Below are 56608 nucleotides of genomic sequence, written 5' to 3'. Positions count from 1 at the left end.
GTACTTGAAAAGAAAACAAAACCCATTAAACTCTGCTGGTGCAAGGAACAAAACACCAATCAGCATCATCCCTCAATAGTGTTTTGTCATCATATATTCGTTTGAAAAAGTTTTGTCATCATCTTTCCTACTGCACATATGGTCCATACTCCATACATACAACTTGTCACCCAATTTCAAAAAAACAAACAAGATATATTCTAAATATATATTAGGATTAGTTTTATCATACATGTAGTGACGTCATTAGTGATAAACAGAACTATATTGTATAAAAATAATTTTATTGAAACAAATATCGGAGTTTTAAACAGCAACAGATAAACATGAGGAAACTCCAATGAAAACTTTAGGATACTCCAACGAAAGCTTCAGGGCACATCACTTCCTTGATCTCATCATACCTTTCTCTAACTGAGCAGCATTTATTATTAAAAATAACAAATATGAGTACATATCATACTTTGTAAGTGTGAGAAAGCATGACATGAAGGCTTAAGACCATAAAGACTTGACTCAGATTTACTACATCTATATCATCCTACCTAGAACTAAAAAGACATAACAGTCTTATTTACAATGTGTGACAATACTGACTTCACAAGAACAACTCATTGAATTCCATTCGACTACAAAAACTCACCAGATATTTCATATTCGTCTAACAACTCATCGGGTTACCACCACATAACTATCAGAACCAACCTCTAAGATCCCCCACTAATCATAAAAAAAAAAATCAAAGCTCGCTCTTGACCGTGAGCACGACTGATATACCATTTTTACACTCTACAAAGGTTTACTTTACTCACGAGTCATGATTTCATAACCCGCATTACCAGGTGACAGTCTTTATGTTGCTGTGTCGGTCAAATACTTGCACACTTCCTATGGTGTGCCGCTAGGAGATCATTATAAGGCCGTTACAAAGCTCCCATCGACCCGTAAGCATCCACTAAGGTTTCACCGTTAACACTGATTTTATCACTGTAAATGCCTCATCTTGTGCCACTCAACCGTTCACTGGTGCCTACAGAACCAGTTGGGTGGGTAATTAATTGGTTTATGTCATACACATATAAGCCTCGTGGTTGCGCTATTGTGCGAGGTTACATGTCTATGAACTGATCCTTAGGATCCTATATAGGTACAAACCACAACCCAATTGTGCATTCCCGCACCCTCATCAAGTCAACCATCATGTTAGGATCCCTAATTCCATGTTGCTACAAAATTACCATTCCCGGTTCATGTTGTATAGACATTAGTCATGTTTAAATTATAACCTAACCATAACAGCGACTAGCGTATTCCTAGGACTCATACAACGACGACAAGGAAAATCATGGAAGAATCCACTAAACCATAGACATGGGTTTCATACTAACAAACATGCAATAAAAGTAAAAGATATACTTTTCTACAATAGGGTCAATGTGATAAGGACATTTACCTTCTCCGAAGTGCTTCTCAATATTATCGAAATCTTAATCTTGAAATCCCTAGAATTGTTCTAGAACGTTATCGGCTAATCGCAGTAACTATCGATAAACAATTTAAAGAAAACACTAAGAGATCATACCATACAGTAGCAAGGCGCTATAAAAAGCATATTAACAGAAAGTACTCGTCGCTACGATCGCGTGAGCGCAAGAATCATCTAAAACGAAGCTATAATGAAGGAGTTATAAATATTTGAAGTTACAGGGGTCTTTTTTAAAAAGGCAGGGACTATTTAGTAAAAATAGAAAATGTCTAGGACTTATTTGTCAAATTTTAGGGACGTATATGTAAATATATAAAACTTTAGGGGCTAAATGTAAAAAATAGAGGTTGAAAGGGCTTTTTTTGAAACTCAAAAAATCTAGAGACATAATTGCAAAAATTACATATTTAAAAGAATTAACAAATTAATTTTAATTTAGAAAACCTAATTATGACGTCAGCACGCTGACGTGGTTGCTGACTGGCTCGGCTTGGCTGGCGTGGACTGACACGTGGAAGGCACGTGGCGCTGATGTGAACTATGAGTGCTGACTGAGATTATATGACACGTGGTGGCTTCCTAGTGGCTCACGAAGGGGTACGCCCAGATCTAATCGTGGTTGTTCATCTAGGATCGAACGATGGGGGGGGGGGCTCACTTGGTCTCCGGTGGTCGGCGTCGTCGACGACGGACGAGAACAATGGCGCGGCTCGGGAGGGTCACCGGAGTTGAGCTCTGGTGACCAGATTGTGGTGGGGAGCGGCAGAGCACGATCCTTGAGTGTCAGGGAGAACGTTTGACGGGCACATCGGCGTCGGAGAGCGACAGAGCGGCCTGGCGATGGTGAGCTTCAATAGCACGACTTCGGTGGTGGCTAAAGCTTCGTGCGGTGGCCGGGCTTCAATGGGAAACAGCGGGAGACGATGAGGTGTGGCCGGGGAACGTGGGTATGGGCTCGAATGGCGTCGGGGTTGCGCGGAGAGGCTCGGCGACGGTGAAGGTGAGGGTGCCCAGCAGAGTTCGGCGGTGGCTCGGAAGCTCGCGGGTGGATGAAATCCAGCGGGATTTTAGGGTGCATGTGCGGTGAGTAAAAGGAGGCTCGGCCAAGGGTTTGATTTGTATTTTATAGCCAGGGAGGAACGGTTGTAGAGACGGGGTAAAATCATGACGGCGGTTTCGGGCGGAGAGCGCGAGTAGGAGGTTGGGCATCGTGGAGGCAATTGGCGTGGAAAGAGCGGTCGTCACATAACTCTACTCTGTACTAGTTTACCTTACATTTCATCTACAGTACAAGAATCTTTTCTACTTCAGGGGTACCCTGTAAGTTCACAGAAGGCAAGAGGTGAAACCATGAATGGAGTAGAGCTGCAAGAGGCTTCCAGTTGGGACATCTGAACTGAGTGCCTGCCGCTGCTTAACGAACTGGGCAACCAAGGCTTCTATGGCCGTGTGGCACAGTAAGTGGCATGGGAAGGGAAACACAAACACCCGGTGGTTCGGGTGGGCGCCATCGTTAGGTCCCCATCCGCATGTGGGCGTGACAACCATGCGCGCGGTGGTTATATTTGGCTCGGATGCACGCCCACAAAACGTTGCGGCATGGCTCCCTTTCCTACCAAACTCTTTTCTTTGCTCCCGTCTTGCATTGCAAACCCACATGCGCTCCCTTGTCTCCTACTATGCCCTGTGGATGTTTTGGTCTAATGGCCTCAATCATTGGCACCCAAGGCCAATGGAAGTAGTTTTCTTTTGGACTTTTGGCTTTGGCCTCCAAAAACACATGGATCGGTTTGGTTGCAAATATAACTGGGCATAGATAAAAAAAAAAAAACTATGATCAAGACCAATGAGCATTTTAAGGATAGAAAAGGAATTTGTAATGGTACTAAGTTTATGGTAGTAGTTGGAGATGGAAGGTAGAGAGGGCCCAGCCATGACAAAGCTCATGGGTAGCGAGATTCTTAATCGGGAATCAATGCACAGGTGAAAGGGGAATGCATGCATGCATGATAGGTACTAATACTAGCATGATTTGTGAATGACCAGCACAACAGATTGTAGGGAGGAGCCAACTACAATTGCACCTGAACCACTCACACTACTCAAATCTTGCAATCACGCCAGTCTTTCGCTCCTCACCTCCATCATAGTCTCGTGAGTGGCACATGCAAACTTCTGCCTGTTCAATGATACATCTTCCTATGTCCATCAGAGTTCTTTTCGCGTTCTGTCAAGACATTCGTCAGTAAATTAGTGATGAATTAACTAACTAACTGTTCCTAATTACGAATACACCTGTCAGGTAAATACCTAAAAAAGGTATACCAGGTACCTGAGTAGAAATGAAGCTTACGAGGCACGCCTGATCCTGCCATTTGAGCCCGAACACAGCACAGGCGAAAGAGGCACCATCCTTCAAGCCGAATCCAGTGCTTGATCTAGCAGCTTTGCTCTTGACAGGTATAGAACAAAAAAAGCAAGGCAGATTCGCTCGGCTTTGGAAACACCTGGCATTATCTGATCAAAGCCATCACGTTACGACCTAATCATCATGGTTTCTATGACTCCAAGGCCATTAGCACTCTAGAGCATGCACACTGTCACGTGAGGACGAGATGCCCACGAATGATCCCCAAGGCTTTTACGCACCGTGCCTTTCTTTTCCGCAAAGATCCCCATGGCTTTAGCTTTCAGCCGTGATAAAGTTGCAGAGTAACCCTTGTTTACGTTATCATCTAAAGGATCGGTGCCTACTGTACAATTTTTTAAACCCTTGTACAACACGCAAAGGCAAGCACTTACTCATACCACTACACGCACATACTCACATAATGTCTTTGGAGACCGGAGATATAAAGTTTAGAGATTGAAAAGGTCACCATAAACATCTCGCTGTCGACTGTTATATCATCTACCATTAAAAAAAATCATCTTAATGAGAAAAAAAAAACAAACAAAGAGTTAATCCTAATAAATAGAAGATACAACCACTTTCACTAATCACCTAATCCGAGACTCGGTTATCGCGTACTGGACAGCTTGATACTTCTGGTTCAGATCGGTACCCATTCAAAGGCTAAATGCTGCAGGTACGGAGGCAATTTGAGAGCAGATCTAAGCCTGACGATACTTAGATGGGCACATGAGCAGCTGGTCCTAGGACTCGAACCCGAGTGAGCCGGTTCTTGTCACTGGACCGGACATTTGATCCAAGCAGTTAACGAAGGTTTCCATCTGTTTTTGCAAGCTGTGTGTCTCAGCTCGACCAGATCTTTCGATTAGCATCATCGCACAATTGGCAACACGAAATAAGCAGGGAGATGGGCCAAGACCTGGCCGTAGGGTTGCTTGCAGCTGCAGGAGCACCATGGGAAGAAAAGAACACCAATGCAAAGGAGCAAATGTAGAGCACAGAATCAATCAGTTAGACATCTCCATTCTCTGATGAGAACCCCTCTCAACGGCCTGATTCCGCTCCTGACGCTGGCATCACATCCAAAGCCCGGAATGCAATGCAAAGGCACCGGGGCAGCAAAGCATGGAACTCCAGAAAGCAAGCAGAAAACCGTTGCCCGGCAGTCTGATGGACGGAATAAAAGAGGCATCATGCAAATCCTACAGCTGCAATGGGCCCCTGAACAGAAAAGAAAGTGAGTTGGCAGCTTCCATTGTTTCACCAGTCCTTGTTTCTGTACGACCGTACAAGTTTCAAGGGGGCAATGGTCACATGGCACCTTGTCCTTCAAGACTGACCAAACACAGAACAACTCACTGCCACCAGCAGCAAAAGATAAAGGGACTTGAGCCTAAACTCTTTAAGTCCCCTAATGAAAACTCTAGTGAAACAGAAAAGAACTTCCAAATCGCCAATAGAACCTTACAGATTAATGCAACGATAACAGCACATCAATACAGGAACAAGAAGCATGGGGGTCGTTCAGATGAAAAGTGTGAGTTATCTGCAAATGAGTGCTGCCTGGAATGAACTCGAAACTTACTGGTGCGGAGTTCTGATTCTTCGAGAATTCATTTGAGCTAGTGTTGGATCAATGACAGACTACATAGCACATATGAGATTATTATGATGAATACATACACTGGCGGTCACTGTAAGATACAACAACAGGAGAAACATTTACTGGATGTGTAATGTTCCTTTACTTGCTGTGGGTTCGCTCAGTCTGTGTCAGCTTTGTTTTCAGCAGCCTCGCCCTTCAAGAAGCGCGAGAACCACAGGGCTGATGCTTTAGGATGCCTGGAGAGCCCGTTCTTGTAATCGACATAAACAATGCCGAACCTCTTGGTGTATCCCATAGCCCACTCAAAGTTGTCCAAGAATGACCACGCAAAGTATCCACGAACATCAGCTCCATCCCTGCATCAAACAATTAGTTCCATAAGTCATTTTGTCGCTGAACGCTCTTAGTTGTGTGATGAACAGAAAAATCAGCTTACTTGATTGCTTGTGCAACTGAAGCGAGGTATCCTTTGAAGTAACCAACTCTCGTTGTGTCATTTAAGACCTGGTCAAGTGTTGCTGATTGATCGTCTTCCTCATCCATGCCTACAGGAAAGATACTAAGTGAGGACATCACACACTATGGTATTTTATTCAGATGATCAAATATCTTTTTTTAGGGATATAATATCATATGTTAGTTGCAACGAACACTATCAAGTGTGTTAGCAAAACTTCCATTATTGGTCTGCAATAACAAAAAGTGTATCACAGCGGTACATTTCACCTGTTAGATCTCCGAAATTCTAAATTCACAACCTAGTTTTTTCTAATAAATTTCCATTTAATATATTTTGGACAAATGCTCCATAGCTGTCAAAATCAGACATTTGGAACTGTTTAATTCACGCATGATAAGATGGAAGTTTTCAAATATGCATATATTTGTAAATTTGTATCAGCCAGTTCAGTTAGAATGCTGTAAATAGGAGGGCAATTGAAACTCTATTTCCAAATAGGCACAAATAAGACAGTAAATACAACCTACAAGCTGGCATCTTGGGCTTACATATTCAGCAATACATTAACTGGTGCAACAAATTTATGTTATTGTTCTTTTAGATGTACTTCAGTCTCCACTAGAATACTAAACGAGCAATCCATATACTGTGATTGTCAAAGAGTATCTACCCAGATTATCTACAGGAAACAGAAATTGTAAAAGTGTAAAATAGGGGCATAAAAAAAACTCTATCTTCAACCTTGATTCATGCAAAGGAATGCCAAAAAAACTGTGATGACATTCACTTCAGCAATATAGAGATTTGAGTTTGTAGGGTACGCGCGTGCAGCGCGTTGGTTAAGGCAGCCGGTTGTGGCGCCGCCGGCCCGGGCTCGAATCCGGGTACCTACCAAAAAAAACACCCCACCTCGCTGCTGCTGCTTTGAGCGCGCGCCTTCGGTGGGGGTTTTTCTCAGCTTAGTTGAAAGCCCCTGGGATGTCTTCCTGGCTGGGTCAAGTTTTTTTTTAGATTTGAGTTTGTACATATCTGTAGAATTTCCTGACATAACTTATTCCGCACCAAGCCACCAGTATTAGAAATTTACATTGCTTTTGCTCTCATCTATCATGTGCCCAGTGTACTCTTTCTATATAGATACCTATGGTCTACATTGTGATGTATCAGTTGTCCCTCATTCCTAATAGAAGTGAATAGTGAAATAAAGCAAATCGCAGGAAATCAGAATGCACATGAATCTGGAGCTCAGCACACAGGCGCAGGCAAATAGACAACTTAATCATGCTGGGCAAATGTGCACAATGATGTATGGGAAAACTGCAGGCTGCAACATTTTCATTTTGGGAAGTATGGAAGCCTTACCATTCTCAGTTACATAAATTGCTGGATTTTCATATCTCTTTGCTATATAAGTAAGTAATTTACGAAGACCCCAAGGAACTATGAAAAGCCATTCAGATGCAGCCTGCACAAATGTTGAGATGATTATGTTCGGACAGACCCGCAGAATTTACACATATGAAAAAAAAGTCCAGTTCTGACCCTTTCACCAATTTTTTCACCACTATTCCATTGTTCTGCCAAAACAAACAGATGTCAGCATAACAATAATATCAATTTGCATGCTTGATTTTGAAAAAAATCTTAAGTTGATCAAAGATGACTCATGCAAAACTGCAAACGAGTAGTTCCGCTACATACACCTACATCGATTCTGCAGTGTTCATCCAAGAACATTAGACTCAAGAAAGGAAGAAGAGGTTAGTGGATTTCATGCTTGACAGTAAAGGTAAAATGTGGTGTTGCCGTGTTGGGAGTGGAGTCAGCAGAAGGGTTCCTATCACATGATCAAATTATTTGTTACTAGGCGTTAAACTAACCACCCCACCCCCTCTCCCAAAAAAAAAACCCTCTCCTTTGGAAGGTAACACTCTTGAAAAGCTCTGGTGCTTACATACTTCATTTTTTGTATAAACAAGAGCTCTGTTTCAGGGATTCTCTTGCATCATTTGCTAATGTCAAAAAAAGAGATTTCTTCATAGCTTTAGTATTTTACCTATTCTCTCCGCTTGTTGTACTCGATAGAAATAAATATCTTCTGGGTCCGGATGATGAGCAATGAATCTCGAGGTGTAATGGTTTAGTCCAATAAAATCAATTTTGTTCCTCATGAATTCTTTATCTTTCTCCGAGAAGGTTGGAAGATCATTGCCCAGCCGCTGACGCATGCTTTCTGGGTAATCACCGAAATATATTGGATCTAGGTACCTTCAAGGAAAGGGAAAATAATCAGCAGACGTCATAAATATCCCAGGAACCCAGTACCGAAAAAATGTGGGCACATTATACTACATTAATTTATAAGTCCCGTGAAAGATTTATTCAGAACATGAACAGAAACATACCATCCAAGTTGAAAGTCAAGCCTCCGTTCTGCAGCAATTTGATCTTCCACTTTCTCAGAAAATGGCTCTGCCCATTCACAATCGACAACCAGCCCTACTTCACCACCTTGTGCAGCCTATATTTGTAACATGTAAAACCATCAGACAAACAAAATGTATTGCAAGGAAACTGATGGAATGATGATCAGGGTACCAAATACCGGCTATGTAGCACTGATACGGATACTTATATTGGTATCGGGCCGATACGGATACACGGATACGCCATTTTGCCCAAAAACTCGATACGCGGATAAGTTTTACTATTTTTTAAAAAATAATTAATATGGTGCATATAATAATAGTAGGAAAATCAAATTAGAGAAAATATGTCGTGCAACTAATTTTGCATTGCAACTACTATTTTTTTCACATTCATGACTGGTCCACATAAATCTACGAGCAAATGCATCATATATTTATAATAAGAAAAAAAAAGAATAGAAAAGAAAAAAGAAAAAAAGATTAGATGTATTGGGCTGCCATTTTTCAGCTCATCCAGGCACAACAACTGGCCCATCCCTTGCCCTAATTAACACCCCCACCCCACTCCCGAGCCCTCACGCCTCTCCTCCCTGCCTATACTTCCAGCTGCCACCGCCTCTCCTTCCACCTGCCGCCTCTCCTTCCCGCCGCTGCCTCACGCCCCCGCCGCCGCCCCGCCTCCACCTCCTCTCCCCTACAGCCGCCTCCACCACCTCGCCCCCGTCGCCGCCACTCCCACCTTGCCCCAGCCGCCCCCACCCCCGCCCTCACCACCGCCTCAACCTCTCCCTCACCGCCGCCTCCTCCTCTCCCCCCTCTGTCGCCGCCATCTCCTCCTCTCCCCAAGGCTTGGGTTGGGCCATATCGGAGATGTATCGACCAAGTATCCCGCCCGTATCCGATTTTTCTTTTTTCTTTTTTCCTGATACGCGACAGATACGTATCAGAGTTGTATCCGTATTAGATACCGTATCCGATATGAATACGCTCGATCAAGGGCGTATCGGTGTTTTGTGGAATACCGGTATTGACAAATACTGATAGGAAATAAGGTGAATTGTACGCTGTTCCAAACTTCCAATTACCATTATATACATGGAAATTAGCATGTAGAGATGATGGAGGAGATACAGGAACTTGAGAAAATGCGAAGAAAAATAAGGGGAGAAAAAAAGAAACCGAATTAATAGAGAACTAATGGAACTGAGAACAGCTGGTTTCAAAAGAATTGACCAAGACCAGGATTTGCACCCCCAAAAAAAGAAACATTACACCGATAATTCAGATAAAAACCAAAAAGAGACCTTGAATTTCCTTCTGTAAACATCAACAGCAGCAGCATGAGCCAAGATTTGGTGATGAGCGGCCAAGTAACATCTAGAAGTTTCACCTTCGCATCCTCCAGGTGCAAAAACTCCAATCCCATAACCATTAACTGCAGTTTGAAGAGGCTCATTGATTGTTATCCAATGCTTTACTCTGTCTCCAAAATTTGCAAAGCAAGCTTCTGCATACAATGCAAAGTACTCCCTGGGATATTATGATGGTGAGAAACTCATAAAATACACCAAATCAGGCAACATTTTTGAAGTAAAGACTTGTCTTGAAAAGAATCTTCTATGCAATCATTCATGTGAGCATTTAAGAAAACTTTGTACTGCAAACTTAAGACGCCTGCAATGACTTACACAATCTTGTCGGAAAGCCATCCCCCCAGAGTCTTTTGAAGATTGTATGGAAGATCCCAATGATAGAGAGTTGCGTAAGGTTCAATTCCTACAGCCAGAAAGATGAGTGGTTAATAACTAGAAGTACTGTAACCTTTCAGGGTATCAAGTAAACCATCTGCCACCTTTTGCGATCATAAAATTGATGAGGTCGTTATAGAAGGCAACTCCTTGCTCATTGACCTTTCCCCCCAGTCCATCTGCAGGCATGAAAATTTTATAATCTTACGGATAGGAAAATGATATTAAGCAGTAGCGATGGCAAACAATAGACAAAATGCAGATATTCGTGCAGTATCTGTAAGTAAATCTCCTAGCTGCTAAGATTAACATACCAGGAAATATACGTGCCCAAGATATGGAAAATCTATAAGCACAAAAACCCAAACTGGCCATGAGCTCAATGTCTTCCTGAAATATTCATAGCAAAAATTTCAAACAAAAAATTACTGCTTCCAGGGAGCAATGCTTTAATATGGTAGAAATTGAGGAACAAGCTGGTTTTCACATTCATTTATAATATATTCCCTTAGACTCTTTACAACAGAACAGTTAATAAAAAATAAAGGTCGACCAACCTAGGAGGAACTAGGTGGCATTGTACATAAGAAGAAATAGGCACCCAAATTCAAGTTAAAGATAGAACAGTTAATAAGAAGTTGGTGTTTTACTTTTACCCCTTCCTTCTTTTTTGTTTGTGGTAAACTGAGACAGGGATGGTAGGCACTACCTTGTACCGATGGTAATGATCAACTGCAACATCTGCATTGCTTCTGTCTAAGATCCGTTCTGAAAGCAGAAGCATTTGAACACCATAGTTAAATCGATGTATTTGAAGAACATTAAGGAACCAGATAAACAAACCTTTGTCTTCTGTGAAGACATCCCAAATGTTATCTCCTTTGCCTGCCTCCCTTCTTGCTCCCTCAATCTACAAACCAAAAAAAAATTCAAACAACATGACTTCTGATTTTGGAAAAGAAACAGGTTTCCTCTTTATATTTTCTTTTTTGGTCTTCTTAGTGTCTAGACACAGGCACGATTCTTTCCCCAAAAAACTAGGCACCATTGGATCAATTCATAATCCACGTTGAGATTCATGCACCCCAACTTGATTCCCAGACTCTTATTCTTCCATCATTCTTCCACCCGTTGATCTCCGCAGTCTGCACCCTGCAGCTGGCGGTGTTGACAGCAATTCTACCACACTATTTGCCAACGCCCACGTCCAGTTCTCCACCACTGGCCTGGTGAACGCTATAGAGGCAAGGCAGGCTTGGTGCATAAATTCTCAAAACCAATCCAACATGCACCATTCCTATTCCCTTTTGGTTGAACAACACAAGCAATAGTGCCTGGATGAATTTCTGAATAGTTAAGTTTCTACACCGAGCTGGGTCCATCGTTTCATGCTCCCCCCTCCTCTCCCCTCCCCCAACAATCCAAGCACACGGGAAACATTCATCAGAAGTTACACCTGGATGCTAATAATTGTTTTTAGAACAAAACAAAATTTAAATGCTAATATTAGGAGTGTCTAGTTTGACGGAGATGTCCTACACGCGGGATACCGATCCGCCCCTGCATTCCTAGACACCAGCTCCCCATGTCATCGACGAGCTGAATCAATCAACACCATACATCGATCCGGACTCGCGCCGTAACGCTGATCAGCAGGTGGAACAAGGTAAGCAGTCGCAGCTATCGCGCTAGAACTAAGAACTGAAGTCGCAACGGAGGCCAACAAACAGTGGAGATCATTCGAATCTCGGAACTACAGTCCCAAGCAAGCCACGCGTGCACGAGCTAGCGCGCAGTCCACTCCTAGAGACGGCGGAACAAGCCGCGCGACGGGCGCCGAGCCGCCGAGGGAAGGCGGCTGCGCGGGGTGCGGCGGCCGGGACGAGGGGGTGGTACCAACCTGGTAGGCGGAGGTGGCGACGCCGAAGACGAAGCCGTCGGGGAAGTCGGCGCGGGTCAGCTCCGCCTCGCGCCCCGTGCTCCCCATTGCTCCGGGCCTCCGGCTGCCCGGCGGGTGGGTGATGGAGTGAGCGATCTCGAAGAAGCGTGGAGGAGTGGGTGAATTTGGAATCCGCGTGGCGTCGGGCTGCTGGCTGGGTTGCCGGGGAGTAGAATAAATAGCGGCTGAACCCGGAAGCGACGCTCCGCGCTTGTCCGGCCGGCGAGAGCGCTGGGGAAACACGTGAGAGCCCACGTCGCCCTGTCGCTCTCTGCCAATGGGGTGGAGTCACGCGACGCAGATCCGGGGGCGCTTGCGCTTTCCAGTTGGTAAAAAATTGAATAAATTCCTCGTGTCACTATATTCATCCAATTTTTTATATGTCAAATGTCATTGACGCTGAATAGCATATAAGGATTAGGATGAATTTTTAGTGACACATCAGGAGTTCTCTCTAAAAAAATTCACCAGTCAGCTGTCCTTAAAAAACAGGGGATTTCATCTAAATAGGAAATTATTTTTTTATTTAACATATATAATTAGCGTTGAGTTAATCTCATCTATCTATTTAAATAGAAAATTACTCAGTGTACTCATTACTTAACATATATATTTACCGTTGAGTTAATCTCATATTCGTAATCATGTGCATAGGGATTTTTTTGGGTCCAGCGAGGTAGTGTGTGTCTAGTCCGTGGAAAATGGGCCCTACATGCATCATATAGACTGAAGAGACAGGGACTTGACTTGGATCCGATTTCCTCATACCCCACAGCCCATATGGCCATGTCTTTTTTATTTTATATTTTTGCTAGTTTTCAGTTGCCATAAGTTCTTCTTTATTGAACTGAGCCAAGGATAACCAAGCTGAGCTTGCGAATGAGCCATAAACGGAATAGATTAGCGGATATGGTCATACGGTCATATTAAAGGCAATGATAGGAATGCAAGCATTCTACAAGGAAACTGAATAAGGTTCAAATATTAAAATTTAAAACAGAATGCTCCAGGAAATAGATAAAATGTCTTAACTTTTTTTTTAGGAAGCTAAAATGTCTTACTAGACTATCAAGGAATGGCCTATGACTGATGTTACATGGCTTCAGTCTCTGGTTAGGAAAAAAAAAAGCCCTTCAATCGTGGAAAGCGTGGTTAGCAGTATCAAATTAGATTGTTAGCAGGAGGAGAAAAGGAACCCTTGTCAGTTGTCACTAGAGCCTCTCACTTGGATGCTCATGCTTTAGCCCGATAAAACATCGAGTGGATTGCATTTTGCAGCGGAGCAGTTGTTTCAAAGTCGAAAGAATGAGAGCACTGCTTAAAAAGTTCTAATAGAAAATGGACATACAATTTGCCACCGTCTGTTTTGTGATGCCATATCCATAAAAAACAGCGAAAGGCCGGCACAGAAACTCTTGCAATGCTTCAGCCATTACTTGACAAGACAAAGCAACTCTTATACTACATTCCAGGGGTCCTTTGTTAAGCTCAAATCAATCGGCCCAGAGACGCGATATGCATCAAATAGAAAATAGAAACAGGGCACTTGGATAAACCCGGATCAGATTCTGATCATCACCATGAGTGGCAGCTGTTTAATCATATAATATAACTCCATCTAAGCTGTAACTTAAATAGGGCCAGCAAGACCATCTATGGATAGATCAATCCGTTATTCTTTGTTTGTGCAAAGTAAATTGGATACACTACACAGTTTTTCTTGTGAATGTGCATGCGTCACCAGTGGCGTGATTAGAGGTGTCAACCAATCGACAGCAAGAACAGCAGCGATTAGGACGCACGAAGTCAATACTCAACGATATCTTGCATTCAACAGGCTGTTTTTTAGGGCGGTGACAAGGATGACTAGCTGAAATTCTAAAATATGGCATGGTACGTCAGCGGAGATCATGATCTGCTGATAATTGACATGGGGGGGGGGGGGGTGAGCTACTGCCATAGTTACAATGGAATGAAATTAAAATTGTAAGAGAAAACACTTCACAATTATCTGACTTCCTGCTACATCAGTACTGTCCCGATTTTCTTTTTTCAGCGCTCTTTCATAAACAAAAATGTAACTACAACTAGAAAACTGCCAGGCTCACTTTGTGCTAGTAGAAAATTGACCATACGCTTAATCAAACAAATTACGAGCGCCTACCAGTTCTGTTCAATCAAACAAATTACGAGTCACCAGAAGAAAACAATCTATCACAAAGTGTGCCTGCTGGTGATGCCCTTAATCAAACAAATTACGAGTGCCTGCACCATCTTATTGGCTTACTAGTCACCAGAAGAAAACAATCTATCACATAGTGTGGAATAAACCAATAAGTAATGTGTAGTGACAGATGTGACTAGAATATAACAGTGTGTTATGCAATGTAGCAGGTAAGAGACTAAGAAATCCTGCTGCAATAAACTAGTTCAGGCAAGCAAAACAAACGAATAAAAACGCAATTGCAGTGATTTGAAGAGGCATCAAATAATGCCAGAACTACAGCTACGCTTAACTAAATGTATAGCTTACACAATGCAGCAATCTGAACTTCTGAAAAATCATTACACCATTCAGTGATAATTTTCATAATCACATATACGTGCCGATTTTCAGTGCAATACTACCAGGGAACTTAAAGATTCTGCAGATGTCCTACACAATAAATATACTGAATTGACAGCAGACAGTACCGTTGGCAGATAAATCACTTAACGCAATGCACAATTAAAACCTTGACTCGGGTGAATCAAGGAGGGAGAGAGCAAGCAATTACTAGTCCTACTTGTGGTTTGATCTGAAGGCACCAATGGCTTTGTACCAGGGATTCCAGACCTTGTACAGGAGCAGCTACTGCTTGGGGCCTAGCAATTAATCCCAATAGGTTGCAATCTTATAGATGCTAATCACTGCATAGTAGTCTTGGCAGAGACAACTCTCGTTAGGAAAATTTGCAGCCACCAATAGAACTTGATTGTTTTCAGCGTGACTCGGAGACAACACTTTTACATTTTCTATCTTCAAAGAGATCATTCCTGAATGATGTGATTGCAAATAAGAACCTTCCAAAACTCAGCTAAAATCAGAATGAATTGCCTGGATTTTAATAAACAGTCCTGCCTCACAGTATAAAGCATCTGGTCTCAAATGAGGCTAAAGAGCCTGATTATAAGAGAATCGGTTTAGTTTGCAATTTCAAGTACCATCAGCCACTGGCCACTAGGAATAGAACCTTAAAAGATTCACAAAGAAAAATACAACATAGGACACAAAGCTAACTCTATAGAAAACAGAACTGGTAGGCACCAACTATTTTTGTCATGCATGGGTAGAGTTGTGTGTTCAAGTTATCACAAACAAAAGCGCAGGAAAATGATAGACTGAATTATTTTCTAATGAACAACAATTCCAGTCATGCACTTGAATTATATCGAAAATAATGGGTGCAACTCAAAAGCCTTAAGAGATAACATTAAAGGTAACATTTAGGTGTACTAAACAATCAATGAATGGTATCCTAAATCACAAAATATGATAAGAGTATTTCCCTAAGTTGAATTTCGTTTGCAGGCCAAGTTATTCATTCATGTTCTTAAATAAGACATTCCCTAAATCAGACCCCCCCAGTGCCTGCTACAACATGACGAGGTATGAGATCAAATGTAAAACGGTATATAGTAATTCTCATACAGTAAAGACACAGCAGTTCTAGACCAAAACTAAATACTCTTCTTTGTCAGTCTAGCATTTAAATATAAATGCAAAATTATTGTAGTAAATAACAACAAACAGACACAAGTACAAAAGATGATGTTCCTTGCAAGCTCACCAGAGATGCAGAGCACAAAAAAGAAAGAGCTGCCCAAAAATTAATTAGCAGCCGTATCACTCCAAGTGTATCCTAAAGAACTATGCTTCCTGGCTTGCCTTTGACTGCATTTCCTCCCTTTCCAACTCCTTGACTGCAGCTATGAGGCTGCGACTTATACCCTTCAGGCACAAACCACTATCCTCCATTTCCTCCAGGAGTTTCTCAGCTGTTCTCCAGTCTGTAGCCTTGAGACACAATGACTGAATCAGTTTGTCATATTCATCCGCATTTGGCTGCAAGCCATCTTTCCTCATCTCCTTTAGGCACTCAATGGCCTTCCCAAACTCCTCTATCTTGCAGTATCCACGAATTAGTATGTGATAAGTAACCCTGTTTAGTTTCGGATGAATCTTCTTAGCCTCACCAAGTAGAGCATGGGCTTCATCAACCATTCCTCCTTTTGTGTAGCCACTCATGAGTACACTGTAAGTATAAATATCAGGACTGAGCCCTTGGCTCTCCATCACTCTTATCAAACCTTTTGCATCCTCCATTTCTCCCTCTTTAGACAATGCTGTGATGACAAAATTAAACACTGCTTTACCAGGAGCTGGGCCAAGATTCACCATCCTCATCAACAATGTCTTTGCATCCTCCAATTTCTTTTTCCTACATAAACCATGGATAACTGTGGCAAAGGTCTTTCCTGCATTCTTAAGAGACTCCCCTTGGTACTCTTCGAGCAGCACCATCTTCGTCAACAAATTATTTGCATCCTCTACTTTATTTCTCCTACACAAAGCATGTATAACCGTGGCAAAGGACTTTCCTGCATGCTTTAGAGAATCCCCTTGGTACTCTTCCAGCAGCTCCAGAGCAGTACCAATGGTCTCATCATTCCTCACCAAAGCACCAACAAGGAAATCCAAGGCCGATTTTGGGATCTGAATATTCTTCTCCTTCGCTGCTAGGTATAATGAATGTGCCTCCTTCACCTTCTTCCCCTCGCAAAGGAAAGTCAAGGTCTTGCCAACCTTCTCACCGTTAGGGAAGCAGCCAGAGCCAATCATCTTCTCACAAACTTCCCATGCAGAACGGAACATGGACTTCTTTCGAGCTGCTTCGATCACCAGATAATAGGTGTCGCTGTCCGGAGTACAACCAAGCTCATCGAACATGGCAAACACCTCCAGCGCCGCCTTCGACTTCTCGAGCTTCCAAAATATTGCAATCATTTCATTCAACAACGGAGTGCTCACTGATCCTGGCACAGTGCCAATTTCCTTAACCAAATCCCAAAGCAAGTACGCGTCCATCTTGTCAACCTCATCGGAATCAGCGACCTTGCTCACGAGGATCTCAAGATTCGAGAGGCTCTTGGCCGTGGGGTTGTTCTTCGCGGCGTAGTTGAACAAGAGGATTAGTTTCTTACAAGAGCATTGCTCGGCAGTGAGGAGGACTGCGGCGAGGAGCGGCTCGTTGAAGTCCACGACCATGTCGGCGAGGGTGGAGGCGATCTGGTCCTCAGGAGTGCCCTCGACGATGGCGCGGACGCGTGCGACCTCCTCCTCGTCAGCTACGGAATTGGTGACGCCTGAGGGAGCGAAGATGTCATCAGCATCGCCAGCCTCCTCCCACATCGAGCTGAGGTTGTCCTCGCCGGCCTCGGTGGCATCAGCAGGGGCACCGGCAGCCGAGGAGGCGGAGTCGTCCGGGAGGGGATACGAGGAGGAGGAGGATGCATCGGGGAGGAGATCAGGGGAGGAGGAGAGGAAGCGAGAGAGAGGGCGTGGAGGAGGTAGTCGGGTTAGGGCTCGAGTGGGATGTCGTGGTGACGGCGGCGTCGGCGACCTGGGAATGGAGGAGCGGAGGAGGAGAAGAGCACGAGCTCTCGAACGCCACATCGTCGCCGTGGTCCTCGGCGGCGGCGGCGAGGTGTTCTAATGGTTGTGTTGCGTGGAGGGGGAGGAGCAGTCGTGGAGGGAGGAGGAGGTTTCTTTCTAGGGTTTAAGGCCTTTTGGGCTGGGCCTGACTATCGCCATCGTATTGGGCCATTATAACCTGTTGATGGGCCGAAAACTTGTTTCTATTTGATTGCTCTTTCCTACAAGTTTTACAACTTGAGTAAAAAGTAGCCCATCAATCATATGAACGATCAGCTTCATTGCAGATATGAATATGAATTCAAATCTTACTGAACGGTAAATTTTCTGTGGGCTTTACGCCTTTACCCTCCTGCAAATTAATTTATGTTTCATAATACCTTCACAGTTGGACTTTTGCATTCTAAAGAGCAAACAAAGCAGATGAGGATTTTATTCCCTCAAAGGAAGCAGCTGAGACAAGGTTTGAGTTACATGCACTAGTACGATTCAAAATAAATTCGGATTCGAGTTTTTTCTCGTGTGCACGTTCTAGTGCCTGCCTATTCAGCATGACAGGCTACATGTCAAAGAAACATAGATACTTCAAAAACAGCATCTGATAGATATAGATTTGCAGTATGCAAATACGCATCAGGAGGTGCCTATGCAGTGACCCCAGCTTTGGCATTCTTAGCATCTTCTTCCTCCTTGGTTCTGTTTGCCTGCTCTTTTTTCTGGGCCCTTATCAATGCACGCCTTGCACGGGGGCGCATCTCGCGTACTTGCCGTGGCGGCATCACAAAAGGTTCGAGAGGGCGATCATGAAATGGATGCTCACTTCCGGAAAATATCCTCAGTTTGCGATCCCTGTCCTGGAGGATCAGAACAGAACAATATATGTTACATAGTACTAGCAATACCATAAGAAGACCCTTGATCTACTAGCGTGATAAGAAAAAAGGCATGAAATATACAAGCCATCAGTACACAACATTACCACTTCATATGAAATCTCAGACACTTGTAACAGCACCAAGGAAAAGATGAATGGATTATACGATATGCTTTCAATTTTTTTCCTTCAAAATATACAGTTCTAGCTTAAAATACCCTTACCTTTTTTAACCAGCGGCTACAACATGGCATTAACAACTTGACAGGTCATTAAGCAGATCAGCTAGTTTCAGCAATGTAGAATACAAATTTAATGATCCATGAGTGACAGAGTACAGACAAATAAACTTTTTCTAGCAGTCATTGATTCAACAAAGAAAAAGAAGTAAGGTTTTGTTTATAGACTGCAATATAATGGCTCAGTGAGTAATAAGGAAACTATCAACGTCACTTGTTCACCAATGCAAGATAAAAGTGACTAGTCTCTTCTCTAATATAAATGTTATTACCATAGTTAATGCATAAAAGCATCAAAATGAGGATGCATACAGTAATCATTACAATGTTAACAACAGCAAATAAAGGTAGCATTAACAATGAAGCATTCAACGTGACAAACAAATGAGCTCATATCTAATATTTGATATTACAGAATACAAGAGAAATGAAGTTTCACTTACATCACGCAATCTGTTGCGGGGAAGCATGCGCAGGACAGCTTTGCGAATCACTTCAGTTGGGTCCTTTTCCATTTGGTCCTTGAGCTTTCTTTCCTTCAGATGGCCAATATACCTATTGGGGGAGGGGTGCAGAACAAGAGAATGTTAACAATAATCTCAAATATAATGTATTCAACATTTTTTACTGGGACTAACTAACCCTGTATGCCAGTAGTAAATCTTATCGGTCATTTTTCTTCCTGTAACACTGATATCTTTTGCATTAAGTACAATGCACATGTCTCCATTTTCCACATGTGGTGCATAAGTTGGTTTATCCTTGCTCTGAAGCACAACAGCTATTTGGGATGCCAACCGTCCAAGCACCTATCGCATAAACAAAGCAGCTTACCACATAACCTTTTCCGATGAGTTCATCCTTACAACTGAAACCAACCGAAGAACCCTAACCTGACCCTTTGCGTCAAATACACGCCATCGCAACCCGTCTAAATTGATTCTTCTCAGACCAGCAAGTGCTTTCTGCACAGATCAAAAAGGAAAAAACTATCAGTACTAGTGCTTGACATCAACGAGGTGCAGGTTCAGAAACTACATTTAGGTTACTTGGGATTCTGGTTGCAGAACTATTTCCTTTTAAGTGAAAGAAGAAAAAACACGTGCTTCTTCAGTCAATGCAACATTGCCACACATAACACACCATTGTCCAACAAGTATAAAAGTTGCTTGCGTTAATGACAAAATAATCAGAAATAACTACTTAATTTCTGCACCATATTGTCAGCGCGTTACTAAATATGTTGTAAGAATTCAGTGGCAGAATCACAAAATGATGTCAACGTCCCATTTCATCCCTCAGTGCACCAAATTTTATCTATACAAAACTAAGATGTAGAGGTGCAATGGGTAGTACCAACTACCTATCAAAAGTTCAGGCTATATTCAGTTCAATCAACTAAAAGTGCGTGTGATCAAAATCCTTATCATTCACAGTGCAAGTTATGATCCATGTCCAGGAGCATTTCAGCTCTTGACTGCAACGAACTGAATCTAAATGGAGGCATGGACTACCCAATTGCACAAAGCCAACAGCCAGTCCACCTCCCGCCGACATCCCACTCGCCCCACGCCCCGAGAGTTGGCCTACAGCCTAACCGCCTGTGCTCTTGAGGATCAGACTCCCAGACAGTGTCTACCGCGGACAGCCGAGTCGCACAAACCTCGCTCTGATGCCCGCCTTACTCCCTCGAGACGCATCACGAAAACCCTCGATTACCAACCTTCCGCGCATCGCACAAAGAGCACCGGAAGGCGTCCTACACCAGGCCCGTGCCGCCGCCAGCTTCGAAGAATGATTCCGCCAGGTTTTAGCGCCGGGCGGCGGCGAAACGTGTGTGTGAGAGGGAGGTTTCAGCGCTGGGAATTAGAATACCGAGACGAGGAACTCACCTTCAGGTTGCCAGTAAAGGCCGATGGCGCAGCAGCCATCACAACTCGCCGTGGCCGAACGACGGCCGGAGGCGGCGGCGGCGGCAGAGATGTGGTCGAATCGGGCAGAGGACGGCGGCCGCGGCCGTCGTGCGCGCCCGTCGTGTATTCCTCTAAGGTTTGAAGGCCTCAATGGGCCTCGCCTCATTGCCTGGGCCGCTAATTTTACTTTGGGCCACATGTCAGTATGCATTCCTCCGTAATATCGGGCCATCATAGACTCCACACTCGATCTTGGCCCAAAAAAACTGACGACTTGCACATTGCTCTTCTTTTTCGCTTTGCCTTTTTTTTTCCTTGTTTGTTGCAGTCTTGCAAAAGGTTTTTTTTTTGACACACAACGGATGTTTCTACTCAGGGGCGGATCAGTGGGGCAGAGGAGCCCTAAACTCCATTTTAATTTTTAGACATAAAAGAGGAAAGTAAGAAGAAGAAAAAAAAGAGAGGAAGAACCCTTACTTAGTAATTCTGAATCTGCCACTGTTATACTCATTCAAATTTTTGGGCAAGTCGTCCGATACCTAAACTGATACAAAACCAAGAGGATTGTCGTGCCATACAGGCGAACTATTGGCTTCCCAACTACTATTGGCAAAAAATAATGAAAAATGAACATGTGTCATGTGTGCAGGACAGATCTACAGGGGGTTGGGGAGTGGCTAGAGTCTTCCTACTGGCGAGGACTCAATTGAGGATTAGAGGTAGAGAAGGAAGGAGGAGGGAAAAAGGAATAGCAGTAGAGATGGAAAGGAAGAAGATAATCCTATTACCATCCGTCACTGTATGTGTGGGCTCATGCATTGCTTTCGCTCTGAAAAAATGAGCATTGTCATGTGTGGGCCCATGGTGATGAGATAACTATTTAGGTGAGACGTCCAATCTTAATGTACACCATAAGTACACGACAACACATTAATGTCAATACCATCACTGACACTGCTTTACAAGGCAGGCTAGATGTTTAATTCTGTAGGAGAAGAAGTTGTCATCTCGCCGTAGCAGTCAGATGGAGACCCTATTCTATGAGGAGTGTAATCGTGACCCTGTGGTTGACACTGGCGCTCTCGTACTGCTGACCAAACACGAAGAAACGGAGCAGCACAGCGGCCAAGATCTTCATCTGCCTGTACGTGGGCTACTTTCCCAAGCATATCCTCAGACCAACCTATAAATCACACAGTAAATGGAACATAAGTTTGTGGTATAGTTCTTAGATTCGAAAAACATACTAAATCTAGAGTTTATATAGTAAAATAAAATAATTTAAACATTTAGATATTGAATTTTTTAAACTAGATATGACTAAAAAAATTCAAGATGTGAGTTCTACCAAACAGATCTAAGTGTATATGTGATGAGAGCGTGATGCATGGTTTTTGTGTGGTTAATTGGCTAGGTTATGTACCTGAAAAGCTGTGAATTTGAATGGGCTCTCCTGCTGAAACTCGCCATTTTCATCGAGCCAGCGTTCGGGGCGGAAGACCTCGGCGTCGTTGCCCCACAGGTACCCCATCCGGCCCATGGCTAAGGGACGTAGAACACAATGTCACCCTTGCCAACGTGGAAACCGTCAGGAAGAACATCATCTGAGAAGCACTGCTTGTTATTCTGAAGCATCAAAAACAGATTAGATGTATACTCCAGTTAATAGTGGGCACATTATTAGTGTCCAGGCAAGGAATTATTGGATGATCACGCAGCTGATTGTAGTTAGGCAATCAAGTCTTAGGCAAAGCCTAGCTCCGCCCCCCAGTGTATAGTGCATATATACGACGAGTACAGTTTGCTTTTGGAAATCCAGTTTAATTACGACTTTTTTATTCTTACGGAGCAAAAAAATCGAGTTGATCTAAAAAAATGAGGTTAGTTAATAAGATTAGTTAACAACCGTGGCTTGCTGCTACGAGTATGGTATAACTTGGCAATGCAATGCAATGAAAGCAGAGCAACTGCTGCTCCACCAACGGTTGCTGCCGGTACCATTTCTCATCCTATGATCCTATCTCTTCACATTGTGGCTGGAACTTGTTTGAGAAAGCTCATTTGGTTTCTGTTCACATTTTCTGCAGATCAAAGCCTCTCAAATGGTTCACAGTCCGTAAGTCCACGAAAATCACTTGCTTGCGATTTTTTTTTATGATACCACATATCACGCATTTTTTGTTGTTTGATTTGAGACGCCGAAGAAAAGGCACCAATGATAGATTATCCTGGTGAGAATAGCCCATTGGTTGATTTTATATACCTGTACGATCTACAATTTTCCAAACTTTTTAATTCAAATCTGTCAAGAGTCAGGACTAAAGAGTGTACGCTGAAGAAAAGGCACCAATGATAAGATTATCTTGGTAGACGCTTTGAAATGCCGAGCAGGAACAGTGAACATTCTCCAAATCGTTTACCTACCTGATTTGTTGTTTTGATCAACCATTGGTCGAATCAGACCTAAACTGCTGAACCTTTTGACACTCAAATGCATTGGTGATAGCTTCCACTGCAACTGTAAATCAGGTGTATACAGTGCGTTGCACATTGGCACCAAAGTAATTAGGCTAAGACAATTACATCAAAGTAGTGCTGATGGTCATTTCGTTAGCTTTATTTTGTTTGAACAGATGGGCTGTGGCCACAGTACAACCATGGGGGGTGGCTATCATGCTGCAGACCCACCACATTCAACATCAATAAGGTACCGGCTTCGCAAATTTTCTTTGGAGCGAGTTGTCTGAACTACTGCAAGTGTATCATGTTAGTGTGCTTGATTTTACTTATCACAGATCTTAATGTTGATGCCGATACTTGAGAAGTACTGGCCGTCCTTGTACTGCGGCTCTTCTTCAACCTGCTTTGGTGGAAGGGGGGCCATTTTGGGTGCATGAGGTGATTGGGTATTTCTGAGATTTGATTATGGGGAACAATGTGCTGAGTGCTGACCACAATGTTTATTTGGTTGTGTGCATGTGCTTGTGCTTTACCGGATCTTCATCATTGGGGTATGCAATTTCTGAACTTGTTGGCACAAATACTGTTCTGTTTTATTACTTTTTATGTTTCATTGTGTAGCAGATGATGTAGTTTCATTGCAAATCTGCATCTAACGTTCTACTCTCTTTTCTTTCTTTTGGCAGAAACCCATGGAACTTGTGCTTACCCTGAAATACAGGATGAATATGACTACTTCTCCACAACACTTTATCTTTACAGCAAATACAATGTTACGGTTAGTGGAGAGTATCTTACATGCCATGTAGAATCCTAGGATGCAATAATCATGTCTCATCTCAGCATGGCATACTCTTTGCACAAGGTATGTGCCATCGTAACAATTTGATGGCGCGTTACTATAGTTGTTGCTCATGCCTTTGCAGAAAGCTCTGAGAAAAGCGCATATTCAGCCTACGAGCGGCAGAAGATACGCCGTTGGGCATGCTGTTGCTGTTATTCAATATGCATTTGGGGCAATACCGTCACTTGTTTACAAGAACGGTTCAGTTCAAGAACTTAGGCTCTGCTTCCACAAGGATTATCAGGTAGTTAGTTTCTGTCAGTCTGTAGTGAATTGCTGTAAATATTCGTATCTCCATAAAAGGTTGTTGTTCCAACATTACCTGATGTTTTTTTGGTAAATGCTGGTCTTAATGTAAAAGAGATAATATACCTTCAACATTTTATTACATCCAATATTCTAAGTTAAATCATTTCAAGCAGGAAACTTTTGCTGGTACAGTGGTATTAGAAGATGTATTTTTATCAGGAGTAGAGGAGGCTCTAATTTCTGCAATGACTAATAAATGACCGTGATAATATAAGTGTTGAGGTAGACATATGAATGGCCCAGCTTCTAACATGGTTCACTTGCATCTCTGCGCAGCCTCGTGATTGCACATTTGAGACTGACAATGCACCGAGCAGAAGAAGCCATTGCCCTCGCTATGTCACTTTTCCGTCGTATATACCATCTGGTAAGTTGTCATTTTATGCCGTTCATGCTGCTACTATTATTGACTGAAAAAAGTGCTGAATACATGAACAGAGAATTTTACTTATTCCAACCACTTTTGACAACGATTTTGTCTGGAGATATACTACTTGCATCTGTACTACTGATTCAACGCTGTGATTGCATCTGCAGTGCTGGCCAATTCTCCGGAGGAAATCAGTAACCAAGCCAGTGGTGAGCTGCATGCGTTCGGCTGAGTAGAGTTCAGGTTCTGCAGGATACTGAAATTTCCCGACGAGTCCCGAGTTGCACAGAGCGACGTCACGATGAGTACAACTGCCAGGCCTGCCTGGTTCTGTATGTAACTTGTACAATCTCGAATGATATGCCACTGGGATTTACGAATCTGATCTGAATATCTGCAATCTGAGAATTGTTCATCGTTTTTTATCGGAAAGAAAAAACCGAAAAGGGATCGTCCATCCTCCCCTCGGAAAGAACATATCCATGCGAACTGCTCCTCTCTTAATTTGAAACGGCAGAACTCCTGCCTGATTCTAAAAAAAAAATGGACTCTGCAACCTTTTGAAGTTGCAAGTACCAGCAAGTACTATGCTGACTGAGAGCCCCAGACCTCCGTGCTGTGCTCCACGAGAAGTTTCATTCAGGCTGAGGCTCCGTGCTGTGCTGTGCTTCCGTTCATGCTACGTAGTAGGCATCTTTGTCGATTGGTTTCTGCCTCATTTGCGTGCTGCTTCTGATCTGATCAGAGGCCAACACGCACCGCTTCTTCTTGTTCCTTTCTGTGGCGTCAGTGGCAAAGAATATTCCAAATCCCAAGTGGTATCAAACTATCCGGATATGCTAAAATAGTCTCCGGTTGCTTCATCCTTCAGAAATCTTATCTTCAGCTCGCAATTTCCACAAGACTAGTTACTGTAGGACTAGATAAGCTGGTTCTCTCTCAATACTGTTTATAGATAATGATATGTATTACTGTAGGACTAGATAAGCTGGTTTCTCTCTCAATACTGTTTATAGAGATCGATATGTGAGACTAGGAAGAAAGTTGATATGTGAGACTAGGAAGAAAGAGAGTAACAGAGGATATGAAATAAAATAACTATTAGAGATAAAAAAAAAAATAGAAAATATTGTAATAGTATCGGAGGATGCTATAATAGTATTATAGGGGATGGTTTATAAGTATCTATTGGAGATAACTTTATACATTACTTTCATTAGCTAAGTACCCACGTGTTGCAACGAAAATATAAATATTAGATATGGTAAAAATATAAACGCAAGGTATATTGTTGTGGATGCGCTATAGAAGTACTGTCAAACAAATACGTTGGGAGTAATGATGTAATTTGATTGTAGATGAGATTAAAAAAGAAAAAATTATATACTAATTTTTTTCATAATTTTTTATTTATTTTTATTAGTAAAACGGGTCCTATATGGTAACGAGCTGACAAGGCTGAAGGATTAGTGTGGATAGAAAAAATAGATAAATTATTTAAATTTAGAAGTTTTTTTAGATAGGAGAAAAGTACGATGAAAATATGATGTAATAATTAAATGTGTTTTATACAGTGGAGGTAAGATATGATATGCCAAAAATAGTCTATCGTAGCTTCATCTTTCAGGAATCTTCAACTCGCAATTTCCAGAAGATAACCGCGCTAGGTAACCATCAAATCCTACTTTTACTGTGTGAATGTGGCGTGCGTGCATCGAGTTATACCCTAAAAGAATCCTTCTTTCACTGAAGGAAAAAAAACATAAATCGAGTAGCGATCACGGGCCTGGTGGCGCGGGGCCCACTTGCCTGTCGCACCACCATCTCGATATCCACAACCAATAATATCGCGCCGCCTGGCCCCTTCGCCGCAAGGATTTATTGTACTGAGCTGCCTGCCGGTGCTAACCACCGGCCCGGGACAGGAGGAGAGGGAGAACGAGGCTCCGGAGGCAATGATGACGGCGAGGAAGGCGACGTGTGTTCTGGTGGTGTGGGCGCTGGTCGCCGCGGGTCTGTCCGGCCTGGACTCCGCCCGGGCGCCCTTGGGCAAGTGGCAGCGCGAGTTCGATTACTTCGCTCTGGCGCTGCAGTGGCCCGGCACCATCTGCGCCTCCACACGCCACTGCTGCGCCAAAAATGGATGCTGCCGGTACGTACCACCCTCCATCTCATCCTCCTCCCGTCTCCTTCCGGTCGTCCGGCCGGTTTGTGTGGGGTTCTCCGCGCACGAGCCCCCTAAAGATCGCTTTTTTTTCTTTGTTCACGCGATCTCTCATGCAATTCTTTATCCTGTTCCGCGTGCAGCTCGGAGCCGCTCCAGACGTTCACGATCCGTAAGTGATCTCGATCCGTTCGTTCGATTCGGTTTCCTCAGGTGAATTCCTTATCGATTTGGTGCTAATTTCGCAACTGTTGCTGGAGCAGATGGGCTATGGCCGGACTACGACGACGGGACCTGGCCGTCGTGCTGCCGTTACACCAACTTCGAGATGGAGAAGGTGTTATGCTTGCTTAGCTGCAGTGCTTAGCTTTGGTTAAATCTTCTCACTACGCTTAATCCCGTTGAGGAGTTCTGAATAACTGTGCTGATTAATGGTCTGGTCTCATCATCAAGTGTAGATATTGCCCCTGAAGGAGAAGCTTGACAAGTACTGGCCCTCCCTGTACTGCTCCTCCTCTTCCACTTGCTTCAGCGGCAGGGGACCCTTCTGGGCTCACGAGGTGCAGTAGCATCATCAGAATTCAGAACTAATGGATTGCACTCTGAAACTACTCAGCTCAGTTGGAATTGCAACTGACCTTTGCGATGTTTCCTTTCATGTTGTTCCGCATCATGGCGTGTGCTGCTCAATTCGTCCGTGGCTTATCTTAGTGGGGTAATGTTCTTCTCTCGACCTAGTGATATGAACTTCGGTTTTAAGGCGGATATTTATTAATTTTGCTCTACTTGATCAACCATTGGCGAGAATTGCATGACTGGATGATAACATGAACTTCACATTCACTGGTCACCTTTACTCAGCTTCAGCTTTCATGTTTCAGAGAAGCACGGAACATGCTCGTTCCCTGTGGTTCAGGATGAATTACAGTATTTCTCCACTGCCCTTGACCTCTACTTCAAATATAATGTTATGGTTAGTTTCTTTGTCTTTGACACATTAGCATAGCATTGGTTTCTTCAGTAAGCTAAAGCACCTTTCTGTTCATAAGTTTGGTTTCCAGAACGAAGATACTTAGAATTTAGAAACATCGATATTTAAGTGTGGGTGAGTTTTACTTTTGTTGCAGGTGTGTTACAGAATTTATCCTGTCTCTATAATTAAATTGGACTGCAATTGCAGGAGATGCTGTCGAGTGGAGGTATTCAGATTTCAGATTTTAAGGAATATGCACTGAGTGATGTCATCGAGGCCATCAAACATGCTTTTGGAGCCTCACCGCAAATTGTTTGCAAGTACGGCTCAATTGAAGAACTCAGGTTATGCTTCGACAAAGATTTGAAGGTCAGTTCCCTTGCCCTTGAACACATATACCTTGGATATGGAGCTAAGAAATATAAGGATGTGTATACAATCAAGTCCTGTTGTTTAGACCTGTTGCCACCAGCAGACGCATTCAAAGATTATCCCTACAGGACCGACAAGTTACATTTGCTAAAGGTTCAAGCATTTGTCAATCATGTTGCTTTAAATCCCGTGGAAACAAAAGTTTATCACAATGAAAATACCAGTTCTGCATCTAGAATTTAAGGGCATGGTTATCTGCATCACAATAATGTTCTATATGGTGTTTAGATTGTGTTTTCTCATGTCTGAACTTGCAACTGCTTTCTCCTAGTTTCTCGTAAATAGCATCGCATAAATTTCACTTGTGAATATTATTCTCAACATATTTAACCTATGTGAATATGTTCTCGAAGTTGCATACATATGCAGGTGTTCTTTGTCAAAATGCAATGGTGTGCATTATCCTTACATTTCTAATTATGCATGATACATATATTGTGCGACAATGCTCATCTCAATTTCATGCTTCCAGCCTCGTGATTGTCTTACTACTACTGCAACCAATAAAAGCATATGGAGGAGAAAGCAATGCCCACGATACATCACCCTGCCAACATACGATCCCCTTGGTAAGTTAGACACTGAAATGACTCCATAAAACTTCTAAGCTTCCATCAATTGATGTTCAACTGTGTGGCGTATGTGCTCATCCTGTTCTCTTGATATGGCTGCAGTGCTTGCCAATTCCACTGGAGGGATCATCACACAATTCGACGACCTTGAGGTGTCTGCGTCTCTTTATACAGCCTAAGATGCAGTTGTTCCAGCCGGGCATTTCATGGCTCACTGTGATGAAGCAAGTATCTTCAGGGCTCTGGCTGCATCTCTTGCAACATTATAAGCCTAAGGTGGTCGCGTGAGCACCTAGATCCAGGGAACTTTTGATCCCTGGATCATTCTATTATTTGCACACTTCAACGTAATTTTACTTTTAAGTTGTAAAAGCACCAGTTTATGTTACTATGGGAGGTCGGATATAGTCCATGTATATACACATTCTGTGGCTGGACAGTAACCACAGTTATAAATAACTCCTCCAGCATACGACATTTTCTTGCTAGGATCGAGCCTGCTCTTTCAGGCTTCGTTTCAAAAATCATCCGCAGCAAGCGGGCAGCGACATCCCGTCTGGAATTCATCATCTCCAAGAGATCGAGAAATAGGTCCCGCTGGTCATGGCGACTAAGCGAATGGACGGATGAGACAGTACCGCAAAGCAGCAGCCGAGCCTCATGCCGGCCAGCTGACTTTATAACTGACTTGATTATAGACTCGACATTGCTAAGAGATTTTCCTCGTCTTCACACCAACTGTATTAACACTACCACCTTCTGCCGGCACTGTCAAAAGAGCTGAACCATCGTCCAAGTGAACTTTTCCACCTGAAATCTTATGTAATATTAGGACGGATCTAGTGATCTACCACCCCAGCGAGCTCTGGCGGCCCCGGGTGGCGGATCTACCACCCAGTGAAGCGACGGAGGGAGAAAATCATCAGAACCGCAGTCTGGAGGAGCTGCGGGAGCCGAAGGGTGCCGCCATGGCTGGCGTCGCCTCGCCCCGGCGATCTCTCACTGTGGATGGACGACACGTGCGGAAGGCAGAAGCTGAGACCGAGAGCGCCGCCGAAATCGGATATAAACAAGCCAGTAGCGTGGTGGCTGAACAGGTGTGGGCTAAATTTGATAGATAGGCAAAATCAATGGAAGGGTACACTGGACTTTTAGCGCGCGCACCGCTGACTGTGCAACGGGCAGTTGACTCAAGTGGTGACAGTAGAGGGATGAAATAGGACTCCAGTAACCAGTGAATGCTCGCATTCGGACCGAAGATTAACATAAGCAAATTTGTAAAAAAAAATAGACTTTAAAATAAAATACAGAGAAGCGCAATAATCGACAATGAAACATAAATTTGACCCATTGGGCAGAACAAGCAAACAAATTCCATCATCCTGGCATTTAGAAACATAAGGATTCAGAGGAGCCATGTCCAAACGACAGCACATCTTATAATTCAGATAATAATCCAGAACTCCAGCTTGAAACTGAAAACTAACATAAACAGGTTCTTTCGGCATATCGCCCAACTTAAACAAAAATGACGGTTGCAGGACTTCATGTAAGGATAAATGCAGCACTGCTGTGGTGGACAACACTTCACTCGTCATCCTCATCATCGTCATCAGCGCCACCGGTGGAGTTGAGGGCGTTGAGCCTTTCGACGAGACTAGCCTTCCTCTGCTCGTAGGTCAGCTTCTTGAGGTTGTACCTGCACAAGAAGCCAAAGGCAAGTAGGAAACAAGAAAATTAGGCTGATAAAAACATCGATATGTAGGATAAAGAATCATCAGATGTATATGTATATACCTCTTGTGCTCCTTTGGTGGAGCCTTGGTTGACTTGGCCATAGTAGGACCAGCACGAATGGCAGCGTGAACCTTCTTGTACAGAGCTTCCATGTCATCAGCCTCAATTCCCTTCTTGATGTACTCACTGAAGTGAGATTGGTATTTCTCTGGCTCTTCCTCGGCCAGCGTCTGACATTAGTGTAAAATGAATTAGACTCTAAAAATATAAAGAGAGCCAATCTAGACAATGGCATATAAAGATCAGAAAGATCTGGCATAGCTACATCTTTCACACAAAATTAGAGAAAGAACATCACAACATAACAAGGAAACGAAGACAAAACATAGTAACGAGGTAAAAACTCACTCTCATGTAGTCAGCAACATGGCCACCATAGATGTACTTGCGGTGAATCTCAGCATCCAGCTGCTTCTCATCCTTCTTAAAACCAGCAAACCTCTTCTCACCGTGAGGAATGTCCAAACCACCATCCAGAGCTCCCTGCAGCACCAAAAAATTACAAGTGTTACAATGCTGCAAAGGTTATTAAAAAGGTGTTTCTTAAGCATAAAAATGGGAACATCTATTCTTGGAATGTTGGCATACTGTTGAAATATTGCAAAACAGCACTTGACGTTATTAAATACAATAAAAAGTAATTTTAATGGACAAATGGTAAACATTGTCAAGATTAAAGCTATTGATGACACTACAGTGAGCTCATGTCAAAAACTTAGTCTTCTTGACAAGCTAACTACAATAAATCACCCAGAATGTATCTCACAAGTATGCTATCATAGCATAAAAGGAACATTACCTTAAGGGCACCAAAGACCCGGTTTCCAGTGGTAGTCCTAATAAGGCCAACATCCAAAAGAGCACGGAAAGGCCTCCTCTCGTCAGCTGGCTCAACAGAGAAGTCCTCACCAGTGGCCTAAGCACAAAAGTAGCCATCATTACAAAAGTCCAATGAATGCAACATCAGATGATTTAGGCTGAAATTAAATCTTTGATTGAATCTTGCCTCAACATTGCCCTCATACTCCTGATCCAAATCACGGATCTTGAGCACACGACGAGCCAAAAGAAGACCAGTGCAGTAGGCTACAAGATGCATGTAAACGGTACATTAAGATGACATATATGCAATGAGAACACTATTCATTTCACATGTTCTTTCGGTTGAAAAAATCTACCTGCAGCATAGTTGGTCAGACCAGCTTCAAGACCATATCGGGGCAGCTCATGGGAATAGGCAGCAGCAAGCACCATATCACCCGTAATGGTGGCAGATATGATTTGTGCAGTGATATCCTTGTTGGTCTAAGGTGATTTTGTTAATAGAAACAATTTGCCTCTAATACTCAAATGTACTATAATAATAAACAGGAAACAGATGACCAAAGTACAACATGACATAAGAACTAAAAGGATACAAATCGCACAACAAATCTGTATTTCGGGGTATTGTACTTGTTTTTGTCTTGGTTAATGAGCCTAATCCTGGCCCTGTAGTCCGTCTTTCCGGCTGCAAAACAAGCACAAAAGAAAAGTTCCATCAAAAACACTAAAACGTATAAAAACAGAGAGCCATCAAGTGTGGGGGGAAGGGGGAGGGTAAGCTTACCCCTCCGTCTCTTGAACTTCACTTGGAAACGCTTGAAGTACGCATGGGTCTTCTGGGTCTTCACAAACCCACCCTGGAGAAATATCCAATGAAAACTTGAAAATAAAAAATCTACCATCATACGTACAAGGAATCTCGGTTTTTCCAAGACATTATACAGCCGCACGACTTCACACATCAGATGACGAAAACATTTTACTGACCAAGAAACTGAATCTCCTATCTTGAATTAAATCTCAGCATTTTACTGGGAAAACAATCAAACAAACGTTCATGGACCAAAAAAGTTCAACAGTTTATTATCATAGGCATACCACGGATATACGCAAGCGCTAATGTAAATGTACTGAAACCTACAGTCTAGGCAAAATTATCAGCGTAGACACATGTGGTTCAGAAAAAGGGACGCCAATGACCTCGTAAAACGATAGACAAAGACACCAAAATGGCGTAGTACGCATTCTCCGATAGATCCCACCAAACCAGACAAGGAACGACAAATCTAATCGTAAATATAGCGAAAGAAAACAACACCATGGCAGACACCTGGAGCCTTACGAATCCACCAGAACATGGAGAATTACAGCAACAGCAACAACGAATCCACAGGTCCACCTAGCCAAACGCAAGCTACACAGGCATAGACGTAGCAATCGATCCAAGCAAGCGCGCAGAAAGCATAAGGGTACCAGATCTTACCATCTCGCTTGCCTGCGGCGGCTGTGGACGTGGCGGCGGCGGCAGCGGCGTCGCCGGCAGCTTCTGGCGGGCGAGAGGGTGGGAGTGGTGGGAGAAGGGTAGGTTTTATAAGGGCGGCTCGTCGTGCTTCTTTATCGCTGGGAGAAACCCTAGAGCCATCGGGTGAACGGATGGGATCGCGTGTTGGTCTTTTGGAGTGGACGGCCAAGATCGGCTCGGGAGTGCTGTAGGGATCATGGGCCTCCCGGTCCCGGTTTTTGTGGGCTGTATGAGATGGAGCTTCGATGGATTCGTGGGCCTTCCGTTTATAAGGCGGCCCGTTTGCTCACTGAGCTCCTGCTCAACTTTCTGTTTTCCCTAACAAAAATTTTTTGTTTCGACTCTTCTCTAATAAAAACTTTCTATCGAGTCAGAAAAAAATATATTGAGTTTTTGACCCCTCTAAAAAACTTCCTGTTTTGATTTCCATGAACAAATATTTATATTAGACTGTGGTTTTCCAATAAGCAATTGATATTTTTCATTGCTTCTTACAATTCTATATGTGATATATGTACTTCTATTCGGGGTGCTTTATTCATAGAGATGGCGAAGGCATAAACACATCGTGGTTGCAAAAAATTTAACTACACTCTATACCATTTCTCCTAGCTTCTTATATGGGCATGATGAACAACTAATGATGGCGAAACTCATGTGTACCATGTAGAATCTACCATGGTGAATGCATAAATTATCTCACAATCAGTACACACCAACTACAAAAATAAGGTTCTAGATCTCCTCGCGTAGTGCTGCCATACGTACAACATCATTGTACTTTTTTTTTTTACAACCAAAAGATCAGAGAGTTCAAATCACTCAGGTGGCTCACTTGTGAGTCGAAGGAAATAACATACCTTGTTGTATCAGAGTTGAACAAATAGGTTGTCTATGAAGCATTTCCCCACAAATTGTTTAGACTTCAGAATAAACTTATGTTCTGAATTTTCTTAAATCAAACACCCTCCTCCAGCTCAGTTTTAACATACCGAAATGACCGTGTAGATGGGTACAACTAGTTCACCCCAGGCGCATCCCTCTCATATGTGCAATCTACCTATAACATGCAACGAACCTCTGAAACGAGGTATAACTGACCAAATATCACATAAAGATAAACAAATATCATCATACTAGCCACAATAAATATCCTAGCAAACGAGAAACAAACCTCGATCATAAAAAAGTACCAAAACGGGTCAACCATACAACAAAAGCATCTAAAGTCTGCTAAAAAGTACCTTATCAGATAAATCAAAAGATGAAGGTGTTTGTGCAAACAACGTGTAACTACCTATCCCACATGCTCGCTATCAACTCAAAACGCACCTGCAAAGATAGCAAAAGTGAGATTCAAAAATCTCAGCAAGTGAATTAATTTAACAAGCTATTTAGCTATAGTTAATTAAACTTTCATCTTTAACAATGATAATGAGCTGAACATGTTAACCATACTTGAAAAACATAATTACGCATGCCAAAATAGCAACAACCACATACTATCATCCACTAGCCATGACTCACCATATCAATATTATCCAAAACGGTATAAAAGACTTTCTTACAATATAAAAACGATATCAACGTAATTAAAGTAAAGACATCCATATGAATGCATATGTCATACTCTTCATCATCCTCATCTCTCCTCGGATAACGTAAGGGTGTGTGTTGTACCTCTCCACGAACAACGTATGACGTTGTACCGGTGCAGTCGAGGCCATAAGATGGCGATAAAACTTTCAATACAAGATGCTATGCTTATGATATGCTTCATGCATAACAATAACATAATTTCCAAGACATGTATAGTACTTCTAGAATTACACACTATGATAAAGAATAATTGCAAAGCGACATATTAGTAAACTTTATAAAAGTAAATATTAAGCAACATGCGCATGCATAACCGAGAGACAACTTCCAACATAAGTATATACTTACTGCTTCGCATACGAGGAATATGAAGAATTGCGAGAAATAAGACACATCCCCTTCCTTTACCTCATAATCCACGGGAAACATCCAGTCTTTAGAATACGATAAGTAACTAACATGTTCACATTTTAAATTGATAAAACATTAGTAAATGCGGTAATTAAAAGATAGAAGTAATCAAATAACAAGTTAAAGTATAACCATCTGATACATTAACTTGCCTTCACCGACGACGAAGGTGGAAACTAGCTATGTCTCGAAGGAGCACCACCTGAACAAGTGAATAAATTAGCGCCAAAACGTCGTAACAACAAAAGTAAAAGGAGGCACATGCGCCTACGTCCGAAAACCCCGCAAACACGACAACCAAGGTCTACGGAACCATATCTTCCACCTAAAAAGACAATGATGTCGCATATAGGGGTGAATAGGTGTTTTTGCAAAAACTTGTCATCTTTTACCGTTGGTTTAAACTTGCAGTGAAATATAAACTAACGAATTTTTTACAAGTAAAAAATCTAAATATGTTAGGCTCAACTAGTGCACAAACACCCTAAATAAGTGTAAATATTACAATCCTAGGGTAACAAAAATTATTCAATTCTAGCAAAAGATATGTCAGAAAACATTAATTGAAAAACCCTGAAAGTACTGTTCACCGAAGTATCTGGATTAACCTGGATACTCCGAGTTGTACAGTTCTGGAACCTCCAGGTAAATCTGGAGTTTCCGCAGTTTGTACAGAAATGAGCTCAAAATTGAAATTAAACAGCGGCTAAAGAGTTCTAGCTTAAGCCAAATAAAATCGTGTGTTCCAATTTATTATTTCAAATAGATCCACGGAGAATCGAAGTGGAGACACAAAAGATTTATTTTTCGAAGTTCAGATTCACCACCATGAATCTCACGTCTCCGTTGAGAAAGCTCCAACGAGACAGGTCTCTTTCAACCGCTTTCCTCGATCCACTAGATTTATCTCTTCCCTTGCGGATGCGAGATCAACCTTCACAAACTTTCCCGCGGCTCACCACACGCACAGGAGCTCGCCGGGCAACACCTAGCTGGCTAGGAGGCTTCACCTCCAAGAGTAACAAATGCTTCATGAACTTCTTACCGATGAACTCTAGTGCTCAAGATTGGATTTAGCTCACTTACACTCAATCTTCCAATCTCTCATCCTAACTCACTTTTTTTTCTCAAATCTCTCATTAAAATGGAGTAGAAAGTAGTTATTTTGGCTATAAAAGGTTTTTCTTTTCGTGCCCTTTCAGCAACTCCAGAGGATGGGGGTGAGGAGATATTTATAGCCCACTTTAAAAAACTAGCCGTTACAGGCTTTTCTGGCCTAACCCGGAGTATCTGGGTTGGCACAGGAACGCTTAACCGAGAACCTTAGCCAGAACTCAATCCGGAGACTCCAGAACCCGATCATACCGCCATCGACTGTCAAGTTGCATCCATCACCTACACATGACAAGACAAGCACACACTCATCTTAGAAAAATCATGAACACTAGATAATCCGGTGTACACTCCTTCTGAGTATCGGACCATCCGATGTGTGTAATCCCATCTTCCATTGCATGAATGCAAAAACTCTGGAAAACACTCCGGTGAAGGTGTACACACCGGACCATATGGTGTGTACGAAAGCTCTTTATCCACTTAGTTGAGGGAGAACTTCTGTAAAATGCTCCTGTGAAGTCTCCAGTGTACACAACTGCTCATCACTGAAACATCTGACATTCAACTTCATTCTGGTACCAAGAAACACATCTCCTGGAAAATGGTCCGATGTTCACACCTCTTTAACACCGGACCATCCGATGAGGTCATCGATTTTCTCTTCCGAGTCAAAATCCTCTGGCGTGATTTTCTTCTGAACACCAGATCATCCAGTACGTACAATTTCTCCAACATCAGATCATCTGGTATGTACATTTTTTCTAGCTTAGAAATAGAAAACGCCAACTTCTATTTCTCTCCAAAACCAGTTAATTATAATCATAATTGTCAGATGGTGAACTCATATCGCAGGGATCCTAAGAGACCCCTTTTTAAGATTCAGCCGGGGGGATGATTCTGAATATGTTTGTGGGAGAAATAAATGGTGTAAATGCGATGGCAGGTGGGGTGGAAGGATCGAATGCATAACGCGGTAAATGCACTGGAGGGATTTTTAGATAAGTTCGGGCCGCACTGAGCGTAATACCCTACTCATGTGTGGATGCTATAGATGTCCTGAGAATGCCTCTCGGGAATGTTGCTGGTTACAAGAATGTTGGTTTATCCTAGAGCTTCGAGCTCCTTATTCTTTGGTGATCTCAGCTTCTATACTTGTACGAAAATGTTCTTCGGTCTTTGAGCAAGTGTGTCTTAGTTCTCTAAAAGCTCGAGCTGTTCTTCTGTTCGTGCCCACCGGCTCCCTTAAATACTCGCCGACGGTAGCGTGCCCCGAAAGGGAGGGCACGAGTTCCAAGACACTATAAATGGAAAGGCAGTCATCATGGGCTCGCCAGCGAGAAGTGACGGGGGGTTGAAAACGCGCCCCCGCCCTGTCTTCGGTCGTCATGATGGCGCTAGTAACGAGCGCCGTGGAGAGGGCCCACCGGGCAGCCGCAGAGCAGCCCGGCGTGCCCGCCCGGTCTTGTTCGTCTGACACAGCAGGGCGGCAGGCGGGACGTCTCAGGCCTTGCGATGCTATCCCGAGGTGCACCGGATGACGCGGGATAGAACCTGTGCATTAAATATCCCCACGCCCTTCTGCTAGAATGTGGCAGGGACTGACACCGAGCGTGGCTGGAGCAGTTGGAGGTGACAGGCCACGCGCCCTCTTAAATGCGGCATCGGGCCTTTCACAGGCTGACACCTCACCGCTGGACCCCTGTGGGGGCCACCGACGAATGACTTCTTGGGCCGTCGGGGAACCGAGTGCTCAGGGGTCACTGTTCACCTCCCCGAGCACTCTCTCCCGGAAACGCCCTCTCTTGGTCCTCAGGGAACCGAGTGCTCAGGGACCACTGTTTACAGCTCCGAGCACTCTCTCCCAGAATTGACTGTTCGGATCCTCGGGGCCACTGTTCGCAGCCCCGAGCACTCTCTCCCGTAACTACCTTCCTCAGGTCCTCTGGGTACTTGGGTGCTCGGAGGCCACTGTTCACGGCACCGAGCGCATCATTCCCGGTACTCGGCTTTTCTGGTCGTCGGGGGACTTGGGTGCTCGGGGACCGCTGTTCATGGCCCCGAGCGCCCTCTTCCAGGACTTAGTCTTTTCGTACCTCGCGGAGATGAACCCCGCGGGAAGTCGCTGGTCTGGCCTCGAAATTCGGGGACCACTGGTTTCTGATTCACCGACAATAATCATGCATTGTAATACATAGATATACTTATAAAAATCAAACTCAACTTAACATAAACATTATCAATAAATTATTATAAATAAATCAAAACACATTTTCACTTGATTTCTCATTCGAAAGGTCATAACAATAGCATCCGCCAAGGACAATATCTATCTTCACTATCTAAAGGAAAACACATCTGATAAAGAAATGTAATATTATATACTTCATTGTTGCTGTTGAGATCATTTCGTAAAAATAGGTTCGGAGAGCTTGGTTTTTTATAAGTCACTGCTAGAAAAATGATTATCAATAGTTTATTGGTGCAATAGCATGGAAGTTTCCGAACAAAAATAAAGCCGGTACCTATATATCCACATGTTCCCCCGATCTAATCACCATTTTCCGTCAGTTTTGGAAATCTCTCAAGCTACACGAAAGCAAAGTTCATATAGCTTCACTAGCTGACTGGTTGTTTAAGGCATGCTGACAATCATGTCGCATGGTTTAGCTGCAATAGTTGATGTTTATATATGCTCATTTTCATTTTTTGTGCCGCGGCGTAGAAGAAAACATTGTTCTACTTTGTTGTACTCTTTTTTAATTTTTCTTAATACACACATATTCTTTGTCGGTTTTAGGCATTACCATTTTTGTTACCATCGAAGGGGATGTTAGTTGTAGATCCAAAAAATTCCCATAAGTTTTCAGAAATATCGATATATGCCCTTAAAGATGCTAAGTTTAGCAAAATAAAAAAGCCACCAAACTTGTAAGGAAAACAAAAGATACGAAATTGAACTATTCCTCTAAAAAATTGAAGGTATGGAAGGCTGAAAGCTAAAACGTCTTAAACCTTCGCAACTCTTACAAAAACCATTACCGATATAGATACAAATTGGTTAACATAAGAATACCCATCAATCCTCTTTAATTTAACCAATAACACTATATTTATTAAATTGAGTAAATTTTTAAGAAACTAGAATAATTAATTAACCTAAAATACCTTAGATTCAACCATTCGCACCCCTAACTGTGGATTTGTTCTCGCGCGTAGCAGCGGAAAGACCAGTGAGCTATTCACAATTCACGAGACCGTGGAAACCGAACCAAATGACCAATCGACCGAGCCATCGTCGACAGCAACAGCGGCGGGAACCGGAAAACGGGGGCAGAGAGGGCCGAAGAACGTGTGGCGCGCGTAGATCTGGGACCCCCACCGCCACCTCAACGCCGACGAGCCACACGACGAATCTCTGAACACCAATCCGCGCAATCCCGCTCCGCAGATCACCAAATCCGCCTGCCATCTCACCGGCTCCACTCGTACCGGATCACTCCCCTCTTCCACAAAAACCCCCACCTCCCCGCGCGCCCGCGCCGCGACACACGCGCCCGTCCCACGTTTCCAGCTCGCCCCAACCGCGAGCGACCGCACGAGGGCAACGAACGAAGCGGATGGGAGCAATCTGATGCGATGAGCCCGCCCGCCATGCTGCTCCCCGTCTGCTCCGCCGCGCCCAGCTGCTCCCCTCTCTGCCCGGTACGGCCTCACCCTCGCGTCTCACGACACGAACCACCCAAAAACACCGTGCGGATCGGCTGATTGCCTTGGTTCCTTGGCAGGTGACAGCGTCGCACGTCGGCGCGCGGGTGCCGCGGAGGGTGGAGCTGAGCGCCGCGCTCAGGTCCCACGCCGACCCACTTGTCGCGCAGGTGCCCGACCGCCCGCTGCTCGCCGACTCCTCCATCCTCTCCCCCTACCCCGCCGCGCCGGACGACATCGCGCGGGGGTTCGGTGCGGCGGAGCTGCCCAGCGCCGGCGCAGACGCCGCGCTATGCTGCACCGGGGCCGACCCGTCGCTGGCGGCCGTCGCGGACCTGGCCGCTCCCGACCAGACAGCTGCCGCCACTGCCGTGGTCGACTCGGTCGCCAACGACGCTGCGGAGCGGGTCCTATCGGACGCGCCGGTGCCCACCACGTTCCCGGCCGACGCGTCCGAGATTGAGGACTCCGTGGCAAGGTTCATCGATAAGCTCGGCAAGCAGGTCTTCCAGGCTGAGGACGCGCTCACCGAGGCGTACGACAAGCTGAGGTTGTCGGCGTACGACGCGCTCGGGACCTGGAGGAAGACGGTGCGCGGCGCGATCGGTGGACTCAAGGCGTCGGTCGATTCCACTAAGGAGCAGGCCGCCGGTGGGGTCACGGACGCTTCCGGTGCGTTGCAGGAGAAGGTGGCCGGAGCTGGCGCCGTGGTTGTTGATGTTCTTAGGAACGCAATAGTTGCTGCCGAGGATTCACTAGGCAGTGCAGCCACTTTCGTTGTGTATTCCTACGGATCGGCAAAGTCTTCTCTGCCGCCAAATGTTAGAGATTTGTTGAGCTCGTCCGAGGAGAAAGCTACTCTAGTGTTGAGACCAGTTGGAAATGCCCTTCAACAGGTATGTTGGTTGTTCTACTTATTACCTTCGCTCTTGTCACTGGACTTGTGTGAAGTGTGAACGCACTGCTAAAAAGTGAAATTCCTGCTTGCGATGATTCAGGTATATGTAATTGTTGAAGGTGTTGAAAGGAACATTGGTTTGGATCCAAGTGATCCCATTGTTCAATTAGCAGCTGTGCTTGGAGGTTCAGCGACAATAGGGTAAATGAAGTTTTCTTTGCTTTGCGTACCTCACCTCTTGTTGCATCTTATTTTCAAAGTTCCTTCTAAATTTGGCTACATTGTAGGATATCTTACTGGCTCCTCACATACGGTGGCTATTCTGGAGACTTGTCACCTGAACAAACATTGGAGCTATTGAAAAATGATGACAAAGCCGTACTGATTGATGTTCGGCCTGAGGCAAGAGATTGTAAATCTCACTGGCCTTTGCTTTTTCATGTCCTTTTTCATCTGATCGCTCTTCTGGATCCATTTCATGATACTTATCGGCGTTTTCAAATTGCTAGAAAGGATTGTATATTAGCCACCTTCAGTGTTGTTGCTTCAGGACAACTGTTTACTGACGAGTTATTTATTCCTGCCATACTCTTCTGTACAACCATTAAATTTGGTGCAAGTATAGTTACTGAAGGTTTGCAGCTCTTTGTCATGTTTTCTGCGGGGCAGGAGAATAGAAGATTACATGCAGCTTAACCTCAACTGTTCGATATATCATTGAGATTTAATAAAAAACTGTACCAGCTCACTATCAAACTATGTTATGTAGGATTTGAGGGAAAAAGATGGTGTTCCTGATCTACGCCGTGGAGCTAGGTTTAAATATGCAAGTGTAGCTTCACCTGAGGTGCGTCTTATTTGAGCAAAAGATCTCCAGTGGTACTTGATTCTTTTATAATTCCGGTACATTTCTTGTAGAGAAAGAATAATACAAGTGATTCCCGGACACTTTCTATGCATACTTATCCATAATTCAGATCATTCATAAGGATTAAGTTGTTCCATGTAATAAGAGTCCTTTTTTTGCGATTAATGAGGGTCCTTTTCGCCACACTAGCAGGGATTGCTTTCAGTTTTTTTAGAGGAGAAAACTACTCCTATCTATCCCTTGTTTCTCTGATTGAACTCCAAAGGGGGTGAAAGAGCAAAAGAGCTTTTGTTCGTTGATAATTGTTTCATTTGATTTTGTTCTTTAGATCGAAGGTCCAATAAAGAAGATGCTTAAAGGTGGAAGAGATGTGGATGATGCCTTACTTGCAGTTGTCATCCGAAACTTAAAGTTGGTTAAAGTATGCTGTTTTAACTGAGGCATAAATTTTCTATTCATTTTCGGATATTACTTCACATTAAGTAATATCTTTTTTCACCTGCTGCTGTAGGGTGATTCAAAAGTCATAGTTATAGATGCTAATGGAGCCAGATCAAAAGCCATTGCTAGGCTACTTAAGAGGCTTGGTGTGCAGGCAAGTTTTGAATGCTTTAATGTCTAGTGGTAGTTAGTTGGCATGCATCCACTCACCTGTCTAAATTTGAATACCTGGATGCAGCGACCTTACCTGGTTAAGGGTGGTTTCCAAGCTTGGGCAAAGAACCTTCGTGTGAAAGAACTGAAACCTGAGACTGCGTTATCAGTACTAAATGAGGTAAAAAATCAGAACCAGAAACTCACCTGTGAACCAGCGTGCCAGTTTCGGCCATCTTGTCGTAGGTCTTATTTTCTTTCTAAATCATGTTTGGTAGCCTTGATCATATTATGACCTATGATTTTAATAATTCTTTAGATATTATCTTTTGTGACAGACACTTAACTTTCTTGTAAATTAACTGTCAAAGTAAATGTACCTTTTTATTGTTGATTGAGCACATTATCGTTTTGAACATATGCAGGACACTGAGGAAATCCTTGAACAAATAAAGCCCACCCCAACACTTGTCCTCGGATCGCTTCTGGTAGGGCACTGATCTTATTCTCCTTCCCTCGCCTTTCGCCCATGTTGGCACACTGTCCTGTTGTTGCTTAATACATATCATCCAGTGACTAATTTTCCATTTTGTGGGATTTAGTGCTGTTAATAGTTTAGTTGTATATATAGGGAAGAAGAACACTTGTTTCCCTTCATGATGTCTTTCAAGCCCTTAGATGTATTTTTTACCCAAAACTGCTGGATGCATTATTTCTTTCTTGATGATTTTGTTTTGTTTCTTTGACAGGGCCTCTCAGCAGTAGCTTATGCTTTGCTAGGTAAGCATATTGTTAAAATATTATGTATAGTTCATACATTGCTTCCAAGGTTAAGATGCATCACATGATTGCCAGAACAGTAGGCTTTTCTGATAAAAAGGGTGATATTGCATCTTTCTTTTGTATTTAGGATGTCCACACAATCGGAAACTCCTTTGCATAAATACTTGTTTATCAATAGCAAACAGTGGAGTATGGCATTTTAGCAGCACTAAGAAGGCATTGTTTTGGAGTATCCACGGGTTACTTCAAACCTCACTTTTCAATAGTACACTCCCAGACTAGTACACTATGCCCTGAGCGGTAAAATACAAAATCAATCTGATTTCCTTGCAAGTTTACCTGAATACTCACTGCTAACTCTTATTACTGAATGTCCATATTGGATATTTGCCGTTTGATCTTTAAATCTGGATAGGATAAGCATGTGTAGCGCAGCCATTTCAGAATATAGATTTTGATCAGTTGACTTGATCACTGTACCTTGCAGAATGGGAAACGACTTTGCAATACATCGCTGTTCTAAGCCTTGGGCTGGTATGTAGCACGTTTGACACATAGCTTATTTGTTTGTTCAATATGTAAGCTCCGCGTGTCTGAAAAAAGTGCAATGTAACTCTGTGTGTGTGTGTGTGTGTGTGTGTGTGTGTGTGTGTGTGTGTGTGTTAAGTGGCAGCAACACAGCTTACCTGATATTTTCAATTCTTTTAGACTATCTACCTGCGGTTCTCTACATATGAGGGCTCTGAGGATTTGGAGCAAGACCTAAAGTAAGTTATCCTGATATTATGTATTTAGTTTTTGTGGCTGCTCTTCCATCAAAACATCTAATTCAATTGATTTAAAGTTTTAAATTGCCACTTCAACAATAAAAAGATCATTACAAGTTCTCCCCCCTCCCCGCCTCTCTCTATCGTAGTTGGAGCAGCCACATTTCATTACAGCAGTCATAAACTTAGATGGTCTCATATCTCATTGACATGAGTGGCATCATAATCTGACATGAGTGGCATCATAATCAAAAGGATCAATCTTTTGAGTGGCAAATCATAAATTTATTTCCTCTCTTTGTGTAGGCTATTGCTCTCTCCAGTAAGGGTAGGCGCAGAGGCGTTCTCGTGGGCAGCTAAAAAGATAGAACCAAACAAAGTTGGCCTGCCAACGTCCCCCTCCACGACAGCGGTGAAAGACCGGGTTCTCCAGGCAGCAGCGAAGCACGAGTCTCAGCCATCTGATGCCAATGAATCGTCGGCCCAAACAGCTGAAGCATGACGAGCTTGGGAATGAATTCTGTAGCCACTCCCCAATCAGCCGTCTCACTCAGTGTGAGCAGATGTAAATCTATTATCTTATTATTTGAGTGTTAAAATAAGTCTTTTTTAATCGAAAAAAAGATCTAGATCATTCATTGTTACGAACCTCTAACGGTTTAGATTAAAATAAAGAGCTCATATCAAATATAATTAATAAATAACTAAATTCGAAATTAAAAATTATGAAAAATTAGCAATTCGATTTTCATACGGTTGGGAAAGCAAAATATCTAAATAAAGAGTTTAAGTAAAATAAAATTAATAATAATTGAAATTGAAGTTAGAATAAAAAAAGAATAATTGAAATTATGATGAGATTAGTCACGTTATTAGGGTGGATATCTTGCTAGTGACCGATATATATATATATATAAGCTGCATTTATAACTACTACCTCTGTTTCGCAATATTTGTCCACGCATATCATTGCGTACAAACCAAGAAATACTAAAATCGAGTGAAAAATAGCAGTGATATGATCATACTACCCCTAGTCAATGCAATGATGAGAGCAAGTATAATTCACCAGCGTTGAAGTAAATGCATGCATGCACTCAAGGGCATAGCAGTAAAATAGATCATAAAACATCTTGATTACCGCAATGGACAAACAATTTGAGACAGATACTCCCGATGCCATAGCCAAACATTACGAAACGGAGGGAGTAACAGATTTGTGTTAGCAAAAGAAGATGCCGATGTTCCTAAGCCAATTTTGCCTCTTCGTGACACTACGAATCGCCCAGGTCAGTTCTTGCTACACATTCTGACTCCTCTCGAAAAAGAAAAGAAGGTTAAGGATACGATTGTTTCAATTTTAGATTGTGAAGATCCAGTTTAGTTTATAGAATTTGTGTAAGTTTAATTTTATTTAGATTGTGGGTTATAGGATTTCGTAGCATAATTTAGTTTCTGAATTATGAGAAATAGTTCTTATATTGTGACCGATTATTTTTACTATTATTTTTTACTAGAATTCATAATTAAAATAAAAAACCGAAATATTCTGAGCCCCGGCCAACTTTCACTTGAAGAGACGAGGCGCTGCTCTCCAAGCAAAAAATGAACGGCAGGCAGGCGCCAGGCGCGCATCGGATCCCTCACCCTCCCCTCCTAGGCTAGAGCAACGTCTCTCTTGCGCTGGCTGACTCGTACACCCCCTCCCGACCCCACCCACCAGACTAGCCGTTGTCCCTCCTCACGCCGGTCGCGCCCAACGGCCAAATCCCGGCGCCCGCGCACAAGTACCCACCCCTCCTCCACCCTCCCATTCCACCCAAGCTCGCACCCAACCCAAAGCCTCCTCCCGCTCCCTCGCTCCAACGCAAGCGACCAGATCGGATTCGTCCGCGGCGGCGATGGCGGGGAAGTCGCACACGCGCAAGGCCTTCCTGCTGTGCAACTACGTGCTCCTGGGGGCCGCCTCCAGCTGCATCTTCCTCACGCTCTCGCTCCGCCTCCTGCCCTCCCCGTGCGGCCTCCTCCTCCTCTTCCTCCACGCCCTCACCGCCGTCTTCTCCGCGACCGGCTGCTCGGGATCCTTCACCGCCCCGGCCACCCCGGCCCAGTGGCACAACGCGCACACGGCCGGCGCGGCGCTCACCGCCATCTTCCAGGGCGCCGTCGCGCTGCTCGCCTTCACCCGCACCTCCGACTTCCTCGCCGAGCTCCAGTCCTACGTCCGCGACGAGGATGGCGCCGTTATACTCAAGATGGTCGGCGGCCTCGGCACCGCCATCTTCGTCCTCGAGTGGGCCGCGCTCGCGCTCGCCTTCTCCCTCCGCCTCGACGACGAGGACGAGGACCACACCAAGAACTGGCAGTCCTACCATGTCTGATGACCTCCCCGGCGTATCCACTCGTGTACGAGCTGAGTGAAATGAAGATTCGTTGATTCTTTGCGTGCTGTTCTTAGTATGTACTATTGCCGTCGTTCTTTTGTACTACTATCTACTATGGCCTCACATTCTGTTCAATTACATTGTCAAAGCAAATATACGTTGCTTTGCTGCCTTTGCTTCCAGTGGTATGTACACATTCATCAGATTTGGTGCAAACAGGTTAAAACCAATATTTCTGTAGTCAACCGTCAGTTGAGCAGTCAAATGCTAAAGGATTTTTTTAAAGAATTTTTTAGATTTTTTTCTCTAGTTTTTTTAGATTTTTTTTATTTTTTTAGAATTTTTTGGGGTTTTTTACAACAAAGTCAAACTTTTAGGAAGTTTTTTTGCAACAAAACAACTTCTGTAGGAAGCCAAAATCCAATTGACTTTTGAGGATTTTTTGCATTTTTCCCTTGTCAGAATCATGAGTGTAGAATCTGCTTGCAGAGTTTTCCAGACCCAATGAACTCACAACAAAAATGTTGATAGTTGCAGCGACTAGTGATTCCAGAATGCAAGCCCATCAGCTTTACTGTGAGAATGACTTGCGTTAATAATATAATAGATACATCTCAAACACGCATAAAGACCTTATAAATCAACTAAATATCCTCCATAAATAAACTTATTTTCTTACTAAGTACAACATGTCAAACATCCCGAAACAAAGATGCAGATCTCCATGTTGTTAAAAACCCCAAGTTGAACATGGATTTGTCTCATGCAAAACCAAGTTGATCCCTGATCCAAGAGCTTTCTGCTCATCCGGGTGCATAGCTCCATTGATCCCTGATCCAACTTGAGGAAGACAGCTTCAGGATATCTAGTTAGGAACTCTACTGGGGCGAGGGGAATAGATTAATCTGAGGAGCTTCAGTGCCACCGTTGCCATTTTGAATGCTTTTAGATTTCAATCGCAGCTCAGGTGAAGACGCCAGAGCATTGATGGCCTCTGCCGGAGGTAAACACCGCTTCGAGAAGTACATGGCTATGCCTTTGGTCTTCTTGGATTTCACTGTAAAACAAGTAATATGATTAGTCAGAACAGTTGTTAAGAGTAAGTAGGGTTCCTACGCCAAAAGAACAGGTGGAGTGGAGTACCTGGTGAGGGCTCTAAGCCTAGCTTGTCAAGAACCTCTTTCTTGACCTGCAGAGAAACAAAAGCAACTTAATACAAAACATCTTAAATCCGTTTGGCCCTCAGTTTGTAATTGTGCTACTGGCACAGAAACGATGAATAATCAGGCATGGTATTTTTGAATGCAAAAGCATCCTAACCTTCCAGTGATTATCAACGAAGTCAGATATATCCCTCACTTTACTTTTCAGTTGCGACTTCGAAACATTTGGAAACTTCTGCTGCAGTAATTCAACCAACTTATTGATACCATCTTGACATGACCGTATCACCTGAACCTGCATTGGAGTTGAAGCAAAATGAAAATTACAGCAGTAAATCTTCAAACAACAGATACTCATTGTTACTATTTACTCAATACTTACAATTTCTGGCAGGTCCGTTTCTGGTATAGCAGATGCAGCTGCAGGAGAGCTAATTTTCACATTCGACTGGTTAATTCCCTCAGCATTTGCAGATGAACTGTCAATGACAGGTACATCAACAACTGCACCTCCCGGATAGATGCACATTGAAAGAACTTGCAGGCAAAGCTGCTCAATCTTTGCCAGACCCTTGAGGTCTCCGGCAGTCAATAACTCAGCCTTTTCATTATTTATGTTGGATATCACAAGAGGTTGGCTCTTACGAAGAGCTTGCTCAGTCAAAGTGTTCAGGGCTTTTTGCTGGCGTAGTAGAAACCTGAATTCTTCTTCTTCGGTGCTCTGACCAGTTGGTGAGCTACTGGCTTCCTCATCCTTATCATCCAAGAGACTTTCAATCTGTATCCCCTGCAGGAATGAAACTCCAATGTTGAACCACAGAATATTGTTCATTTAATTGTGGTACAGTAGCACACATAGTAGATTAAACAACTATTGATCTCACATATACGCCAGAACAAATTTGAAAGTGCATTGTAACTCAGAAAAGCACATGGGATGGGACTAAACAAAAATGCTTATTCATGCATAGAACTTGCATCTGCCTACCTGTATACACTTTTCTTATTCCACAATTATCTTGAATACGAGACTCACTATTGTCACCTTTTCATTGGATATATAACACCAATCAGTGCATAGGTTCTACGGACTGTAGAGTGTATGTGGTTTCTTTATTGAAACTGTCATATATGTGAAAGGGTGACTATTTACTGGTTCATTTGTCCTGGTCATAGAGAAGTTTACTGGTTCAACTAACTAATGCACAGCAGGTTAAACAATATTTGTCTTGCCCTCTGATCAATGAAAGTGGTATGTGTTTCTTTATTGAAACTGGAATTGAACTAAGCACCAAGACCAATGAGATGTAATTCCCAGCTCAAATTAGCAAAAGGGAAACAAATTATTCAATGCTATACCTCATTATCCGAGAGGTAGCCATCAGGTACAACAAAGCTATCTTCGTCCTCTTCATCTGTAATCTTGGAATATTCTTCCATAACTTCATCACTATCCTTCTCACAGTCAGAAAGACTCTCACCAGGATCCTCCTGTGCAGAAAACATAACATGAGTATCTCTAACCAGAAAGGACAATAGAAACATGAGTATCATCAAGTACCTCTTCCCATTCATCATCACTATCAACCTCATAGTCAAGATCTGGATCCATCTTAAGTGGACACCTTGGGCCAACAACAGCACTGCCAATAATCGTAGAACAAATCATGATATGGCACTAAAAATGGGAAGTAATGATAAATTATTGGTGGCATGAAGATTGGAACGCTAACATTTTCTTCCTCCAGGTCCCATAATACGCTGGCCTGTTACTTTTGTCAAATTGAAGAAGCTTTCTCCTTATCAATCTAGTTTGCAGAGGTTTAGCATTATTGGTGCTATGACTAGCTGGTAGCATGTCAATGTCGCTTTCAAGCTTATCATGCTCATTTTCCTGACTTAAGTTGTGGCAGTTATCTTCATTTGGAGTTGAAAGTATTTCATCAACCATATCGTCTGAGGATTTTTGAAGCTTGAGCTCTTTAAATGCATCCATCTTGGGTTTGCGTCTGATACCCCACCTGGAGGACCTATTGTAGCTAGATAGCTTCTTCCAACAAGTGACCTGCAACCTGTAACAAATGTTCATTAAATCAATTTTCTTTCGGTAAGTGTGCAGGCAAAAGAAACATAGAATTCAGGAGATATTGCTAACCTCCAAAGATCCTCCAAAACCCATTCCTCTTGTTGAGACAAGGATGAATCAATTTTTGATGTGGTTGCTGGTATCACCTCTTTGTTGTCAGTGCATGGATCATCACCTAAGTCGTTCTCTCCAGATTTTTGAAGTTTTCCGCTATCTTTCTTACTTTTGAAAAAGCTTTCCATCAGAGAAGCTTGCTTTTGAATGGCTAGTTGCTTCTTGAGTTGTGCAGCTTCCTTCTCACGGCGCTTCTGTTCTTTCTCAGCTTCCTCTTGCTGCCTTTTCTGTTGTTTCTTCATTTCGGCTTCTTCCTTTTCACGGCGCTTTTGTTCCTTCTGTGCTTCCTCTTCCTGCCTCCTTTGCTGTTTCTTAGCTTCAGCTTCGTCCTTTTCACGTCGCTTCTGTTCTCTTAGTGCCTCTTCTTGCTGTTTCTTTTGCAGTTTCTTCATCCGAGCTTCTTCTTTCTCCTGGCGTTTTATTTCCTTCTCAATTTGTTTTTGCACTTTCTGGATATCTTTTTCCTAGAATTCAATGATATAACAAGCACATTAGTGGGGGGGGGGGAGATGGATGTGCGGTTCTCTTGATACACTATGATTGTAATATTACACCATGCTCTCCAAAAAAAAGAGAACAAATTATGCCTGCAAACAGCATATCCACCGAATAAACATATTTCATATTTCAAATATGAAGACTGTCATCCCATTATGTACTAACTTATCTCATGTCATATATGAATGTCCAGCTCTTCCAAAAAAAAGAATGTCTAAAAGGTTAGGCTGTAGTAATACACTATCTGGATTCAAGGAAGTGCCTTGTTAAAGGATAAACTGAAATACTACTGGTGCACAATAATGACAGCACAGTTGTCCAATTATTGGAAGTTTACTTGAAATTTGAACAAACTAAACATTGGAAGTTGGATGAAGATGCCAAGTTTTGCTTTACCTTTATAACATCAACAGAATATACACCAAAATGCAGTTGCTAAAATGCCATTAGAATGTCTCAACCACAATGCAAACAAGTACTTACATTAGAAGGCAAGTTTCCCATCCGCAGCTCAGAGACACTCGCATCCTCAAGTCTGCTGACATTTTGGTCATTTTTCTCTGTCTCTTCCATCAATTCCTTAGCTATTGATCTTGCATTTTTCACACCCCTTTATTGACAAAAGGCGTACACATTATAACTTTCAGGACCTCTAGGTACAGATAAAATGTGCATGTGAATCCATAAAAAAGCAACAGCAATGTGAAAGAGGGTACACACCGTTCAATGTTGTTCTTTTGAGACACTCTTTCAACCATTGATCTGATCCCTTCCAGGTTCAGTGACTTGTTTAATTTTAACGATACTTTTCTGAGATCATTTACTTGAGCTTCAACTCCGGGGTTTTCCAGAACTGACAAGGTTGCTGCAATCGGTACAGTCGCTTAGTGAGCGAACAGATAAGAAAGATATGTAGGGGACAAGTTAAAGGTTTACAGGTCCCGTGAATACATGGAAAAATAAAGGTTGATTTAACAGCATGCCATTTTGAAAGTAACAGTAAAACAATTCAACTTCCCCCCCTTTTGAGACTGGGATGGAAAGAGTGGAACAGACTCCTGCTATACATTTCGCTAGCAACTACTTCTGGAGGAGTCAGAACAAAGTTATTCTTACAATAGATGGCAGTGATCCTGTCATGGATTTTCTTTCTGACAGATCTCCGTGTACTCAAAACGCCACGTGTTCTCACCGGCATCAGTTTCAGATCTCTTATCTGCCCATGAATTAAAAAGAATCAGCGCTCTTGATGAAAATACCAATTTATTGAATAAAAAAACACCAACTGGTAAAGTAACACCTAATTTACCTCCCAGCACCAAAGAGCCGACTCCGATTCATCTTCCAACACATCAGCATCCGGGGAGGATTTCCCGTACACCATCCTCTGCCCAATGAGCAGCACAGAGCTACGGACTGAAGCCACGGACACAGCCTCCGTCTCCTTCAGCTTCTCGTGTATCTCCTCCACCAACTTCGTCAGCCCAAGACTGCTCTCCTCAAGCAAGCAGCCAACCATCGCGTTGCCGGACAGATTGCCACCCTCAAACCGCATCTTGCGGCCAGAAACCTCCTTGTAATACTGGAACAACCCCTCGAGCTCCTGGCGGCATCCAGCGACGAGAGCATCCTTGTCCGCGGTAGCAATCGCCGGACCATTCGAAGCCCTCTTCCGCTTCAGTTGCTTCTGCACCTCTACGATGGTATCCGTCAGCGTAGCAGGAGACTGTTGTGCTGCCTCCACCGGCTGGCCTGATGGTTGTTGAGCCGGGGCATCATCGATGGCCATTGAGTCACTCGATTCGAGCTCAGCAGATTGGTTGAGAACAACAGTGACATCGACCTGCATCTGCGATTGCTCCAAATCGTCGCGTGGCTCTGCGTCATGGCGGTCGGGGACTTCTTCAGGGCGAGCAACACCGAGAATCACGCCGCTCTCCATCGCGTGAGCGTGTGGGTGCTGCGACTGCTACTTCAGGAACAAAGCCCCTTTCCCTTCTGCCGAGTTGTTTAGAAGGCGCCGTCTGGGAGATTTACCAGGATTAACTAGGAAAAGACCTAGATCCTGAAGTATCTTAAAAAAAACAGCGCATTCCTCTACCCAATCTTTGTTCGAACAATCCGTCTACTCACCCTGGATCGAGACAAACAAACATCGAGATGTCGCGTTACAGATATACCAGTACCACCTGCACAACCTAGGAACTACAAGAGAGCATCATGCTAGTGCACAGATCGGGAGCCATACCTGCAGATCTGCGGAGCTCAAGCACTGGAGGAGGAGGCGCCGGCGGTGGACCTGGATTGGCGATGTGGGCGCGAGCGGGAGGAGGGAGTGGAGAGGTTGGAGGAGGCGCCGAAACGGAAAAGAAAATATTTGTAGAGAGAGGCGCGCGCGCGCGCGCAAGGGAGGGGAAGGGGAAGGGGGAAATGTTTCCCGCGGCGGGCGGTTTCGAGAATTTCGTTTCGTGGATTTGGCTTCCCGCGGGACGGCCTCCGCCGTCGATCGAGTGGAAGGTTGGTGACTGATTAATGCGTGCCCTGCCACGTGTCACGTGTGATGCGATCGATGTGTTTGTCTGTTGCGCTAGCGAGCCCCCAGCTTCTCCCGGTGTCAGACATTTAGGCCTGGCGATCGATGTATTTTCTTTTCTTTTTTTCAAGGAATAGGAAAAGAAAGTGGTGAATCCAAGGGGCTAGGGCTCCAGCCCTCTACTGCTTCACATCCAATGGAAGTACCCTGAGCTCCGCTTCTAACAATTTTTTGTTATGGATGAGGTTTAGGAAAAAGAAAAGAAAGAGAAGAGAGGAAAAAGAGAGAGGTGGATGAGTCTTCCTACCTGATTTGTCTGCATTTGCCACTGATAGCGAAAATAAAGTTGTTAAAATAAAGTTGTTGGCACGAACAATGGACTCCCGAGTCCCGACACGGAACAACGCATGCATCGCGTGTCGCACAGGCACAAACGCATGGGGCGACTCGCCGCGTGTACACACCACAGCCACCGGCCCCTCAAAAACCGAGAAGGGCTCTCGAGGCAACACCACGTGACGAACCACCAGACGCGTGCAGAGACGGAAACCCACACCAAACCACACCACCAAGCACGTTGCACGTACAGCCACGAAATGTTGCACCGAACTCCAAGCATGAATGCGTCAAAAGAAGATGGAAGAACGCAATTGCAAAGCAGCTACTTGAAGGGCCTCCTGCCGACCCCGGCCGGCATGGACACGGTGGAGTCCACGCTTAGGCCGCTGATCGACCGCGTGGACCGGTGCCGCCCGTCGGCCACCGACGTTGCCGGCGTGCCCACCCGCGACGACTGCCCGTCGCCACCGCCCTTCCAGAACGGGCTCTTGGCCCAGCTCCCGATGCTCTGTCCCAGCCCGAACGAGAACCTGGGCTTCTCCTGTGCCGCCTTTTGCTGCTGCTGCTGTTGCAGGTGCGCCCGCGCCCTTGCCTTCGCGGAGGCCGACAGCGTGGGCGTCATGTAGTTGGGCACGGCGCCGAACGCCGGGCAGCTCGTCAGGCTCTCGTCGTCACGGATGCTCCCCGCGTGGCTCGACGGCGGCGGGGCTCCCTTGACGATCCTCGTAGGCCTGGGCTTGGAGTAGGACGATACCACCGACCGGGCCGGGGTCGCCGCCGCCGTCGTTATTGCTGTTGTCATCTCACGGTGCACAATGGATGGAACAGGCCTATGCTTGATCGGCTCGACGGGACGATAGGCCTCGGGCTCTTGGCGGCGATCGATGGGTGTCCACCACCAGGGGCTCCGCCCCGACTGCAGGTCCGCCAGGATCGCGTGAGCCGCCATCGGCGTCGCCTTCAGCAGCTGCCGAAAGGACAACAATCGAACAGGGCGTCAGTGAGTTTGTGTGAGATGACAAATGCAGCGAAAATCTCAACTCGAACACCTGCCAAACAGCGACGGCGCACCATTCGCTTTTAGGTCGCCGATCGGCGTATCAAAAACATTTTTGCTGTAGTTTTTCTTGTTTCAGATGGGACGGCCCGGGTACCTGATGCGAGTAGGCGTAGGCCAGGGCTCTCTCGCGCTTGATGACGGCCTCCACTTTCCGCTTCGTCCGGGCGTCCGCCTCCTCCGGCGTGAGCAAGCTGTGGTCCCATATGCCGCCATCCTGCAGGCGTTGCACGGAGAGTTTTGTGTCACTCTGTCGTGCGCGAAGCTGAAATGATCGGGTGGTGCCTCACTCACCTGGGACCTGGCGCGCCACCTGCCGCCGTCCCTGAGCATGGCGCCGTGGTGCTGCCGGTTGCGCCGCTCCATGGCCTCCACGCGGCTGGCACGCACATGCGCCTGCACGCGCACCAGCGTCTGCATGCACCGCATCGCCTGCGCCGTCTGCCGCCGCACGCTCGCGCCCCGCATGACGCCCTGCAGCCGGATCAGCCCGCGCAGCGACCCGTAGTTCCGCCGCGCCTGCAGCCACCACACCACACAACGCAAACGTACGCGACGTCACAACCAACCACATCGATCGCAGCGACGGAACCAGTACGAGTAGTCTAGGCGATGAACTTGCCATGTAGCCCCGGAACGCGGCCTGGATCGCCACGGCCGCGGCGCGCGCGCGGTCCGGCGGCGCGGCACGCTGCCTCGCCACGCGGTGCCGCCTCGGCTGCTGGCGCCACTCGGTCTCGGCTCTGCTCTGCTGTTGCTGCTGCAGCTTCTGCTGCTGCTCCCTGTCATGGTCGAACCTCCTGATCAGCGGGGGCGGAGACGGCGGGGGCAACGGCAGCACCACGGTGGCCGGTTTGTCGCGCTCGCGCTCACGCTCACGCGCCGTCACCGGCGGCGGCAGCGGCAGCTGCGCAGCAGAAGCAGTAGCAGCAGCAGCAGAGGTGACGTTGGTGGGCTTGGCAGGCGTGATCTGGTACTGCGCCCTGGTGGCGGCGTAGTACTGGCGCTGCTGCTGCTCCATCTCCGCGTCGCCGAGGATCTTCTCGATGCTGCTCGGCTCGCGGTACAGCGGGATGTTGATTAGCGCGCCCGCCGGCGGCGACGCCGGCTCCACGTGCTGCCGCGACCGCCCGTAGCCTCCCCATCGCTTCTTCTCCCTCGCATGCCCGTGCTGCGGCGGGAACTGCGCTACCAGCTGATGCACCTGCACGTCATTGATTGATCTCACCTGTCAGCACATCACTACTCCACAGTAATACTACTCTCTTTTCTGTTTCTTTAATCTTTGTTGGTTGAAACTGGTGCGGACACTTGATTTGTCTTAGCCGGTGATGCATGGTGAGAAATCTACTTTGATGAATAGCCAAAGAATGGATATAATCAGGAGATTTGACTAACTACCAACTTACATTTGTTGGCTTCTCCTTGGGGCTTGAGGTGAAGGCCTTCTTGAGTGCACTGAACCAGCTTCCCTTCTTGCCCATCTCCTTAACATTTCTCTTTGCTACAGCCCTTGAACATTTCTCCCTGCCAGAGTCCTGTGTAATTCCATCAACAACGGCAAGAGTATAAAAGCTTGATGTTCTGTTCCGACCAAATATTTGTGATTTAATTAAAGCTACAAAAGATGACTTAATACTGTAATTTCTCGTAGTAGCAGTGTGGCACTTGTATGAATTAGCAGGAGCTCCCATCAGTCTAGGTTCAACTTGTAATGCCATGCATGCCAATCCTTACAGTAGCTTACAGTGTGCTAGGATTTCTGGTGCCTTCAGTGTAGAAGCAGCTTTTTTATGCGAATTGTTGTGCCTTTCAAGGGTGGTGTGATCAAGTTGTCTGCTTTAACCGTGAGTGCGTCTCTCCTATCACACACCACACTAAGAGGCGGTTCCCTCTCACGTTTAAACTTAGGACAGAAAACTTATGCGACTAGAAAATCATTGGTAAGTTCTGAAAATTCTGTTATCTGCTGATTAGTAAATTGACAGCGCAAAACCGCAGGGCAAAAACCATCTTATTTGCAAAAAAAAATAAAAATGGAGGAACATATTATGTTTGCAAATATTAAAAAAAAAATTGAAACAAGGATGCGAGCCACAGGTGCATACCTTATTTACACTTCCACGGCCTCTCCAAGATCTTGTTTTATTACACGATAGAGATGGTGACCCCCTTGTGCTCTGCTACCCTCATGAGCTCATGCATCGGAACCGCATTCGTCCATCGCCTTTTCCTTCGAACTCCTTTCAATTGCGAGAGGGTGTTTTATAGATTTCTTTGTGGATTGGTGGTGAAGGGGAGTGCCCACTTTCCCACTCAATGACACCCAACCAACCTTGCTTGATTGGCAAGCCTCAGAAGGCAGCATTTTGCAGCAGGGAGGACTTGAGGAGCACTGTTTTGCCTTGCCTTGCCTTTGTACTTCAAACATGTCTTTTTGAGACCTCTGCCGTGTGTGATGTATACTTATACAACATGACTTGTGCAGCTGTACGCAGACTTGTAAGGCTACAACCTGATTGGTTGACAGAATATCCTATATAGGGAGTCTACAAGGAGTTCTGATGGGCTTTCGTAGCAGGTATGTGTCGCTATAATTGGTCTACTGAAATATGAGTAAATA

The 56608-nt window shown here is 44.2% G+C and overlaps 9 protein-coding genes and 1 pseudogene across 9 annotated transcripts; 4 read left to right on the top strand and 6 right to left on the bottom strand.

Annotated features, from left to right (window-relative positions):
- Positions 1-5441: 5441 nt before the first annotated feature.
- Positions 5442-12372, bottom strand: LOC133926502 (beta-glucosidase 4). Its single transcript, XM_062372478.1, has 13 exons — positions 12043-12372; positions 10986-11052; positions 10852-10910; positions 10457-10532; positions 10247-10321; positions 10083-10170; positions 9699-9924; positions 8371-8486; positions 8022-8233; positions 7508-7542; positions 7328-7430; positions 5942-6050; positions 5442-5861 (listed from the first exon to the last, which is right to left on the bottom strand). The coding sequence occupies exons 1-13, from the start codon at positions 12127-12129 to the stop codon at positions 5663-5665; spliced, it is 1452 nt and encodes a 483-aa protein (XP_062228462.1). The 5' UTR covers positions 12130-12372; the 3' UTR covers positions 5442-5662.
- A 2395-nt stretch (positions 12373-14767) lies between these two features.
- On the bottom strand, positions 14768-17880 carry LOC133926494 (small ribosomal subunit protein mS80 (rPPR6)-like). Its single transcript, XM_062372467.1, has 2 exons — positions 15912-17880; positions 14768-15117 (listed from the first exon to the last, which is right to left on the bottom strand). Exon 1 carries the CDS (start codon positions 17795-17797, stop codon positions 15992-15994), a length of 1806 nt encoding a protein of 601 aa, XP_062228451.1. The 5' UTR covers positions 17798-17880; the 3' UTR covers positions 14768-15117; positions 15912-15991.
- Positions 17881-18193: 313 nt separating this feature from the next.
- LOC133926485 (uncharacterized) lies at positions 18194-20937 on the bottom strand. The gene is made up of 5 exons (XM_062372457.1): positions 20782-20937; positions 19783-19854; positions 19532-19698; positions 19333-19444; positions 18194-18630 (listed from the first exon to the last, which is right to left on the bottom strand). Exons 1-5 carry the CDS (start codon positions 20818-20820, stop codon positions 18421-18423), a joined length of 600 nt encoding a protein of 199 aa, XP_062228441.1. The 5' UTR covers positions 20821-20937; the 3' UTR covers positions 18194-18420.
- An 889-nt stretch (positions 20938-21826) lies between these two features.
- LOC133886081 (ribonuclease 2-like) lies at positions 21827-25139 on the top strand (annotated as a pseudogene).
- A 1509-nt stretch (positions 25140-26648) lies between these two features.
- LOC133926477 (ribonuclease 2-like) lies at positions 26649-29414 on the top strand. Its single transcript, XM_062372445.1, has 9 exons — positions 26649-26937; positions 27093-27121; positions 27213-27286; positions 27408-27509; positions 27661-27664; positions 27831-27922; positions 28130-28291; positions 28827-28923; positions 29029-29414. The coding sequence occupies exons 1-9, from the start codon at positions 26741-26743 to the stop codon at positions 29103-29105; spliced, it is 834 nt and encodes a 277-aa protein (XP_062228429.1). The 5' UTR covers positions 26649-26740; the 3' UTR covers positions 29106-29414.
- An 869-nt stretch (positions 29415-30283) lies between these two features.
- On the bottom strand, positions 30284-33189 carry LOC133926470 (large ribosomal subunit protein uL18y). Its single transcript, XM_062372432.1, has 9 exons — positions 33032-33189; positions 32333-32405; positions 32142-32233; positions 31902-32028; positions 31730-31809; positions 31523-31639; positions 31072-31206; positions 30724-30893; positions 30284-30625 (listed from the first exon to the last, which is right to left on the bottom strand). Exons 1-9 carry the CDS (start codon positions 33032-33034, stop codon positions 30514-30516), a joined length of 909 nt encoding a protein of 302 aa, XP_062228416.1. The 5' UTR covers positions 33035-33189; the 3' UTR covers positions 30284-30513.
- Positions 33190-39673: 6484 nt separating this feature from the next.
- On the top strand, positions 39674-44456 carry LOC133926466 (uncharacterized). The gene is made up of 13 exons (XM_062372420.1): positions 39674-39898; positions 39982-40797; positions 40900-41000; positions 41087-41201; positions 41569-41646; positions 41996-42088; positions 42179-42262; positions 42347-42442; positions 42687-42749; positions 43011-43041; positions 43532-43578; positions 43753-43811; positions 44118-44456. Exons 1-13 carry the CDS (start codon positions 39833-39835, stop codon positions 44311-44313), a joined length of 1845 nt encoding a protein of 614 aa, XP_062228404.1. The 5' UTR covers positions 39674-39832; the 3' UTR covers positions 44314-44456.
- Positions 44457-45356: 900 nt separating this feature from the next.
- LOC133890695 (uncharacterized) lies at positions 45357-46375 on the top strand. The gene has a single exon (XM_062331192.1). It carries the CDS (start codon positions 45713-45715, stop codon positions 46190-46192), a length of 480 nt encoding a protein of 159 aa, XP_062187176.1. The 5' UTR covers positions 45357-45712; the 3' UTR covers positions 46193-46375.
- Positions 46376-46689: 314 nt separating this feature from the next.
- On the bottom strand, positions 46690-52849 carry LOC133926450 (chromatin assembly factor 1 subunit FSM-like). The gene is made up of 13 exons (XM_062372399.1): positions 52305-52849; positions 51366-52190; positions 51173-51272; positions 50777-50921; positions 50540-50666; positions 49514-50022; positions 49092-49430; positions 48920-49001; positions 48718-48849; positions 47741-48145; positions 47516-47653; positions 47339-47384; positions 46690-47252 (listed from the first exon to the last, which is right to left on the bottom strand). Exons 2-13 carry the CDS (start codon positions 51996-51998, stop codon positions 47074-47076), a joined length of 2835 nt encoding a protein of 944 aa, XP_062228383.1. The 5' UTR covers positions 51999-52190; positions 52305-52849; the 3' UTR covers positions 46690-47073.
- A 72-nt stretch (positions 52850-52921) lies between these two features.
- Positions 52922-56326, bottom strand: LOC133926458 (protein IQ-DOMAIN 13-like). The gene is made up of 6 exons (XM_062372411.1): positions 56094-56326; positions 55395-55523; positions 54608-55189; positions 54280-54504; positions 54083-54202; positions 52922-53895 (listed from the first exon to the last, which is right to left on the bottom strand). Exons 2-6 carry the CDS (start codon positions 55467-55469, stop codon positions 53251-53253), a joined length of 1647 nt encoding a protein of 548 aa, XP_062228395.1. The 5' UTR covers positions 55470-55523; positions 56094-56326; the 3' UTR covers positions 52922-53250.
- Positions 56327-56608: the final 282 nt, after the last annotated feature.

This window comes from Phragmites australis, chromosome 1 (assembly GCF_958298935.1).
Source record: "Phragmites australis chromosome 1, lpPhrAust1.1, whole genome shotgun sequence".
NCBI classification, from domain to species: Eukaryota; Viridiplantae; Streptophyta; class Magnoliopsida; order Poales; family Poaceae; genus Phragmites; species Phragmites australis.
Note: the sequence above shows the minus strand (reverse complement) of the source record. Positions and strands in the feature narration are given on the sequence as shown.

Excerpts from the sequence above, each read along its gene's own strand:
- LOC133926458 (XM_062372411.1), bottom strand. The coding sequence starts at position 55,469 with ATGGGCAAGAAGGGAAGCTGGTTCAGTGCACTCAAGAAGGCCTTCACC. Across the intron at positions 55,190-55,394 it reads CCAAGGAGAAGCCAACAAAT|GTGCATCAGCTGGTAGCGCA; the intron begins GTAAGTTGGTAG and ends AATGACGTGCAG. Across the intron at positions 54,505-54,607 it reads CCGCGTTCCGGGGCTACATG|GCGCGGCGGAACTACGGGTC; the intron begins GCAAGTTCATCG and ends TGGTGGCTGCAG.
- LOC133926466 (XM_062372420.1), top strand. The coding sequence starts at position 39,833 with ATGAGCCCGCCCGCCATGCTGCTCCCCGTCTGCTCCGCCGCGCCCAGC. Across the intron at positions 42,263-42,346 it reads TTAAGAGGCTTGGTGTGCAG|CGACCTTACCTGGTTAAGGG; the intron begins GCAAGTTTTGAA and ends ACCTGGATGCAG. Across the intron at positions 43,579-43,752 it reads CTGTTCTAAGCCTTGGGCTG|ACTATCTACCTGCGGTTCTC; the intron begins GTATGTAGCACG and ends CAATTCTTTTAG.
- LOC133890695 (XM_062331192.1), top strand. The coding sequence starts at position 45,713 with ATGGCGGGGAAGTCGCACACGCGCAAGGCCTTCCTGCTGTGCAACTAC.
- LOC133926450 (XM_062372399.1), bottom strand. The coding sequence starts at position 51,998 with ATGGAGAGCGGCGTGATTCTCGGTGTTGCTCGCCCTGAAGAAGTCCCC. Across the intron at positions 50,667-50,776 it reads CAAAAGAACAACATTGAACG|GGGTGTGAAAAATGCAAGAT; the intron begins GTGTGTACCCTC and ends TTGTCAATAAAG. Across the intron at positions 48,146-48,717 it reads GCTACCTCTCGGATAATGAG|GGGATACAGATTGAAAGTCT; the intron begins GTATAGCATTGA and ends TCATTCCTGCAG.
- LOC133926485 (XM_062372457.1), bottom strand. The coding sequence starts at position 20,820 with ATGGCTGCTGCGCCATCGGCCTTTACTGGCAACCTGAAG. Across the intron at positions 19,699-19,782 it reads TATTTGACGCAAAGGGTCAG|GTGCTTGGACGGTTGGCATC; the intron begins GTTAGGGTTCTT and ends TTTATGCGATAG. Across the intron at positions 19,445-19,531 it reads ATTTACTACTGGCATACAGG|GTATATTGGCCATCTGAAGG; the intron begins GTTAGTTAGTCC and ends CTCCCCCAATAG.
- LOC133926477 (XM_062372445.1), top strand. The coding sequence starts at position 26,741 with ATGATGACGGCGAGGAAGGCGACGTGTGTTCTGGTGGTGTGGGCGCTG. Across the intron at positions 27,923-28,129 it reads ACTTCAAATATAATGTTATG|GAGATGCTGTCGAGTGGAGG; the intron begins GTTAGTTTCTTT and ends CTGCAATTGCAG. Across the intron at positions 28,292-28,826 it reads GCTTCGACAAAGATTTGAAG|CCTCGTGATTGTCTTACTAC; the intron begins GTCAGTTCCCTT and ends TCATGCTTCCAG.
- LOC133926470 (XM_062372432.1), bottom strand. Across the intron at positions 32,029-32,141 it reads ACAGATTTGTTGTGCGATTT|ACCAACAAGGATATCACTGC; the intron begins GTATCCTTTTAG and ends AAATCACCTTAG. Across the intron at positions 31,810-31,901 it reads TCTGACCAACTATGCTGCAG|CCTACTGCACTGGTCTTCTT; the intron begins GTAGATTTTTTC and ends TGCATCTTGTAG.
- LOC133926494 (XM_062372467.1), bottom strand. The coding sequence starts at position 17,797 with ATGTGGCGTTCGAGAGCTCGTGCTCTTCTCCTCCTCCGCTCCTCCATT.
- LOC133926502 (XM_062372478.1), bottom strand. The coding sequence starts at position 12,129 with ATGGGGAGCACGGGGCGCGAGGCGGAGCTGACCCGCGCCGACTTCCCC. Across the intron at positions 10,911-10,985 it reads TGTCTTCACAGAAGACAAAG|AACGGATCTTAGACAGAAGC; the intron begins GTTTGTTTATCT and ends TTCTGCTTTCAG. Across the intron at positions 9,925-10,082 it reads TGGCTTTCCGACAAGATTGT|GGAGTACTTTGCATTGTATG; the intron begins GTAAGTCATTGC and ends ATAATATCCCAG.